Source organism: Bubalus kerabau, chromosome 1 (genome assembly GCF_029407905.1).
Source record: "Bubalus kerabau isolate K-KA32 ecotype Philippines breed swamp buffalo chromosome 1, PCC_UOA_SB_1v2, whole genome shotgun sequence".
Lineage (NCBI taxonomy): Eukaryota > Metazoa > Chordata > Mammalia > Artiodactyla > Bovidae > Bubalus > Bubalus kerabau.
This window is the reverse complement of record NC_073624.1, coordinates 91,103,094-91,175,182: the sequence shown is the minus strand read 5'-3', so window position 1 is coordinate 91,175,182 and position 72,089 is coordinate 91,103,094. Positions and strand designations below refer to the sequence as shown.

The following is a 72,089-nucleotide window of genomic DNA, read 5'->3' as shown; positions in this document are numbered from 1 at the left end:
AGTCGCTCAGTCATGTCCGACTCTTAGCGACCCCTGGACTGCAGCCCACTAGGCTTCTCCGTCCATGGGATTTTCCAGGCAAGAGTACTGGAGTGGGGTGCCATTGCCTTCTCCATACTCACAACTAGCTCCCCTGAATTTTCTTCTCTCTTGCCCAGTTTAGTCAGGGTCTATATGCTTGCATTTTTTCAAATAGTTTCATATCTTTTCAACTTCAAATCCAAGGATTTTTGTTGTCTTTGGTTTCTGATTCTTCGATGCATAGGCAGATGAAAATGAACTTGGGTTACAAGCAAATAAAGCATAGCTTGGGAGAAAATACCCCAGTTCCACAGTACTTTCAATTTAACACACTATAATTTCACAGATGCTTTTGAGTCTTTTGCCACTTGACCCTCTCAGTAGTTCCATGATGGTGAAAGGTCATATATTATAATCTCAAGTTGGTATTCAGAGTTATTTATATAGAAGCTCATTTTCCTGACTAAACATCACGCTCTGACTTTTCTGTTGCTCATGTATTAAAAATTGATATAGATATCTTTTGCTTCTTCTAATCCACTTATAAAATTGTTTGAGGTAGCCCGGTCATCTTCTGTTTTTTGTTACACTATCTGTTCTTCACAACCTTGCCCTTTCTGAAAGAGAAGAGTTTTAAAACTGTTTTGGAATGGATACATCTATATATATATATATGGCTGAGTCCCTTTGCTATTAACCTGAAACTATCACAACATTGTTAATTGGCTATACCCCATTCAAAAACTAAGATCATGGCATCAGTTCAGTTCACTTCAGTTCAGTTGCTCAGTCGTGTCTGACTCTTTGCGACTCCACGAACCCCAGCACGCCAGGGCTCCGTGTCCATCACCAGCTGCTGGAGTCCACCCAAACTCATGTCCATTTAGTTGGTGATGCCATCCAACCATCTCATCCTCTGTCATCCCCTTCTCCTCCTGCCCTCAATCTTCCCCAGCATCAGGGTCTTTTCAAATGAATCAGCTCTTCACATCAGGTGGCCAAAGTATTGGAGTTTCAGCTTCAATATCCGTCCTTCCAATGAACACCCAGGACTGATCTCCTTTAGGATTGACTGGTTGGATCTTCTTGCAGTCTAAGGTACTCTCAAGAGTCTTCTCCAACACCACAGTTCAAAAGCATCAATTCTTCAGTGCTCAGCTTTCTTTACAGTCCAACTCTTACATCCATACATGACTACTGGAAAAACCATAGCCTTGAATAGATGGACCTTTGTTGACAGATCATGGCATCTGGTCCCATCAAATCATGGTAAATAGATGGGGAAAAAATGGAAACAGTGACAGACTTTATTTTCTTGGGCTCCAAAATCACTGCAGACAGTGACTGCAGCTATGAAATCAAAAGACTCTTGCTCCTTGGAAGAAAAGCTATGACAAATCAGACAGGGTATTAAAAAGCAGAGATATCACTTTGCTGGCAAAGGTTTGTATAGTCAAAGCTGTGTTTTTTTCCCCAGTAGTCATGTATGGATGTGAGAGTTGGACCAGAAAGAAGGCAGAGCTTTGAAGATTTGATGCTTTCAAACTGTGGTGCTGGAGAAGGCTCTTGAGAGTCTCTTTGACAGCAAGGAGATCAAACCAGTAAGTCTTAAAGGAAATCAACCCTGAATATTCATTGGAAGGATTGATGCCGAAGTTCCAGTACTTTGGCCACTTGATGCGAGGAGCTGACTCATCAGAAATGACCCTGATCCTGAGAAAGATTGAGGGCAGGATAAGACACGACTTATTGCCAGAAAAGGAACAAACACTTGAGTCTTTCATTTCTGCATTTTGGAGAATTAGATGTAGATATCTGGGAGCAGTGACGCTGAGGGTGGCCTAAAATCCCTATATCTTCAGCACCTTTTTTCTTTGATAGAAAAAAAAATTCCCAAGCTTTTGTGAGATACTGCACAATTTCACCACTTCCCCCCTAGTTTGCCTGCCCCAGATCCCCTCTATATAGGATTTGTAGTTTCTCACTGTCAGCCAAGATTTAGGGGAGGTCAATGAGGGGAAGGATTCTGAGAGCATGAGGTCCCATGACCATGCTGGTAAGAGGCTGGACTGGCCTTTTATTTTTGCATTGATGGATTAGGAAGTCAGGTTTCAACTTGTTTTTAAAAGTCTTTCAGTATTTGTTAAAGTGTATATTCTTCAAAACTGAAGAAGGAGAAGCTCTATACAGTCAGCAAAAATAAGACTGGGAGCTGACTGTGGCTCGGATCATGAACTCCTTATTGCAAAATTCAGACTTAAATTGAAGAAAGTAGGGCAAATCACTGGACCATTCAGGTATGACCTAAATCAAATCCCTTATGACCATACAGTGGAAGTGACAAATAGATTCAAGGGATTAGAATTGATAGAGTGCCTGAAGGTCTGTGAAGGAGGTTTGTAACATTGTACAGGAGGCAGTGATCAAAACCATCTCCAAGAAAAAGGAATGCAAAAAGGCAAAAACGCTTGTCTGAGGAGTCCTTACAAATAGCTGAGAAAGGAAGAGAAGCAAAAGCAAAGGAGAAAAGGAAAGATATATCCATCTGAATGCAGAGTTCCAAAGAATAACACGGTGAGATAAGAAAGCCTTTCTAACTAAACAATGCAAAAAATTTGAGGAAAACAATAGAATGGGAAAGAATAGAGATCTCGTCAAGAAAATTAGAGATACCAAGGGAACATTTCATCAAAGATGGGCACAATAAAGGACAAACAGTGCGGACTTAACAGAAGCAGAAGATATTAAGAAGAGGTGGCAAGTATACACAGAACTATACAAAAAAGATCTTAATGACCCAGTTATGCCTTAGAAAGCATCACTACAAACAAAGCTAGTGGAGGTGATAGAATTCCAGTTGAGCTATTCCAAATCCTGAAAGATGATGCTGTGAAAGTGCTGCACTCAACATGCCAGCAAATTTGGAAAACTCAGCAGTGGCCACAGGACTGGAAAAGGTCAGTTTTCATTCCAATCCCAAAAAAAGGCAATGCCAAAGAATGCTCAAACTACCACACAATTGCACTCATCTCACACGCTAGTAGAGTAATGCTTAAAATTCTCCAAGCCAGGCTTCAGCAATATGTGAACCGTGAACTTCCTGATGTTCAAGCTGGTTTTAGAAAAGGCAGAGGAACCAGAGATCAAATTGCCAACATCTGCTGGATCATGGAAAAAGCAAGAGAGTTCCAGAAAAACATCTATTTCTGCTTTATTGACTATGCCAAAGCCTTTGACTGTGTGGATCACAATAAACTGTGGAAAATTTTGAAAGATAGGAATACCAGACCACCTGACCTGCCTCTTGAGAAACCTGTATGCAGGTCAGGAAGCAGCAGTTAGAACTAGACATGGAACAACAGACTGATTCCAAATAGGAAAAGGAGTATGTCAAGGCTGTATATTGTCACCCTGCTTATTTAACTTATATGCAGAGAACATCATGAGAAACGCTGGGCTGGAAGAAGCACAAACTGGAATCAAGATTGCCAGGAGAAATATCAATAAGCTCAGATATGCAGATGACACCACCCTTATGAAAGTGAAGAGAAAAGTGAAAGGCAGAAAGTGAAGAGGAACTAAAGAGCCTCTTGATCAAAGTGAAAGAGGAGAGTGAAAAGGCTGGCTTAAAACTCAACATTCAGAAAACTAAGATCATGGCATCTGGTCCCATCACTTCATGGGAAATAGATGGGGAAACAGTGGAAACAGTGTCAGATTTTATTTTTGGGGGTTCCAAAATCACTGTAGATGGTGATTGCAGCCATGAAATTAAAAGACTCTTACTCCTTGGAAGGAAAGTTATGACCAACCTAGGTGGTGGTTTAGTCACTCAATCATGTCCGACTCTTGTGACCCCATGGACTATAGCCTGCCAAGCTCCTCTGTCCATGGGATTCTCCAGGCAAGAATACTGGAGTGGATTGCCATTTCCTTCTCTAGGGGATCTTCCCAACCTAGGAATCGAACCCAGGTTCCTGAACTGTAGGCAGATTCTTTACCAACTGAGCTATGAGGGAAAGCACAGACATTACTTTGTCACCAAAAGTCTGTCTAGTCAAGGCTATGGTTTTTCCAGTGGTCATGTATGGATGTGAGAGCTGGACTATAAAGAAAGCTGAGCACTGAAGAATTGATGCTTTTGAACTGTGGTGTCAGAGAAGACTCTTGAGAGTCCCTTGGACTGCAAGGAGATCCAACCTGTCCATGCTAAAGGAAATCAGTCCTGGATTTTCATTGGAAGGACTGATTTTGAAGCTGAAACTCCAATATTTTGGCCACCTGATGTGAAGAGCTGACTCATTTGAAAATACCCTGATGCTGGGAAAAATTGAAGGCAGGAGAAGGGGACGACAGAGGATGAGATGGTTAGATGGCATCAATGGACATGGGTTTAGGTGAACTCCGGGAGTTGGTGATGGACAGGGAGGCCTGGCGTGCTGTGGTTCATGGGGTCACAGGGAGCCAGACACGACTGAGCGACTGAACTGAACTGAACTGAAAATATACAGAAGACGTGTCTCCAATAATTTAATCAAGGCCACATATGGTCCACACAAATTTGTTTAACAAATTCTTCTTCATTTTGGTGTGTGTGCTAGATATTAACAGATGATCTGGTCTCAAGGTAAATATTGCATGTTTCTTGTCATTTAATTATGACCTCCTAGGTGGAAATTGGCATTATTTTTGTAATTTCATCATTTTGAGGGATAAATCCAAGTGGAACTCATTCCTTAACTTTTGATTGCACATTATCAAATAGATGCCTCAGTACTAGGAAGAAAGCATATCTCCTAGTAATAGAGGCCAATTTGGCTTAATTTTTAAAAATTGAACTACAGTTGGTTTACAGTGTTGTGTTAGTTTCAGGTATAGAGCACAATGATTCCGTTTATATATATATATATATATATATATATCACTTAGTATGATAATCTCTAGGTTCATCCATGTTGCTGAAAATCACATTATTTCATTCTTTTTATGGCTTAGTAACATTCCATCACACACACACACACACACACACACACACACACACACACATACATATAACACATCTTTAACCATTCATCTGTTCATGGACATTTAGGTATCTTCCATGCCTTGGCTATTGTACCTAGTGCTGCTATGAACATTAGGGTACATGTATCTTTTCATATTAGAGTTTCTTTGGGTATGTGCAACCTCAGAGTGGGATTGCAGGATCATGTGGTAACTCTAGTTTTAGTTTTTTAAAGAACCTCCCTACTGTTCTCCACAGTGGCTGCACCAATTTACATCCTCACCAAAAATATAGGGGTGTTCCTGTTTCTCCATACCCTCTCCAGAATTCATTATTTTTGCATTATTTTGATGATGGCCATTCTGACTGGAGTGAGGTACATTTTGATGTTGTAGTTTTGATTTGCATTTCTCTGATAATTGGGCTTCCTAGGTGGGGCAGTTGGAGAAGGCAATGGCACGCCACTCCAGTACTCTTGCCTGACGGAGGAGCCTGGAAGGCTGCAGTACATGGGGTCACTGATGGTCAGACACGACTGAGCGACTTCACTTTCACTTTTCACTTTCATGCATTGGAGAAGGAAATGGCAACCCACTCCAGTGTTCTTGCCTGGAGAATCCCAGTGACGGGGGAGCCTGGTGGGCTGTCATTTATGGGGTGGCACAGAGTTGGACACGACTGAAGCAACGCAGCGGCAGCAGCAGCAGCAGGTGGGGCAGTGGTAAAGAATTCACCTGCCATTGCAGAAGATGCAGGTTTGATCCCTGAGTTGGAAAGATCTTCTGGAGGAGGGAGTGGCAACCCACCCCAGTATTCTTGTATGAAAAATCCCATGGATAGAGGAGCCTGGTGGGCTCTAGTCCATGGGGTCGCAAAGAGTCAGACACCACTGAGTGACTGAGCACACACACAATACTTAGTGATGTTGAACATCTTTTCATGTGCCTGTATGTCTTCTCTGGAGAAATATCTATTTAGGTCTTCAGCCTATTTTATGACTTTTTTTTTTTAATGTAGAGCTGCATGAGCTATTTGCATATTTTAGAGATGGTGACTGCAGCCATGAAATTAAAAGATGCTTACTCCTTGGAAGGAAAGTTATGACCAACCTAGATAGCATATTCAAAAGCAGAGACATTACTTTGCCAACAAAGATTCGTGTGGCTCAGGAAAATGGTAAGCCCTTTGAAATTGTCCCACAAACAATGACACAACCACCATGGCCCAGAAAAGGTAGTATGAATTACATAGACATAAGTAGGTAGGAGACAATCTTCTCAGTTTCTTTTGGAGTTAAAAAGGCCTGGGAGGACAGATGAAGACTTCAGTGTTTCTGCTAGAGATACAAGAACATTATCTTACAGTGAGAGAACTAGTGACCAGCAAAGTATCCTATGAGTAGAATAAGAAATAGTTGAACTACAGGATTCAGCATGGTCAGCATTGCCAGCAACTGGCTGACAGTGATTCAAGCCACATGGATTGCCAAGGAGAGATATATACCTGAGGACAAGAAGGGGTGAGTCACTTGTGGAGGATTAAGGAAGCCACTGTTGTGATCTAGATGCCCACCACAAACACCACAACCGGTGCCTGCCCCGAAGTATAACATTTCCCATGGTAACACACGAAGGTGGAAATCATGAATGTGAATGAGTTTTAGATGAGTCATCTGTCGATGACTGAGAATTTACTGACTTTGACTGAGTTCATAATTAAATGGCTGGATTCTGCATCAGACTTAAACCTCCACTAGCTTTGCGTTTTCTGTACCTGCATAACTATTTCCTCATCAGATTTGTGAAGTTTTCAGCCATAATTCCCCACAATGCTTTTTTGCTCCCTTTCTCTCTTTCTTCTCCTTCTGGGACCCCTATATTGCACATTTGATATGCTTGACATTGTTGTAGAGGTCCCTTCAGTTATTTTCTTTCTGTAAATTTGTATTTCTTTTTGCTCTTTTATTGAATGATTTTCATTATTTTATCTTATAGTTGACTAGCGTGTTCTTTTGTATTATGTGTCTTCTCTTAATATCTATTAGGATATTTTCATTTCAGTTATTGTACTCTTCAGTTTTGACTGGTTCTCTTTTGTAGTTTCTAATTCCTTATTAAAACTCTCACTGTGTTCACTTATTCTTTTCGCTAATTCAGTTAACATTCTTTTTGGTAATGCTCTGAACTCTTTTTCTGGGAAATTGTTTTTCATTTTATTTCAGAGTTTTTCCTTTTTTTTTCTTTCAGTTGAAGCCAATTCCTCTGTGTTACCTTTTTGCATAAATTTCTGTCTCCATGAAATTATGTGAAACTGTTATTACCTGTTCTGGTCTTGAAATTTTGTCTTTTGTGGGAGCACCCATATATAGTCTGGACATGCTTGTTGATTTGATAGGATAGTTGGATCTGAAGTGAGTATGGTTCATGTCTTCCCTGAGGGTGGTGTCTACCACTTGGGGGGCGTGGAGTGAGGCAAACCAGGTGGGAGCTGGTGCGATTGTGCAGTATCTCATGAAAGGTTGGGAAAACAAAAATAGGAATCTACATTCCTAAGAAGGGACACAGAGATGGAGGAGCTAAAGCTAGAGACAAGTGTGAGCCAGGTTCAGAGGCCAACACCACTTGGTTAGGGCTGGAGTTAAGTCCTGGGTTGCTTGAGCAGAACCCCTGAGAGTTGGGTCTGAGCTTGCTATGTTCTCCTTAAGTTTGGGCTCTCCCCTTCTTAACCTTCACCCTAGAGGGGAGAACTACTGGCAGAAGAGGGCACCCCACTCCAGTACTCTTGCCTGGAAAATCCCATGGATGGAGGAGCCTGGTAGGCTGCAGTCCATAGGGTCGCTGAGAGTCGGGCACAACTGAGCAACTTCACTTTCACTTTTCACTTTCATGCATTGGAGAAGGAAATGGCAACCCACTCCAGCGTTCTTGCCTGGAGAATCCCAGGGGTGGCGGAGCCTGGTGGGCTGCCATCTATGGGGTCACACAGAGTCGGACACGACTGAAGCAACTTAGCAGCAGCAGCAGCAGTGCACTAGGCGATCTTGGCAGACAAGTCCGAGTTTCGGACATTTCTCAATCTGTTACTCTTGTGAATGCCAATAATGGCTTCCCTTGCTTCATTTTGCTTCATCCTGAATCCAGGGAAATTTGTCCCTCACAACTGTGTACTCTTTTTGGCTGTGGCAGCCTTTGCCCTAGTGGGTGGTTACACAACAAAGTAGGAAGGGCTGAAATGGCTGCTAGGCTTTCAGAGTTGAGCCTGGGGTTGTTGTAATAAACCAACCAGAGTTCTGGGCAGTTTCAATTTGGTTCCTTGCTTTATGTGTAAACAAGCATATGTGTGCCTTTCATGAGCAGAGTGTAGGATTTTTTTTTTTTACATATCTACTAAATGTTTATTTTTTTAAAATTTTATTTTATTTAACTTTACAATATTGTATTGGTTTTGCCATATATCAAAATGAATCTGCCACAGGTATACATGTGTTCCCCATCCTGAAACCTCCTCCCTCCTCCCTCCCCATACCATCCCTCTGGGTCATCCCAGTGCACCAGCCCCAAGCATCCAGTATCGTGCATCGAACCTGGACTGGCAACTCGTTTCATATATGATACTATACGTGTTTCAATGCCATTTTCCCAAATAATCCCACCCTCTCCCTCTCCCACAGAGTCCAAAAGACTGTTCTATACATCAGTGTCTCTTTTGCTGTCTCGTATATAGGGTTATTGTTACCATCTTTCTAAATTCCATATATATGTGTTAGTATACCATATTGGTGTTTTTCTTTCTGGCTTACTTTGCTCTGTATAATCGGCTCCAGTTTCATCCACCTCATTAAAACTGATTCAAATGTATTCTTTTTAATGGCTGAGTAATACTCCATTGTGTATATGTACCACTGCTTTCTTATCCATTCATCTGCTGATGGGCATCTAGGTTGCTTCCATGTCCTGGCTATTATAAACAGTGCTGCGATGAACATTGGGGTACACGTGTCTCTTTCAATTCTGGTTTCCTCGGTGTGTATGTGCCCAGCAGTGGAATTGCTGGTTCATAAAACAGTTCTATTTCCAGTTTTTTAAGGAATCTCCACACTGTTCTCCATAGTGGCTGTACTAGTTTGCATTCCCACCAACAGTGTAAGAGGGTTCCCTTTTCTCCACACCCTCTCCAGCATTTATTGCTTGTAGACATTTGGATCGCAGCCATTCTGACTGGTGTGAAATGGTACCTCATTGTGGTTTTGATTTGCATTTCTCTGATAATGAGTGATGTTGAGCATCTTTTCACGTGTTTGTTAGCCATCTGTATGTCTTCTTTGGAGAAATGTCTATTTAGTTCTTTGGCCCATTTTTTGATTGGGTCATTTATTTTTCTGGAGTTGAGCTGCAGGAGTTGCTTGTACATTTTTGAGATTAGTTGTTTGTCAGTTGCTTCATTTGCTGTTATTTTCTCCCATTCTGAAGGCTGTCTTTTCACCTTGCTTATAGTTTCCTTTGTTGTGTAGAAGCTTTTAAGTTTAATTAGGTCCCATTTGTTTATTTTTGCTTTTATTTCCAATATTCTGGGAGGTGGGTCATAGAGGATCCTGCTGTGATGTATGTCGGAGAGTGTTTTGCCTATGTTCTCCTCTAGGAGTTTTATAGTTTCTGGTCTTAATTTTAGATCTTTAATCCATTTTGAGTTTATTTTTGTGTATGGTGTTAGAAAGTGTTCTAGTTTCATTCTTTTACAAGTGGTTGACCAGTTTTCCCAGCACCACTTGTTAAAGAGATTGTCTTTAATCCATTGTATATTCTTGCCTCCTTTGTCAAAGATAAGGTGTCCATATGTGTGTGGATTTATCTCTGGGCTTTCTATTTTGTTCCATTGATCTATATTTCTGTCTTTGTGCCAGTACCATACTGTCTTGATGACTGTGGCTTTGTAGTATAGCCTGAAGTCAGGCAGGTTGATTCCTCCTGTTGCATTCTTCTTTCTCAAGATAGCTTTGGCTATTCGAGGTTTTTTGTATTTCCATACAAATTGTGAAATTATTTGTTCTAGCTCTGTGAAGAATACCGTTGGTAACTTGATAGGGATTGCATTGAATCTATAAATTGCTTTGGGTAGTAGGATTTTTACAGCCTTGCTGTCAGTTCCACTGGTTTTTAACACTAGTTAAGGGGACATGGCAGAAAGTGAAGAGGAACTAAAAAGCCTCTTGATGAAAGTGAAAGTGGAGAGTGAAAGGGTTGGCTTAAAGCTCAACATTGAGAAAACAAAGATAATGGCATCTGGTCCCATCACTTCATGGGAAATAAATGGGGAAACAGTGGAAACAGTGTCAGACTTTATTTTTTGGGGCTCCAAAATCACTGCAGATGGTGATTGCAGCCATGAAATTAAAAGACGCTTACTCCTTGGAAGAAAAGTTATAACCAACCTAGACAGCATATTGAAAAGCAGAAACATTACTTTGCCAACAAAGGTCCATCTAGTCAAGGCCATGGTTTTTCCAGTGGTCATGTATGGATGTGAGAGTTGGACTGTGAAGAAAGCTGAGTGCCGAAGAATTGATGCTTTTGAACTGTGGTGTTGGAGAAGACTCTTGAGAGTCCCTTGGACTGCAAGGAGATCCAACCAGTCCATTCCGAAGGAGATCAGCCCTGGGATTTCTTTGGAAGGAATGATGCTAAAGCTGAAACTCCAGTACTTTGGCCACCTCATGTGAAGAGTTGACTCATTGGAAAAGCCTCTGATGCTGGGAGGGATTGGGGGCAGGAGGAGCAGGGACGACAGAGGATGAGATGGCTGGATGGCATCACCGACTCGATGGATATGAGTTTGAGTGAACTCCGGGAGTTGGTGATGGACAGGGAGGCCTGGCGTGCTGCAATTCATGGGGTCGCAAAGAATCGGACACGACTGAGTGACTGAACTGAACTGAACTGAAGGGGTCATAGATTCTAGTCTTGGGCCCCAGGGTTGAAGTGCCCAGTATGTAGTTTGAATCACTCACTCACTACTAAGGATCTCTGAGTCCATGTAGTCCCCCTCCTTTCTGTGTCCCCTCTTAGAAGTGTGGGTTTCCATCTGACTGCTTCTCTTTCTTTCCTACCTAACTCTTACAGGCTTGGTTGTGTAAGAGCCTTTCTGCCAGTCTTGAGTTTGTTTTCAGTGAGAATTGCTCCATATGTAGGTCTATTTTTGATGTGCTCCAAGGGTGCAGTGAGCTTGTGTTGTCTGCTACCTTGGTCTCTTCTCTCTCAGTACCTTTATATTTTGATAGAAACCGTTTTTGTGTTCCCAATCTTTCATGAGATACTGCACAATCTCACCAGCTCCCCACTAGTATGCTTGACCCAAACTCCTCTATAGAATTTTTAGGATCTCACTGTCAGCCAAGATTTTTGGAAGGCCAGTGACGGGAAGAGCTCTAAGAGCAAGAGGTCCCATGACTATACTGGCTGGAGGCTGATCTGGCATTTTATTTTTTCATTCATGGACCATAATTAAAAGACATAAAGTTTCAGTTGTTTTAAGTGTCTTTCCATGAATATTAACATGTAATTGAAAGTGATTATTGAGTTGGGAGGCATTATTCTCCATTCAGTAAGCAAATTTTAAGAATTGTGAAGTGTAATTGGAAGAAATGTCATCATTATTAAAATCTTGTTTATTTTTAACACCTGCAATGATTTACCAGCCCACCTGACCTGCCTCTTGAGAAATCTGTATGCAGGTCAGGAAGCAACAGTTAGAACTGGAAATGGAAAAACAGACTAGTTCCAAATCGGAAAAGGAGTATGTCAAGGATGTATATTGTCACCCTGCTTATTTAACTTATATGCAGAGAACATTAGGAGAAAAGCTGGGCTGGATGAAGCACAATTTGGGATCAAGACTTCTGGGAGAAATATCAATAACCTCAGATATGCAGATGACACCACCCTTATGGCAGAAAGTGAAGAACTAAAGAGCCTCTTAATGAAAGTGAAAGAGGAGAGTTAAAAAGTTGGCTTATAAACAGTGCTGTGATGAACATTGGGGTACACGTGTCTCTTTCAATTCTGGTTTCCTCAGTGTGTATGCCCAGCAGTGGGATTGCTAGGTCGTATGGCAGTTCTATTTCCAGTTTTTTAAGGAATCGCCACACTGTTCTCCATAGTGGCTGTACTAGTTTGCATTCCCACCAACAGTGTAAGAGGGTTCCCTTTTCTCCACACCCTCTCCAGCATTTATTGCTTGTAGACTTTTGGATTGCAGCCATTCTGACTGGTGTGAAATGGTACTTCATAGTGGTTTTGATTTGCATTTCTCTGATAATGAGTGATGTTGAGCGTCTTTTCATGTGTTTGTTAGCCATCTGTATGTCTTCTTTGGAGAAATGTCTATTTAGTTCTTTGGTACATTTTTTGATTGGGTCGTTTATTTTTCTGGAGTTGAGCTGCAGGAGTTGCTTGTACATTTTTGAGATTAGTTGTTTGTCAGTTGCTTCATTTGCTATTATTTTCTCCCAGTCTGAAGGCTGTCTTTTCACCTTGCTTATAGTTGTTGTGCAGAAGCTTTTAATTTTAATTAGATCCCATTTGTTTATTTTTGCTTTTATTTCCAATATTCTGCGAGGTAACACTGTTTATAATAGCCAGGACTTGGAAGCAACCTAGATGTCCATCAGCAGATGAATGGATAAGAAAGCTGTGGTACATATACACAATGGAGTATTACTCAGCCATTAAAAAGAATACATTTGAATCAGTTTTAATGAGGTGGATGAAACTGGAGCCGATTATACAGAGTGAAGTAATCCAGAAAGAAAAACACCAATACAGTATACTAACGCATATATATGGAATTTAGAAAGATGGTAATGATAACCCTGTATGTGAGACAGCAAAAGAGACACTGATGTATAGAACAGTCTTTTGGACTCTGTGGGAGAGGGAGAGGATGGGATGATTTGGGAGAATGGCATTGAAACATGTATAATATCATATAAGAAATGAATCACCAGTCCAGGTTCGATGCAGGATACAGGATGCTTGGGGCTGGTGCACTGGGATGACCCAGAAGGATGGTATGGGAAGGGAGGTGGGAAGGGGGTTCAGGATGGGGAACACGTGTACACCCGTGGCAGATTCATGTTGATGTATGGCAAAACCAATACAACATTGTAAAGTAATTAGCCTCTAATTAAAATAAATAAATTTAAAAAAAGTTGGCTTAAAGCTCAACGTTCAGAAAACGAAGATCAAGGCATCTGGTCCCATCACTTCATGGCAAATAGATGGGGAAACAATGGAAACAGTGCCTGACTTTATTTTTTTGGGCTCCAAAATCACTGCAGATGGTGACTGCAGCCATGAAATTAAAAGACGCTTACTCCTTGGAAGGAAATTATGACCAACCTAGACAGGATATTAAAAAGCAGAGACATTACTTTGCCAACAAAGGTCCGTCTAGTCAAGGCTATGGTTTTTCCAGTAGTCATGTATGGATGTGAGAGTTGGACTATAAAGAAAGCTGAGCACAGAAGAACTGATGCTTTTGAACTGTGGTGTTGGAGAAGACTCTTGAGAGTCCCTTGGACTGCGAGGAGATCCAACCAGTCCATCTTAAAGGAAATCAGTCCTGAGTGTTCATTGAAAGGACTGATTTTGAAGCTGAAACTCCAATACTTTGGCCACCTGATGTGAAGAGCTGACTCATTTGAAAAGACCCTGATGCTGGGAAAGATTGAGGGCAGGAGGAGAAGGGGATGATAGAGGATGAGATGGTTGGATGGCATCACTGACTCAATGGACATGAGTTTGGGTAAACTCTGGGAGCTGGTGATGGACAGGGAGCCTGGTGTGCTGTGGTCCATGTGGTTGCACAGAGTTGGACCAGACTGAGTGACTGAACTGAATTGAACTGAACTGCACTGATTTGTTGTTGTTGTTCAGTCGCTCACTCATGTCTTACTCTTTGCAACCCATGGACTGCAGCACACCAGGCTTCCCTGTCCTTCACCACATCTCTGAGTTTGCTCAACTCCATTTGAGTCAATGATGCTATCCAACCATCTTGTCCTTTGTCGTCCCCTTCTTCTCCTGCCTTCAATCTTTCCCAGGATCAGGGTCTTTTCTAATCAATCATTTCTTTGCATCAGGTGGCCAAAGTATTGGAGCTCCAGCTTTAGCATCATTCCTTCCAAAGAAATCCCAGGGCTGATCTCCTTCGGAATGGACTGGTTTGATCTCCTTGCATCCAAGGGACTCTCAAGAGTCTTCTCCAACACCACAGTTCAAAAGCATCAATTCTTTAGTGCTCAGCCTTCTTTATGGTCCAGCTTTCACATGTGTACATGACTATTGGAAAAAATATAGCTTTGACTAGACAGACCTTTGTTGGCAAAGTAATATCTCTGCTTTTGAATATGCTGTCTAGGTTGGTCATAGCTTTTCTTCCAAGGAGAAAGTGTCTTTAGATTTCATGGCTTCAGTCACCATCTGTAGTGATTTTGGAGCTTAAGAAAATAAAGTCTATCTATGCATTCACTTTTTCCCCATCTATTTGCTATGAAGTTATGGGACTGGATGCCCCGATCTTTGTTTTTTCAATGTTGAGTTTTAAGCCAGCTTTTTCACTCTCCCCTTTCACTTTCATCAAGAGTCTCTTTAGTTCCTCTTCACTTTCTGCCATAACGGTGGTGTCATTTGCATATCTGAGATTATAGGTAGTTCTCCCGGCAATCTTGATTCCAGCTTGTGCTTCATCTAGCCTGGTATTTTGCAAGATGTACTTCACATATAAATTAAGTAAGCAGGGTGACAATATACAGCTTTGATGTACTCCTTTCCCAATTTGGAACCAGTCTGTTGTTCCATGGCTGGTTCTGTTGCTTCTTAACCTGTATACAGGTTTTTTAGGAGGAAGGTAAGGTGATCTGGTATTCCCATCTCTTTAAGAATTTTCCACAGTTTGTTGTGATCCACACAGGCAAAGGCTTTCATATAGTCAGTGAAGGACAAGTAGATGTTTTTCTGGAATTCCCTAACTTTTTCTGTGATACAGTGGATGTTGGCAATTTGATCACTAGTTCCTCTGCCTTTTCTAAACCCAACTTGTACACCTGGAAGTTCTTGGTACACTTACTGTTGAAGCCCAGCTTGAAGGATTCTGAGCATTACCTTGCTAGCATATGAATGAGTGCAATTGTGTAGTAGCTTGAACATTCTTTGGCATTGCCCTTCTTTGGGACTGGAATGAAAACTGACCTTTTCCTGTCCTGTGGCCCCTGCTGAGTTTTCCAAATTTGCTGGCATATTGAGTGCAACACGTTCACAGCATCATCTTTTAGGATTTGAAATAACTCAGCTGGAATTGCATCATCTCCACTAACTTTGTTCGTAGTAATGTTCCTTAAGGCCTGCTTGACCTCACACTCTAGAATGGCTGTAAGTGAGTGATCACACCATCGTGGTTATCCAGGTCAATAAGATCATTTTCGTATAGTTCTGTGTATTATTGGCACTTCTTAACATCTTCTGCTTTTGTTAGGTCCATACCATTTGTATCCTTTATTGTGCCCATCTTTGCATGATATGTTCCCTTTGTATCTCTGATTTTCTTGTAGAAATCTTAGTCTTTCTCATTCTATTATTTTCCTCTTTTTCTTTGCACTGTTCACTTAGGAAGTCTTCTTATTCTCTCCTTGCTATTCTTTGGAACTCTGCATTCGGATGGGTATATCTTTCCTTTTCTTCTTTGCCTCTTGCTTCTGTCCTTTTCTCTGCTATTTGTAAGGCCACCTCAGACAACCATTTTGTCTTGTTACATTTCTTTTTCTTGGGGATAGTTTGGTAACTGCCTCCTGTATAGTGTTATGAACCTCTGTCCATAGTTCTTTAGGAACTCTATCAGATATAATCCCTTGAATCTATTTTTGACTTCCACTGTATAATCATAAGGGATTTGATTTTAGTTCATACCTGAATGGCATAGTGGTTTCCCCTACTTTCTTCAATTTAGGTCTGAATTTTGCAGTAAGGCGTTCATGATGTGAGTCACAGTCAGCCTCCAGTCTTGTTTTTGCTGACTCTATAAAGTTTCCCCATCTTTGGTTGTAAAGAATATAATCAATCTGATTTTTGTATTGACCTTCTGTTAATGTTGTGTGTAGAGTTATCTCTTGTGTTGTTGGAAGAGGGTATAAGCCATGATCAATGTGTTCTCTAGGGAAGACTGTCTTAGCCTTTGCCCTCCTTCATTTTGTACTGCAAGGCCAAAGTTGCCTATTACCCAGGTATATCCTGACTTCCTACTTTTGCTTTCCAGTGCCCTATGATGTAAAGGACATATTTTTTGTTTTATTTCTAGAATGTCTTATAGGTCTTCATAGAACCATTCAACTTTATTTTCTTTGGTGTTAGTGTCTGGGGCATAAACTTGGATTGCTGTGATATTGAATGGTTTGCCTCCAAAAAGAGCCAAAATCATTCTGCCATTTTTGAGATTGTACTCAAGTGCTGCATTTTGGACTGCTTTGTTTACTGTGAGGTCTACTCCATTTCTTCTAAGGGATTCTTGCCCACAGTAGTAGATATAAAGGTCATTTGAATTAAATTCTCCCATTCCTGTCCATTTTGTGTGATGTGCTTAGTTGTTTGGTTGTGACCCACCAGGCTTTTCTGTCCTTGGGAATTCTCCAAGCAAGAATACTGGAGTGGGTCTCCATGCCCTCCTCCAGGGGATCTTCCCAACCCAGGGATCAAATCCAGGTCTCCCAGATTGCAGGTAGATTCTTTACTGACTGAGCCACAGGGGCATCCCCAAACTACTAGAGTGGGCAGCCTATCTTTTTTCCAGGGGGTCTTCCCAACTCAGGAATAGAACTGGGGTCTCCTGCATTGCAGGCGGAGTCTTTTGCCATCTGAGCTACCAGGGAAGCCCTTGTCCATTTTAGTTCACTGATTCCTAAAATGTCAATGTTCACTCTTGTCATCTCCTATTTGACCACTTCCAATTTGCCTTGATTCATGGACCTAACATTCCAGATTCCTGTGCAATATTGTTCTTTACATCATTGGACTTAACTTTACCTGCAGACATACCTACAACTGGGGGTCATTTCCACTTTGGTTCAGCCTCTTCATTCCTCTGGTGCTATTTCTCTACTCTTCTCCAGTAGCATATTGGACACCTACTGACCTGGAGGGTTCAGCTTTCAGTGTCATATCTTTCTGCCTTTTCATACTGTTCATGGGATTCTCAAGGCAAGAATGCTGAAGTGGTTTGCCATTCCCTTCTCCAGTGGACCCCATTTTATTAGAACTCTCCACCATGACCTGTCTGTCTTGGGTGGCCCTACATGGTATGGCTCATAGTTTCATTCAGTTACACAAAGCTGTGATCCATGTGACCAAACATATCTAACCTGTGGTGAATGGGAAGAGAAACTTGTATAAGAGAATGCATTGGCATATGCAAATTGAAGTATAAGGGCACAATGTCAAGCACAGGAAGTGTGCAGGTACTTTGCTGTTGTGATGTCGTTGGTATATTAAAGAAAGAAAATGAGACTTGTGTTAGGCACATACCATCCCAAGGCCAGAATCTTTATGGCATTATTATTATTTATTAATGGCTTTATTAAAGGACATATCTCCTTCACCAAGTAGGTAAATTGTACCAAAAACCAGGCCCAGGTTATGAGTATGACAGAAACTGAATTACGAAGAAGGCTAAATTCATGTAACTCCTATGTTAAGTTCAGGGTCCCACTAGGAAAAGACTAGGACCACAACACTTGGGATGAGGATACCTGGGCAGATATGCTTGAGACACTGAATCCCTGAAGGGGACCACAGAATTAATCTACTAATGCTTGCTAGAAAAAACCAGTTTCTCTTTGCTCAGAGGTTGTAGTGGTTAGTTTTGTGTCAATTTAACTCGTATATGGATTCCAGCTGTTTAATCAAACATCAGTCTAGATGCTCCTGTGAAAGTATTTTTTGGATATGACATTTAAACTGTTGACTTTGACTAAGGCAGATTACCCTCCATAGTGCGGACAGGCTTCGAAAAACAGAAGGCTGTAAGAGCAAAGACTGAGGTTTCCCAAAGAGGAAGGAATTCTCCTCAGGACTGGAACATAGAAACCCTGTCTGAAATTCCAGCCTGCTGGCCTGCCCTGTGGATTTTGGCCTCAAAATTACAACATGAAGCCTTACCTGAATCGAATATGCCAGCTTGCTCTACAAATTTCAGATCTGTCAGACCACACAAGTGTGTGAGTCAGTGCCTTAGAATTCACCATGTCTATGTCTGTCTCTCCTATTGGTTCTGTTTCTTTGGAGACCCATTAGTAAGGCAGAGACCAAGCAAAGCTTTGCTTTGGAAGATGTTACTTGTCTTCTGCCACCTCCCCCATGGCTTTGAGACTTATAAATGGCTGGTTGCTCAGTCGTGTCCAACTCTTTGCAGCCCCCTGGACTGTGGCCTGCCAGGCTCCTCTGTCCACAGGATTCTCCAGACAAGAACACTGGAGTGAACTGCCATTACCTTCTCCAGTGGATCTTCCCGACCTAGGGATCGAACTCAGATCTCTTGCATTGCAGGCAAATTCTTTACCATCTGAGCTACGAGGAAGATCCTTGAGACTTATAGCTGGCATTAATTCCCATCATGACTGGAGTGGGGGAAATACTGCCTTGATATGAAAGGAAGGGAATTATTCACTAAAGTATTTGCAGGACATGGGCAATATGTACCTGTAAGAAGTATGAGAACATTCATGAAACAAATGTTTTTGGTCGTTTAGTTTTCCTACTGATTTCAGTTTAAAATACATATGTAAAGTGATTAAGTGCAACCATTTTAAAGGGATAGCTTGGTGAATTTTGATAAGTGTACACTTTGTAAACACTACAGAGACCAAGTCCAAAACCTTCCATCTGCCTGAAAAGATTCCTCTTGATACTTCCCGGTCAATCCATTCTTTATAGGAAACTGCTGTTCTGATTTCATCGTGAATGAATTTATGAAATTATTACTTTTCCTGACTATTTTAAAATGTAAGTTTTATTATTAGTCAGGATGGTAAAGCCAACAGAAAGGAGACAATTTTTTATTGAAAAGATCATTTATTACTTATAGGACCACACGGGGAGGCCTTGGACTGGTCAGGAGGCAGAGAGAATGAGAGGAAAATGTGGGCAGCAGGCTTTATTGTGTTTTTTGTAGGAAGAGATGAATGAGGCAGTGTAAGCAAGTTTAGAATGGAATAATTTGAATGATTTCAGTGGAATCTGGGTTTAAGGGGCTGTCTCTTGCTGTCTGGTACCTGACCCTGAGGTGATTAGAGCGTGTGGATAGTAGCCTGCAGTGTGATTGCTAAATAAAGGAGGCAATTGAGAGTATGGGTTCTTGATTAATTAGATTACATCTGAAAAATGTGTTGTCAAATGAGTTGTTTGTTGTCCCCAGGACCTAGCTAGCCCTGGGTGGACAGTCTCTCCAGGGTCAACAAGATTTGAAGATGTCAAAGTATCAGGAAAAATAAAATGTAATGTCCAGTTATAAGATGAGTAAGTTTTGGGAATCTAAAAGACAGCATGGTGATTATAGTTAATAATACTATATTTTATACTTGGTTGCTGAGAAAATGTATCTCAAATACTCTGACCTCAAAAAATGAATGGTAAGGATGTGAATTGATGGAGATGGTAAACATTTTGCAACATGTAAGTGTATCAAATCAGCACATTGTACACATTTAACTTATACAAAATTATATGTCAATTATATCTCAGTAAAGCTGAGGAAAAGAAATTTAGAAAATAGAAACACGATCAATTCATTGTCTTTAACCTCATATAAATAAACTCATAAATAAGTACCCATTGTATCTGGCTTCTGTTACATAGTGTCTGTGAGATTTATTCACTTACTGTTTGCAGTTTAAAAATTTTGCTGTATTATGTTTCATTGTATAAATATACTACATGTATGAATTTATCTGTTCTCCAGGTGATGGACATTTAGGTTTATTATACATTTTGGCTGCAATAATAAACTGTTATGACTATTCTATTAATGTATTTTATGGATATGTTTACTCATTCTCTTCATATTTACCTAAAAATATAATTAATGAATCTTAGAGTAGACATATAGTATGCAATTAGTAGATACTGCCCAATATTCTTCTGAAGTGATTGAACCTATTTACAATTCCACTACCAATATATGTGAGTCTGATTGCTCCACTGCCTCATCAAGTCTTGAATACATCCAGTATTTTAATTTTAGGATTAGAATCATTCCAGTTATATAAAGTTCAAGAACAGAATATACAAATAGCTCTACAAAAAACAGAAAGCTATGTTATATGTTGTAAAAAACATAATGCCTAGAGTAAAACCCAATATATGAAGACAACATATTCAATAGAAGGAAAAAGACTGAATCACTAATAGTTCTATGGAATCAAGTCTAGAACTATGGATTTCCAGATTGCTTGTAAATTCAATGTTTTTCTTTTGTTGATCGCATAAAACTGGAAGGGGAGAGTATATCTAAAAATACATCCTATATTAATTTAAGCATCTTTTATATCATGTAGTTAATTTTTTTACTTTATTCTTATTTGCTCTAAGTACTTATCAAGTTTCATCCTGAGGATTTTCTATTGATCTTCTAATTGTAAATGTATATTTTTCTGCCTGAAGCATATTTTTTGTTTACTTAACAGTGGCTAGTATATAGAAATAGTACTGATTGTATTAATATTAATTTTTTGCCTATTAAATTCTTTGGAGTGCCAATAAGTTTATTTTCCTGTGAGGAGTTTTTAGGCTTTCCATAGAATTATGTCATCTTCAAATATTCATAGGTTTTACTTCTTCCTATGGAAATTTAAATATCGGATCTAATCTTCATAGAAATACATTGTATAGAAATTGCATAATTCTGATAAGTAATATGAGCTATAATAACTTTTTTTCTGGTTATTTCAAATGTCATTCTCCCAATCTGACATTTTATTATGAAGCATTTATCAAATACAGGAAGAATGATTTGAATCTTTTTTTATGAATCATTTTAAGTAGAAATTCTTGTGACTTTTATGCCTTTTGACAAATCAAATAATCTCTGTTTTTTTCTCCCTAATAATCATGTTGTATTATTGATGGACTTTGTGTAAGTGTTTATTCACATTGTGTCCCACTTCAGTATAGCATAGAATTTCCAAATAGGAATTTGGAATACTGAATTCCAAATAGGGATTCAGTACAGCATAGAATTTCCAAATCTCAAAAGTGAGGGTTCCTTTGTAATCATTACCTGGGATGTTCAGGGAAGCTGTGAGTTCTTTCCTGAATCCTACTTGACTCTGTAGGGGGAGAGGTTGGAAACAAAACAGGAGGAACATAAGAAGAAATTTAGTCTTTCCAGGTATGCTGGGTAAATGTGACTTAGTTCAACCTGTGCAATAGTGCAGATTTTTCCCCAAAGTCCTTTTCACAGCTCCCTTAACCTCCTTGTTTTTGAAGCTGTAGATAAGGGGATTCAGCATGGGTGTGATTACACTGTATTGTAAGGAAGTGAGCAAATCCAGGGAGGAACCAGAGGAAGGCATGAGATAGCGAAGCATACCTGAGCCAAAGAACAGGATCACTGCGATAAGGTGGGAGGAGCAGGTGGAGAAGGCCTTGCTTCTGCCTGTGACGGAGCTGATGCTCAGGACAGTGGAGACAATGCGAGCATAGGAGAAGATTATTGGGAGGAAGGTTCCAAATCCATGGAGTAAGATTGAGTAGATCAAGATACTGATATTGATGGAGATATCAGAGCAAGACAGAGGGAAGAGGGAGGGCAGCTCACAGGTGTAGTGGTGGATGGTTTGTGCCTCATAGAAGTCCAGGTTAACAGCCAAAAGCACAATGATGACTGCATCAAGAGAGGCCAGACCCCACGAGATCAACACGAGCCTCACACAGAGCTGGTTGCTCATCACCTGGCTATAGAGCAGCGGGTGGCATATTGCGGCATAGCGGTCATAGGCCATGGCAGAGAGCAGACAGACTTCGGTTCCTGGAGTGATAAACACAAAGAAGACCTGAGCCAGACAGCCCTCTATGGAGATGGTCTTCTTCTCAGACAGGAGGTCCTTCAGGAGCTTGGGCAGAGTAACACAAGAGAAGCAGAGATCTAGGAATGATAGATTACTCAAGAAGAAGTACATGGGCGTGTGGAGATGGGAGTCAGCCCTGATCACCAGCAGCATCGTCAGGTTCCCCATCACGGTCAGGAGATAAATCACCAGGAAGAGCACAAAGAGCAGAGCCTGGATGTGGGGGTCGTCTGACAGCCCAGTGAGGATAAACTCGGTGATGGTGCTGTGGTTCCTCAAGGCCATTTGTGGAGGCTGTTTCCTTGAAGGACAATAGAAAGAGAAATGAGGTCACTTGTAATTGTCCCTTTCCTTTATGTCATCATCACTTTTCCTCACCATCCCTCCCTGCTCTCCCCGAATACTGTGTTATAACATCTCAAACTTGTCCTCACTGTGTGTCACTGTGTGTATCTTGATTTTTTATTTTTGTTTTTGTGTCAAAGTCTTCACATACTTCAGAGAATCCTATTCTTTTTCCATAGGGTTTTAACTGAAAAAATGATTGTATCTGGTTCATCTACTCATATATAGTATTTCATTTCAGTTGAATTTTCTTATAGTTTAGAAATCCTTAAAATCATTTAGTTTTGAGAACCATTATCTGCAGCAGTTGTTCTAAATCTTCTCTCCTTGTTCCCCAATTATTATTTCTTTGCTCATGGTCATCTCCAGTTCAGTTCAGTTCAGTTGCTCAGTCGTGTCCTACTCTTTGCGACCCCATGAATTACAGCACGCCAGGCCTCCCTGTCCATCACCAACTCACGGAGTTCACTCAGACTCATGTCCATCAAGTCAGTGATGCCATCCAGCCATCTCATGCTCTGTCGTCCCCTTCTCCTCCTGCCCCCAATCCCTCCCAGCATCAGAGGCTTTTCCAATGAGTCAACTCTTCACATGAGGTGGCCAAAGTACTGGAGTTTCAGCTTTAGCATCATTCCTTCCAAAGAACACCCAGGACTGATCTCCTTTAGAACGGACTGGTTGGATCTCCTTGCAGTCCATGGGAGTCTCAAGAGTCTTCTCCCACACCACAGTTCAAAAGCATCAATTCTTTGGTGCTCAGCTTTCTTCACAGTCCAACTTTCACATCCATACATGACCACAGGAAAAATCATAGCCTTGACTAGACAGACCTTTGTTGGCAAAGTAATGTCTCTGTTTTTAATATGCTATCTAGGTTGGTCATAACTTTCCTTCCAAGGAGTAAGCGTCTTTTATTTTCATGGCTGCAATCACCATCTGCAGTGATTTAGTAGCTTTTAAATTTAATAGGATATTAATTTTTAATGAGATTTTTATGTATAGGGTCTCTACTTAATCGCTTTCAATTTATTCTCACTGTGATTTTGTCATTTATTTTGGCAGTCACTCATGTCCATTTTATTCATGATGAAACTGATATTCATGAAGATTTTATAATGCCACGTTGAGAAACAGTATAAGAACCAGGAAATAAATTCAATTATTTTGGTTAAGTCAGATCTAATTTTAGTGCATAGCATTACAGACTGTTTTCCTACTCTTATAGTTGGAGTTCATCTATGTTTTTCCTTAACTTTTCAAAGTTTTAAGTTACTTTTGATATCAGATTGGTTTGTATTTTCCTCTGTCTATGCTTATACTACTTTTCTCCACTTCAAATGTCCTCCTTTTAAATTTAGTTGATTTACATTCTCATGGCCCTTCCAGCCTTAGCTTTTCTCTTGTAGCCGGTCTTGATTGCTGCCTACTGCTCTCTGTTCGAATACTAGGTTCCCTGTGTTATGTCAGAGTCTGAAATCTTTTCTCATTTGATGTTTAACATGCATCTCAGTTTTTCCCTCCAGACTGTGAACCCCTTGTGAACATGGATCCCATCATAATAGCAGCAATCATAAGCCACCAGTTCTTATACTTCATTTCCATTCTGTGTTAGCTTCAGTTATGCCTTTTGTATGAGTCTAGAAACTTCTATATGGTATTTCATGGGTGCCTCAGACAAGACTCCCACACCTCCAAGCATAATTTCCTTCCCCTTTTCCAAATGTCCAAATAGCACTAATGCCTGGCAGAAGTTCTGCTACTGAATTTCAAGGATGCTGTTATCAACATGGATCATGTTACCTCATGTCACTGCAAAATTCCTGATGATATATCACTCTTTAGAGGGCTCAGACCTTTTGCAATAATGGAAGAAGCTCCTTCCAGTTTTGATATGGGTGCATTATTTCTTTATTGCTCTTTTAGAGTTGGGTGAAATGTTCCTACAGTTTTTTCTTAACCATAACTTTCATCCTCTTGCCCTTAGTCTCACTTAGTTGTTCATGAGGATCAGGATGGTGAGCAGTACATTTGGGAAGGGATGCTATACTCTGGATAATTTTGAATCCTAATTCATAGTTCTATGTACTAGGGCATGTCTCGAATATGAAGATTCCTGCCTGTCTTGGTCATTTTAGGCTGACTGACCAGTTTTCTTCTTTTGTTTAGCACTCTACCCTCTAACTCAAGGTAACTTTCTGAATTCATAAAAATGTTAAAATTGCTTTTTTTTCCACGGAGCACCTGTTTTTGGTCACTCTGTCCTTGCCAGCAATCTATGATCATAAACTGAATAATCAGGAGAAGCTTAAATTCTGATCACATTAACAAAGCTATCAGCTTAAGCCCATCTTAAATTAGTGAAAGTTATCTGGGGATCTGAACAAACAGTGCAGTGCTTACCTTTGTGTATCTGTGAAACCTGGATCCAGTATTAATGAAGCATTGGCAACTAAAGAATTTACTTTTGAGGATGCTGCATGGATAAATATGTAAATATTTTTGAAAGCAGAACTTTCTCATGAAACCTATTAAAGCAAATTAAAATAATGAATTGGACTTAGTTTTTTTTTTTTTTGCAAAGCTTAACTAATTTAAAGTACCTCAATTATTTGGATATTTTCAACCTATCCTGAAAATTGTGTTCACCATTCCACCTTTATTTAGGGAGGTCAGGGAGATCTGACCACAGTGTCCATGGCAGACTCAGGGCCTCACAATAGGTAAGAATATGTCTGGAATCTCTTGTATTTAGTCAGTGTGGTATTTCTGGAGAACTCTTTTCTGTCTTCTCTTGCATCCATACTTACTGTGCATGAAGACATCAACTACTGCATGATGTGATTTAGAGGGTATCACAGAGAAAGGAGGCATCCTAAATTCCCCATCCTAGACAACACCTTACACAGATGTAGTCAGTTTCTTTAAACCCTGATAAAGACTTTCCATTCAATTCTGGATCAAAGCATTCAGTTACAAGTTTTTATTTACTTACCAAGTGGACAATACTGGCTTCACTTCATGCTGAACTGTGAGAGGCGGAGTCTGATTGTTTACAAGAGTGAAAATATGAGAAAATTATGGAAAGTGAAGGGTGGGGCAGTTGATCATGGTGAAGCATAAACTTTGTGAAAAGAGAATTTCAGAGATGTTCTAGACAAGCCTTGCCCACAGTAGTTGTTTATAGACATTTTTGGAATGAATTCATGCATTATTGGTGTGTGTGTGTGTAGGGTCAGTCTGAACAGGTTGGCTCAAGGGACCTCAAAGCTTAGGGGCAAATTCAGACTTTATGTGCATGAGGGAGGTATTTGATCAGCAGAGAAAGATAGAAATGTTAGAATTAGTCAGAGACTGAAGACAACTTCATCCACTGGAGATTGTTCTCAGAGCTGTCTGCTCCTATGCTCCCTCTCACTATTCACACTGCCTCCATGGGAATCAGATCTGTTTAAGTAGCATAAAATATTTCCTGCCATCACCCTAATGGAATTCTTGCCAATTAGGGGGAATTAGTGGCCCTAGAAATCCAGTATCTATCTGTGACACCTCATTCCAGGTGTCAGCTTTCTGCAATGAGAGGATTTATGCCCAGGTTGTAAGATATACTGGCCCTCAGTGTTATGCATGGAGGGAAGAGAGAAATCTGATAAGCTGTGCAAGGCAGCGAAACAATTGGAACAATTGCATCTTTGGGAAAGTAGTGATACCTGGGTACCCTCCAAGGAAGGTACCATTCCAAGGAGTGGGAAGTTACCATCTCTAGCTCAGCAGCCAGGGATGGGCATAGTAGGAACCTCAGACTTTTGATGAATGGAATGTGTCATCAAGTGACTGTGGTTAGGAGTGGAGGAGAGGATCATCAGCAGATTAAAAACTCATAGAGAACTTTCCAAGAATGAAAATATGGGACCATCACAAAATGAAGGAGGATATTACTGGGTTTTTGATATTTTGGGTGGGCATAGCTCCAGAGTTTTCTGTCTTTCCTTTCACAGGCTGACACATCTGTGGTAAAGTCTCTCCATAGGAGTACCCCTGTCACAGGAGTTTGATACTTGATATACCAGATGGCCTTTTCTTTTTGTTGCCAATGAATAATGGGCATTTGAGTAGTTTGACTTCTCAATATTGGAAATATCACAGATTCTGGATTATTCTTCTGTATATCTTAAAGAAGCATCATTCTGCAATACTGGCCACTATATGAAAGGAGAAAAACAATCTCACTAAAGAAGCTCAAATTCTGTACAACTCACATACATTTCTTGAAAATCTTCTCTTATAACATCAAGTACAGTAATGTGCCTTCTTTTCATTTATTTCCTTTGTGATTCTAAATGCTATTAAAGAACTTTTTGTGGAACCAATCAGAAGGCCATCTGTGCTCATGCGGTCACAGAGGGGTTGGGTCAGGCACCCAGGGGAAGCTAGGCCACTGCCCTGTATTCTCTGAAGTCTCGGTCTGATGCCAAACTTTGGACTCACTAAGCTCACAGTTTTCAGTTAACCAGAAAGTCAACTTTATTAGGAGGCACACAGGATCCTCTTCAGGGCCATGGTTGAAATTTCTCACTTAAGGCAATCATTGAAAGCCTGGAAGAAGCTATTATTAGGTTGTTAGTCATTAATTGTGTCTGACTCTTTTGTGACCCCATGGACTGTAGCTCACCAGGCTCCTCTGTCCATGGGATTTTCCAGAGAAGAATACTGGAGAGGGTTGCCATTTCCTTCTCCAGGGCATCTTCCTGACCCAGGGATCAAACCTGGGTCTCCCACATTGTAGGCAGATTCTTTACCACCTGAGCCACCAAGGTTAGTTGGTACTGAAAAGGGGAGAATAAGAAATGGATTAAAAAAACTAATCTGCTGGAAAAGAGAGATTTTCCTAATGACCACATAAGACTGTGAAGGCCCTTTAGGAATTCTCAGTAGCTATGAGGTATGACATATCACTGAACTCCAGGTCATTTTCTAGTGTAGATGAGAGTTTTTCTTTATACATCAAGATTGTCCTTTACATTGATTAAATGAGAGGCGATAACCCCACATTGGAAAATTATTGGGCCTTGGTTTTGTAGAGTTTCTATAGTCCAAGCATACAATGAATTTTTAAATACTATGTTAAAAAGTTAATAGCTTAAGAATATAATGAATTAGTATTAATAATTTCTGTCATATGCTATTAGAATGTCTAAAGTCAATTTAGACATTTCTTTTTGATTTCTTATCTGAGATATGTTACATCACATTATCAACATTTGAATGGATTTGCATACAACTAAGGCAATGCCAAAGAATGCTCAAACTACCACACAATTGCACTTATCTCACACGCTAGTAAAGTAATGCTCAAAATTCTCCAAGCCAGGCTTCAGCAATATGTGAGCCGTGAAATTCCTGATGTTCAAGCTGGTTTTAGAAAAGGCAGAGGAACCAGAGATCAAATTGCCAACATCCTCTGGATCATGGAAAAAGCAAGAGAGTTCCAGAAAAACATCTATTTCTGCTTTATTGACTATGCCAAAGCCTTTGACTGTGTGGATCACAAGAAACTGTGGAAAATTCTGAAAGAGATGGGAATACCAGACCACCTGACCTGCCTCTTGAGAAACCTGTATGCAGGTCAAGAAGCAACAGCTAAAACTGGACATGGAACAGCAGACTGGTTCCAAATAGGAAAAGGAGTTCATCAAGGCTGTATATTGTCACCCTGCTTATTTAACTTATATGCAGAGTGCCGGGGTCCAGCCCCGGCTGATCCAGGGTATTCGAAGCAGGGACGGCGTCGGTGAGGATCAGGATACAAGAGCTTCAATTAGATATTAATTAGAGATGTAAAGAGTAATAGAATGAGGATAGCTCAGTAGGAAAATTCAGTGGAGAAAAGAGGCTGAGTAGCTTGGTTTATGCGGGAGACCAATAAAACTTCAAGACAAGAAGCTTGCACCACTTACGTAGGCCGCAGGCGTCCTTCCGTTCTCCCGAAGGAGAGGAGACACTGAGGCCTCCCCGGTCGGATCTTAGAAGCCCAGGCATAATTAGTAAGCATGGCGGGTTCCGCACTCCAGATGGAGACTCAGCCAGAGTTTGAGAGAGAGAGAGACATGGGGAGACCAGTCTTTCGAGGAACTGATCCCAATTCTTTATTTTCCATGGTCTACTTTTATACACTGAGATGTTATGCAAAAGTCATGCGGGGTCAGCAGTCCTGACTTTTATCAAAGTCAGGTGCTTCATACAAATGTATACAGAGGTCTTAGGGGTGTTACATCATCTTCTGGCCAGGGGGCCTGCTGACCATTTATGACCCTCTCCTTGTGACAGTGGTCAGTCAACCAGGACACTTATTTCTCCAAGGGTGATTATTCTTAAAACAGACGCCACCCAAATAAGTTACATTCCTATAGGGTGAGGGTGTAGTGGGTTTTAGTTAAGGAAAGAATTTACTTAGCCTAAGGTCTAACGTGATTAATATCAAAGGTTAATACTTATTTCTTCTATATATTCATTAGTGTGTGTAAGGGCCGGGGATATGGAGACTTAGCAACAAACATTGGCTCAACAAATGAAAAACCCTTCACCAATACAATTTCTAATCAGCCCATTATACTTATACTAATAGTTTTCTAACTTTTCTAAGGAACCTGTTTTTAGAAGGTTTAAAGCATCTCATGCCTCTCACTGTTGGGAGGCTGTGAGCAATCACATGTGGCCGGACAAGCCTGTCAGCAGGCTAGAGAACCTTCAGAGGAGTTTGTAGGTTAAAACACTCTTGTCACGTCCAGGAATTATTATTAACTGGAGCTCTAAGTTAACTTCTCCGAAAGAGGTGGTGGGGGACAGCCCCCCGTAAAGTCAGAGGTGTAGGTGGGAGCACAAAGTAGTAAAGCAGGCAGGCTCTGGTTATGGGGGTAGAAGCTCGAGGATTTCCAGGGGGACTCCTGAGGCTCGATCCCGCCTTTGCGTATGTCGAGCCTCCTTCCTCATGACCTTTGCCACGGGCGGAGTGCCTCACTCTGGCCCCCAACAGCAGAGTACATCATGAGAAACGCTAGACTGGAAGAAACACAAGCTGGAATCAAGATTGCCGGGAGAAATATCAATAACCTCAGATATGCAGATGACACCACCCTTATGGCAGAAAGTGAAGAGGAACTCAAAAGCCTCTTGATGAAAGTGAAAGAGGAGAGTGAAAAAGTTGGCTAAAACTCAACATTCAGAAAACGAAGATCATGGCATCCGGTCCCATCACTTCATGGGAACTAGATGGGGAAACAGTGGAAACAGTGTCAGACTTTATTTTTCTGGGCTCCAAAATCACTGCAGATGGTGACTGCAGCCATGAAATTAAAAGATGCTTACTCCTTGGAAGGAAAGTTATGACCAACCTAGATAGCATATTCAAAAGCAGAGACATTACTTTGCCAACAAAAGTCCATCTAGTCAAGGCTATGGTTTTTCCTGTGGTCATGTATGGATGTGTGAGTTGGACTGTGAAGAAGGCTGAGCACTAAAGAATTGATGCTTTTGAACTGTGGTGTTGGAGAAGACTCTTGAGAGTCCCTTGGACTGCAAGGAGATCCAACCAGTCCATTCTGAAGGAGATCAGCCCTGGGATTTCTTTGGAAGGAATGATACTAAAGCTGAAACTCCAATACTTTGGCCACCTCATGTGAAGGTGTACCTCATTGGAAAAGACTGTGATGCTGGGAGGGGTTGGGGGCAGGAGGAGAAGGGGACGACAGAGGATGAGATGGCTGGATGGCATCACTGACTCGATGGACGTGAGTCTCAGTGAACTCCGTGAGTTGGTGATGGACAGGGAGGCCTGGCATGCTGTGATTCATGGGGTCGCAAAGAGTAGGACATGATTGAGCGACTGAACTGAAATGAACTGAAAAAACACAGAGGACATACATATCTCTTAATTTAATTAACACCATGTATGGTCAACAGATATTTATTCATCGAGTACTCCCTCATTTTGTTGTTGTGTACTTGGTACTGACAGATGATGGGCTTCACGATAAATAATACATGTTTCTTGTCATTCATTTAAGCCCTCCTAGATGGAAAGTAGGGGCTTTCCTGATAGCTCAACTGATAAAGAATCCACCTGCAGTGTACCTGGGTTCAACCCCTGGGTTGGGAAGATTCCCTGGAAAAGAGAAAGGCTACCCACTCCAGTATTCTGGCCTGAAGAATTCCATGAACTGTATAGTCCATGGGGTCACAAAAAGTCAGATATGACTGAGCTACTTTCACTAACTCACTGGATGGAAATAGGCATTATTTTTTCAATTTTGTCCTTTGAGAGACATTAAATCCAGTCCTAACTCATTCTTTAATATTTGACTTCATGTTAGCAAATTGATACCTCATTTCTAAGAAGCAAACATTTTCCCTTGTAATCGAAGTCAGTTGGGCTTGATTTTTGTGTTGTTTGGAAAATGTTGCTCATGACTGTATTGCATCTGTAAATAAGAGGTATACATGAGATGAGAGCCTTTAACATTTCTGACATTTTTGAACTTGATGCTATTTGGGAGAGAAGAACTCTTTCTATGTAGTTGCCAAGGAAACAGGTGGTTGAGTGATGGCAGTTTTATGTAGCCTTATTGGGAGTAGCTTCCCTGATAGCTCAGTTGGAAAAGAATCCGCCTGCAATGTGGGAGACCTGGGTTTGATCCCTGGGTTGGGAAGATCCCCTGGAAAAGGGAAAGTCTTCCCACTCCAGTATTCTTGGGTTTCCCTTGTGACTCAGCTGGTAAAGAATCCGCCTGCAATGTGGGAGACCTGGGTTCGATCCCTGGGTTGGGAAGATCCCCTGAAGAAGGGAAAGGCTACCCACTCCAGTATTCTGGCCTGGAGAATTCCATGGACTATACAGTTGCAAAGAGTTGCAAAGAGTCAGACAGGACTGAGCGACTTTCGCTTTCACTTTCACTGTTGAGAGTAGGAGAAAGGAAGGGTTAGGTGAATGAGATTACTTTTCAATCCTCCAGTTAATCCAGGGTGGTTCTACTTTACTCACTTCTGTTTTTGTCTTTATATAAGTTTTTAAAATATAATGCTGTAAGTTCATTATCATTGGATATTGTACATTTGTACATTGAATAGTGTGAAGTGAAACAGAATGTGGGACATATAAGTGATCATATATAAGTAATGAAGTCATAGAATATCAATGCTGATTAGGCTGATTATGCTGATTAGCATAGAATATCAATGCTGATAATACATAAATTAAGAATATGTGTATTATCCCTTAAGAAACAATTGAAACAACAATAAAAATTTATATGGCTAATTATCCATTAGAAAAAATAATAAATAGTTGTAAAACTATGAATGGTGCCATGAAGTAAGTGGCAATCCCTAACCATATATTTCTTGAACAGACCTGAGGCCTCTTTTATTTTTGTGAAGAGAAGTGCTAATATCTTGCTTTTCTACAACACAGATTTATTCAGAGTTAAAACATGCTTGCAGAAGTTCGATCTGGATTAACATTTTTTTTTTTCTTAAATGAGGAAATGAAACTGGCTTATAGAAGATGAGACCATTGCAGAGCATGGTATTCATGCTTTACATTTTCTGATGTTCACCATTTAATTTATGCCACCAGCCAGGCATCAAACAGAAGAACTGTAAAGAGTTTCACGTTATTATTGTGTATAATGTATGGGGATGCCATAATAGGTATTTAAATAAATATTTATTGCTTGAGGGTATAATTGAATGTACTCTGGTAGTAGAAATCATGGTGGTGAATAATACACAGTTGACCCTTGAAAAAAGTGGAGTTAAGGGTGAGGAGAACAAACCCTCCCCACAGTCGAAAATCAGTATGTATTTAGTTGCTCAGTCATGTCCTCCTCTTTGCAACCCCACGGACTGTAGGCTCCTCTGTCAATGGGGATTCTCCAGGCCAGAATAGTAAAGTGGGTTGCCATGCCCTCCTCTAGGGGATCTTCCGAACCCAGGGATCGAACCAGGTCTCCAGCACTGCAGGAGGATTCTTTACCATATGAGCCACCAGGGAAGTCCAAAAACTAGTATATTTGGCCTTTTATAGCCTTGGTTCCACATCAGCAGATTCAACCAAATGGGGATTGTATACTACTGTAGTAGTACCTAGTGACAAAAATCTGCATGTAGTTCATGCAGAGCCCATGTAGTTCACACCCATATTGTTCAAGGGTCAACTGTAATACCAGGAAAGAATGAAGGGTATTAAAATAAGATTCCCAAGGACAGATACAAGGGGAATAGCATCACCTAAAGAGGTAGTTTAAAAAGTGGAAACTGCAAATAGACTGGTGGAGTTGTCTTTAGAATCAGGAGACAGAGCCAGGAGATTCAAAGAGCAAAGTCTCTGAACTTTCCTGGTGGTCCAGGTGTTAAGACTTCACCTTCCGCTGTAAGGCGTGTGGGTTCAATCTCTGGTCAGGGAGCTAAGATCTGGCATGCTTTGTGGCTAAAATAGCAAAACAGAACAGAAGCAATTTTGTAGCAAATTCAATAAAGACTTTTAAAAAACAGTCCATATAAAAAATGTGTTTTTTTTGAAAAAGCAAAGTTTCAAGAGAAAGACATCATCTGTAGTGCCAAACTGTATCAACACAATTAGGATGGAAGAATCTAGAGGCATTAGTTGAAGAATTATCCCTTGAGACTAAGTCCATTGCTTTAAATAAGTTTTTTCTGATGTTCCCCACCCAAATTATTTTATTATCTATCATCAACTGGCTTAAAGCTCAACATTCAGAAGACTAAGATCATGGCATCTTGTCCTATCACTTCATGGCAAATAGATGGGGAAACAGTGGAAACAGTGTCAGACTTTATTTTGGGGAGCTCCAAAATCACTGCAGTTGGTGATTGCAGCCATGAAATTAAAAGACGCTTACTCCTTAGAAGGAAAGTTATGACCAACCTAGATAGCATATTGAAAAGCAGAGACATTACTTTGCCAACAAAGGTCCATCTAGTCAAGGCTATGGTTTTTCCAATCGTCATGTATGGATGTGAGAGTTGGACTGTGAAGAAAGCTGAGTGCCAAAGAATTGATGCTTTTGAACTGTGGTGTTGGAGAAGACTCTTGAGAGTCCCTTTGACTGCAAGGAGATCCAACCAGTCCATTCTAAAGGAGATCAGTCCTGGGTGTTCATTGGAAGGACTGATGCTGAAGCTGAAACTCCAATACTTTGGCTACCTCATGCGAAGAGTTAACTTGTTGGAAAAGACTGTGATGCTGGGAGGGGTTGGGGGCAGGAGGAGCAGGGGACGACAGAGGATGAGATGGCTGGATGGCATCACCGACTCAATGGACATGAGTTTGAGTAGACTCTGGGAGTTGGTGATGGACAAGGAGGCCTGGCGTGCTGTGATTCATGGGGTCACAAAGAGTCGGACACAACTGAGGGACTGAACTGAACTGAACGGAGTTCTACTAGTACTCTGTGCACTGAGTCTGAAATTGAACTTACACTATTGGATATAATAGTTACCTGTTTATGTATCTGTTGTTCTCTTTTAAAGGCAATGTCTCTTTTTGCTGTGTCTTTATTTCATGTTTGTTTCTTGACAGTACCTGGATGGTGAATCACCTTTACCCTCTATGAGAATCCCTTTAACAGATAGGAGAGAGATAGGGATGAAGGCAACAGAGTTGAGAGGGGATTGCTATTTATTTTATTTTTAAATGTGAGTAACATGGGCACATGGATACTTGTAGAAATGAAAATGTAACCAAATGCAGGTTTGTGTACCCAACACATAGTGAGGCCAAACAATCTAGAAACATTGGAGTTTGGAGCAGAGAAAAGTTCATTGCAGGACTGTGCAAGGAGATTGGTGGTTCATGCTTCCCAAACCCTGAACCCTTTAAAGGCTCTCAGCAAAGCATTTTTAAAGGCAAGGTGAAAGAGAGGCATGGTGGTAGTTGCAAACTTCTTGGTGCAGGAATCGTTTGTTCTTTCATCTGTCCATGTAGGTCAAGTCCTGTAAACAGTAACAAAACGAATCTTATTCTCTATTCTGCAGCTTTTTATCTCTATATGAATGTGATCTCGGAGAGGCAGAAGTGAGCAGTGAGCAGTGGCTTGAAATGAGATCATAATTCCCTCCCAGGAATTGGACCTAGGTAGCTGGATGAAAACCAGAAATCCTAGCTGCCAGCCTACCAGGGGCTAGAGGCTAGAAGCAAAGTTGCCCCCATTGAAAAATGCATCTCTCAAGGAGGAAAACTGTAAAAGCTAGTATAAAGTTTGTTATTAGAGACATAGCACAACAAGTGGGAGAGCACATAGAGAAACATTTTGTTTAGTTAAGACAGAAGCAAGGCAGAGATACACACTCTGGAGAGTAAGGATGTGGGCTTCCCCACTAATGAGGAGGAGCACAGTAAAGAGGCAGTTAAGTCACTTACATAGGGCAGTTCTTCCGGGTCTTTGTTTATCTTTGGCCAATTATTTAGTTTCTTTTTCCACCCCTAACTGTCTCTAGGGCCCTGTCCAACATGTGTGCACAACTTTTTTCCAAGATGGATTCCAGTCCAGGGGCCTTTGGTCATGGCTTGCCATCACTGACTCTGGGTGATGCCCTCCTCTTTAATACACAGAACTGTACAAAAAAGATCTTCACGACCAAGATAATCATGATGGTGTGATCACTCACCTAAAGCCAGACATCCTGGAATGTGAAGTCAAGTGGGCCTTAGAAAGCATCACTATGAACAAAGCTAGTGGAGGTGTGGAATCCCAGTTGAGCTATTCCAAATCCTGAAAGATGATGCTGTGAAAGTGCTGTCAATATGTCAGCAAATTTGGAAAACTCAGCAGTGGCCACAGGACTGGAAAAGGTCACTTTTTATTCCAATTCCAAAGAAAGGCAATGCCAAAGAATGCTCAAACTACCACATAATTGCACTCATCTCACACGCTAGTAAAGTAATGCTCAAAATTCTCCAAGCCAGGCTTCAGCAATACGTGAACTGTGAACTTCCAGATGTTCAAGGTGGTTTTTGAAAAGGCAGAGGAAACAGAGATCAAATTGCCAACATCCACTGGATCATGGAAAAAGCAAGAGAGTTCCAGAAAAACATCTATTTCTGCTTTACTGACTATGCCAAAGTCTTTGACTGTGTGGATCACAATAAACTGTGGAAAATTCTGAAAGAGATGAGAATACCAGACCACCTGACCTGCATCTTGAGAAACCTATATGCAGGTCAGGAAACAACAGTTAGAACTGGACATGGAACAACAAACTGGTTCCAAATAGGAAAAGGAGTATGTCAAGGCTGTATATTGTCACCCTGCTTATTTAACTTCTATGCAGAGTACATCATGAGAAACGCTGGGCTGGAAGAAGCACAAGCTGGAATCAAGATTGCCGGGAGAAATATCAATAACCTCAGATATGCAGATGACACCACCCTTATGGCAGAAAGTGAAGAGGAACTAAAAAGCCTCTTGATGAAAGTGAAAGAGGAGAGTGAAAAAGTTGGCTTAAAGCTCAACATTCAGAAAACGAAGATCATGACATCTGGTCCCATCACTTCATGGCAGATAGATGGGGAAACAGTGGAAACAGTGTCAGACTTTATCTTTTTGGGCTCCAAAATCACTGCAGATGGTGACTGCAGCCATGAAATTAAAAGATGCTTACTCCTTGGAAGGAAAGTTATGACCAACCTAGATAGCATATTCAAAAGCAGAGACATTACTTTGCCAACAAAGGTCTGTCTAGTCAAGGCTATGGTTTTTCCAGTGGTCATGTATGGATGTGAGAGTTGGACTGTGAAGAAGGCTGAGCGCCGAAGAATTGATGCTTTTGAACTGTGGTGTTGGAGAAGACTCTTGAGAGTCCCTTGGACTGCAAGGAGATCCAATCAGTCCATTCTGAAGGAGATCAGCCCTGGGTGTTCTTTGGAAGGAATGACACTAAAGCTGAAACTCCAGTACTTTGGCCACCTCATGCAAAGTGTTGACTCATTGGAAAAGACTCTGATGCTGGGAGGGTTTGGGGGCAGGAGGAGAAGGGGACGACAGAGGATGAGATGGCTGGATGGCATCACTGACTCGATGGACTTGAGTCTGAGTGAACTCTGGGAGTTGGTGATGGACAGGGAGGCCTGGCATGCTGCAATTCATGAGGTCTCAAAGAGTTGGACACGACTGAGCGACTGAACTGAACTGAGCCTTTTTTTGCATGTGCAGAGTCTCCTTTGCCTCAGGGAAGGGAAATATGTGACCTTTTGATCTTTTACTCAAACTGGGGTTAGCCCCTCTCTTGTCCTTGCCATAAGGTAATCTTAAAGTATCCACAAGAAACAAAGCCTGGCTCTTTTACCCTGTTTCTGTTGTTACTTCTATAATAAGAAGATATAAGAAGTTGTTACTTCTTTCTGTTGTTACTTAAAATGCCTAACATGGAGCCCACCTATTTCCTGTCTCAGAAAATGCAAACAGGAGACTAGTTGTAAGAGTCCCGGCCTGAAGCTCATCTGTCACCTCCCTCAAATGAAAGAATGTTATACCTTTAAAGGTCAGAGCTTTGAGAATGGGCTCTCCTGTATGTTTCAGGCTATAGGCAGCATTCTTTTACAAAAGGTGCAAAGTCAGTATGACTAAGCACAGGCATCAGAACACAAAAGTTAAAGAAACAGGTCAAACATGGAGTTAGATTTGTTCTTTACTATTACAGCTGGACTCCTAGTTAAGTTTATGAGAAAGAATAATTCATAGAATCAGGCTATGTTTGAAGCAGAATCCAATTCCATACAGGTTAATGTTCTGAATACAGAAATGGGGACGGTGGATGGGACTTGTGAATGAAATGAAAGAATAGGGTTCAGGATGGGGAACACATGTATACCTGTGGCGGATTCATTTTGATATTTGGCAAAACTAATACAATTATGTAAAGTTTAAAAATAAAATAAAATTAAAAAAAAGAATAAATTGGCAAAGCTATTGAAGGCACAATCCTAAGAGTTGCTAAAATGATTTGCCATAGGTTCAGGATACAAAGAAATTAAATGAAGCTCTGATGAGTGATAGGGTGATGAAAGGAATGGGCTAAAGAACTGAAATATTTAGAGATCTGTACTGTTAGTAAAAATATGAGAGGCTGGAAGATAGAAGATTATAATCAGAGATTGAAGATTACAGAGGTGAGACCACTCAGATAAGACGGATGGTCATATTTTGAGGTCAGCATATAAGCACAGAGCTGAAATCAAGTTGAAGGACAGTAAAGAGTTGTATGTTATAGAATTTGAGATCAAGTTATTATATGATTTATTAATAAATGCTAATGTTTCCTATTATGTCAGGGACTGAGATTTGAGAGGAAGACTTTGAGCTCAGTACCAAAGAGAGAGAAGGATGAACAATGGCAAATATTGGTGAAGAGACCACTTTTTCTTGATTAGAGTAAGGATAATGAGGATTGAAGAGTTTCAAGAACTATTTAGTTGATAAAGTTGGAAGGACTTGGTGGTAGTTGGTATGGGGAGTGAGGGAGAAAGAAGAGGAGGGTGATTACTAGGTCTCCCAACTTGGGAGCTGAATGGATAGTGTCACTAATGACTGAGATACCAAATTCAAGAAATTAACTTAAGGGGGAAATAATATAATTTAAACTTGTTTTTTTTTTTTAATTTTATTTTATTTTTAAACTTTACATAATTGTAAACTTGTTGATACAGGAACATCAATGGGATGTAAAGAGTGAGATATCAAGAATCCAAATGCATAAAGGCATAAACTCTAGGAAGGATTCTAGTCTGGGATGCATGCTTTGGCATTAGGCTGGAAATTAAACCACAAGATTGGCTCTGAACTCCTACCGAGAGTGAGTAGAATGAGGTAAACCATGAACAATGAACAGAATCTTAGAGTATGCCAACATTAAGGGATGGGCAGAAGAGCATTTCTAGTGGCCATAGTCAAATATAGCTGAGAGCTTTGGAATAATAAATGTTGCAAAAGACTATAGGATTTTGCATTTAAGCTATTTTGAAGCTAAAACTACTTTAGGACTTGGGGTTAGGTGGTGAATATATATTAGGTTTATCACATTTCACCCTGGTAGCAAATAACCTCAAACCCTCAATGAATTAAAACAAGTATTTATTTCTTGCTCATGAATATGGCATCCATCTTGGATTGGTTCTGGTTTGCCTGAGCTCATTTGGGATTAGATTCAGTTCAGCTTTGTGTGTCTCTCATTCTGGTACCCAGGATGAGCATCAGTAGCTACCCAGTGGCTATTTTTGTGGCAGAGGGTAAGCATTTAGGAAGCAAACTGAAAGGCACAGTCCCTTAAATTTTCTACTAAGAGTTGTACACTGTCAGTTCTACTCACATTTCACTTGTCAAAGCAACCCCAAATGGCCAAGTCCCATTCAGTAGGAGTTGGGAAATCATGCCAATCCTAAAAGTAGAGGGAGGCGAGTATCAGGACTTGATGAACAGTAAACCTGTCTAAATACAGTTAGTAAACATGGGTAAAGGGGAAGGTCAAATACTCTTTAAGAAGTTGAAAGATAGCCAATAATCATAACAATTAATATGGGCTTCCCTGGTGGCTCAGACAGTAAAGAATCTGCCTGCAATTTGGAAGACCTGGGTTGGATCCCTGGGTGGGGAAGATCCCCTGGAGGAGGGAATTGCAACCCACTGCAGTTTTCTTGCCTGGAGAATCTCAACGGACAGAGGGTCCTGGTGGGCTACAGTCCATGGGGTTGCAGAGTCAGACATGACTGAGTGACTAAGCACAGCACAGGAATACGGGTCAAGTACTATTTTAAGCTTTTAACGTATAAGAGTATACTTTAATCAATATAACCTCCCTATAAATAGGTAATATCATCAACCTATTTTATAGATTAGGAAACCAAGGCAGGAAAGGTTCAGCATCATGCTCAAAGTCATTTAAGTAAAAATATCAGAGCATAGGACCATGAGTGAGTGACAGTCACTCAGTCGTGTCTGACTCTTTGGGGATCCATGGATTATAGCCTGCCAGGCTCCTTTGTCCGTGGAATTCTCCAGGCAAGAATACTGGAGTGGGTTACCACTGAGTTTCGGTTAAAGCAAAAGACTGCTGCTTAATCCCCAGAGACAAAGACAGCATACTCACCTTTCTCCTACTCTAAATCAGGGAGTCTTATTATCTTTTAAGTGCTTCTTGAGGTTCATCAGCAGAAAAAGTCTTGGCCTTTATTTCTGTGACTGAAATAATTTTCAGTTATCTGTATGCACACCACAAAGTTCATCATCTTTGTTTCTTGGCTATAAATGCAAGATGTTTTCCATAATATCAGTACCATCATACCTTTGCCTGATGGGCTGTGTATGTTATTTTTTTTAATCTGTAGCCTCAGGAGTGGAACTATATAACTTTATTTTTTATGTATGACAATAATTTATCTTTCAAGCTGTCATTTAGGTGTGATACAGAAGCTTAGTTGAGTCATTTGATTATGAATGCAATGACATTTAGTAATTTCTCATTTAAAATTTAAAACTTATTATAATTCATGATTTTCACCTTTTGTCTCTTTCCAGGGGTCAGTGTTATGCTCCTGGTCTGGCACGGACTGTGATGTTATTGAGGAGTAGCATCTGTTTCTCAGTGTTTATCTTTGTCCTGTGCTGTTCTCCTACTCCACAAGTAAGTCATCCCTTCTTGTCCTCAGGCATTTCCCCACCCTTCTCTCTGGGAAATCTATCATGATGTGAATCTTCCTGATTCATTTTCTGGCAAGACTGGGCATTCTGATTCTTCTCATTCAACTACATCTTATTCCCCTCATGGGACACTTTGCAGGCGTTTGCTGTCTCATATTAAGCTTATAGCCTTGAACCTCTAATAGGGAGCCATTCTCCCCGTCCTTTCCCATGCATTCTAAGATCAAGGAAAGTCAGGAGAATGTCTCCTGCTCACTTACATTGTGGAGGGACCTATAAAAATCAAAATGGAGTCTAATAAATGCTTTCTGCTTCTGTAACTCAGTTTGCCTCTTGCATGATCATGTAGATCACGTAGTTTTGGAGAAATGGAAACTTACAACAATGCCAGGAACTTAAACTTATCTCACTCACCCTGCTTCTTGCAATTACCCAGTCCCTGTAATCTTGCTTAGCCATGCTTGTCTGTGTGAAGGTCAGGCAGTTCCCCACCCGCCTCCCCATCCTGCATGCCTAAAGTATCCAATAGAAAATATAGAATGCAAACCTGGAATTGGGATCCTATAAAGGAACTGTACACCAACAGCTGGGGCTCAGAGCTTGGAGTGTTGACTCCTCTGGGCCACCAGTGTAATAAACCTCAGCTCTCCAACGCTCTTGAGTGTTGCTTGGTTTCTCAACAGACAGTTTCTGCAACAACATCTAATAATTCATACAGCCTTTTCTGGTCTTGGTTGGAGTATAACTCCTTTGTCCAAGGGATTCTTCAGGCAAGAATACTGGAGTGGATTGCCATTTCCTTCTCCCGGGGATCTTCCTGACTCAGGTTCAAACCCTGGTCTTTTGGCATCATATGCCGAGTCTTTACCATCTGAGCCACCAGGAAAGCCCCCTTGGTTGTTATACAAGACCAGAAAAATCTCTGTAGTTAATTCTCAAAGGGATTTACATCTTTCTGATCTACACGTAGAAGGAGGACTCCGTTCTCCTTCACATTTACATCTCCAAACTTAAAGAAGGGGGAATATTTAGTACACACAAATGTTTCAAATATTGTCCAAGGATGGAAGACAGAATGACAAGACCCATATTCTAAATACTGCTGCTGCTGCTGCTGCTGCTAAGTCACTTCAGTCGTGTCCGACTCTTTGCGACCCCATGGACGGCAGCCCGCCAGGCTCCCCCGTCCCTGGGATTCTCCAGGCAGGAATATTGGAGTAGGTTGCCATTTCCTTCTCCGGGGCATGAAAGTGAAAAGTGAAAGTGAAGTCGCTCAGTCGTGTCAACTCTTCGCGACCCCATGGACTGCAGCCTACCAGGCTCCTCCGCCCACGGGATTTTCCAGGCAAGAGTACTGGAGTGGGGTGCCATTGCCTTCTCTAATTCTAAATACTAACTCTCTTGAATTTTCTCTTTTCTCTCCTTCCCTGTTTAGTGAGGGAATGCCTAGTTGTGTTCTCTTTAAAACGTTTTTTACCTTTTCAACTTAAGATTCCAAAGATTTTTATGTCTTTGTTCTCTGTTTTCTCTATGCTTGGGCAAGAGGTGTGGATTTAGGGGAATAAGTGAATTAAAGCCTAAGTTGGAAGGAAATATCACAGTTCTATTAGTACTTTTCAACACATCCTCTCAAATGCTTTCCAATTGTTTATTGCCACTTGATCTGCTCACTAGATTCATGATGGTGATAGGTCAGTTATTATAATATCATAACAGCAATCAAGCATGTCACACAAATGCTCATTTCCCTAGCTATTCATGCAATGACTTTCACTTCTTTCATATATTTAATTGCTATAGATATCATTTGCTTTTTATAATCTGTTGACAAAATTGATTGAGAAGTCCTGTTTCTGTTTTGTTTTTATGTTTTATTCTCTTCTATTTTTCTTTACAATTTTGCCATTTCTTATAGACAAGAATGCTAAAGTTTTGGAGGGATGTATTTACCTCTGAAGACTGTTTTTCAGTTCCAAAATTCTCTGAATGGATTAACTTATGCTGGGAAGGCTGGACACTGGAGTTCATTTTGGTTGACAATTTGGTGACACAAATCAAATTAAACTATTCTGAAACCAAACCAAACCAAATGAAATTTAGAGTAGCTCACCTTAGAGTGGTGGGAGAATGGACAGGTCTTAGATGTGCTAAGACATCTATATGTGTTTTCCTGCTCAATCCCACCTCTTCTTTTTTCTGTTTATGTCCTCTAGAGGCATCAATTTGAATGAGACTGATGACTGGGCCAAATACTGGGAAGGGTTGGAGAAAGAGAAATCGCACCATCTCTAGTGATGCTGTCTTGTCTTTTCACTCTTTTCCTTTTCCTTTTGGGGGTTGATGGATACTTTCTGGGTGTATAGAAAAATATATGAAAGTTAATTAATTTTAAGTATTGTTTATTTCATTCACTTAAGTGTGGAATAAATCTAATCGAGTAAATCAGAATTAAGGTAGAAAAGCCTAACCTTTCTGAAAATTCCACTGATTTCTGTCCGTAAACCACTATTATCACATTAAAGATGATTATCCCTGGGCCAAGGTTGGGACTGTGATTTCCTGGCTTATTTCCTCTCCTACATTCATCCTTACCACGAGCAATGCAGTCCTTCTTAAAAGGGCTCTTAAAATTTTTGTTGGATTGCTCTCATGGATATGAGATTTAGTATCGATATCTAGGAGCAGAGTGCCAAAAAGTGACTTGAAGTCCTTTAGATTCCCTATCTCTTCAGCACCTTTATTCTTTTTTTAAAAAATTAATTAATTTATTTTAATTGGCAGCTAATTACAGTGTTATGAGCACCTTCATTCTTTGATCACAGATGTATTTTCACATGTGGGGGAAAGTGACAATTTAGGAGATTAGGATTAACATATATTGTTGTTCTTTATTTGCTAAGTTATGTCTGACCCTTTTGTGACCATGTGGACTGTAGCCTGCCAGCCTCTTATACGCTGCTGCTACTGCTGCTGCTAAGTCGCTTCAGTCATGTCTGACTCTCTGCGACCTCATAGACAGCCTCCTACAAGGCTCCCCTGTCCCTGGGATTCTCCAGTCAAGAACACTGGAGTGGGTTGCCATTTCCTTCTCCAATGCATGAGAGTGAAAAGTGAAAGAGAAGTTGCTCAGTCGTGTCCGACTCAGCGACCTCATGGACTATAGCCCACCAGGCTCCTCCGTCCATGGGATTTTCCAGGCAAGAGTACTGGAGGGGGTGCCATTGCCTTCTCCGTTTTATACGCTACTATGTATAAAATAGATAATTAACAAGGAACATAGAGTAGTATACAGTAGTATAGCACAGGAACTATACTCAGTATTCTGTAATGACCTATATGGGGAAAGAACCTGAAAAAAATGAATACGTATATATGTATAACTGATTCACTTTGCTGTACACCTGAAACTACCACAACCTTGTAAATCAACTCTACTCCAATAAAAAGAAAATTCTTTTCACAGTCTGTCATGAAATACCTTGCAAACTCACCTAGCGCTTTGCTACACCTTTTATGTAGAATTTTCAGATTCTTCACTGTCAGGCAAGATTTTTGGAAGGCCAGAGATAGGAAGCATTCTAAGAGTGGGAGGTCATATGACTATTCTGCTGCTGCTGCCGCTAAGTCACTTCAGTCGTGTCTGACTTCGTGCGACCCCATGGTTGGGGACTTTACCTGGCCTTTTATTTTTCCACCGGTGAACCAGGAAATGAAGTGTTAACCTGTTTTAAAGATCTTTAAGTATAAATTAAATTTACTTTCATTTATTTACTTTTTGACCACTCTGCACGGAATGCTGGATCTTAGTTTCCCGACCATGCACCCTGCAATGGGAGTGCAAATTCTTAACCACTGGACTGCCAGGGAAGTCCAAAGTATAAATTAAAGGGTAACCCAAGATGATGACTGAATTAAGAGGCACTATTCTCTATTTTATGACCAAGATTTAAGAATTTGTTTTCTAAGTGTTAATGGAAGAGGTATCAATGTTATTATGAGTCTGTTAATTTATTAGCACCTGTCCTGATTTGTGAGGAGGAACACTTTCTCATTGACTCCAGCAATGGCTCTTTAGGTCTTTCATGTATTCAGTTCTGGGCTTCTTTCAGATCTCAGAGAAGAAGCTGTTTATGCTTTAGTATCCAGTCAAATAGCTATGAGAAGTTTCCTCTGGGTCTCCTAGCCAAGCACACAAGGATGAGGCATCCACTGAAACAGCAGTATAGGCTCAGTTCAGTTCGGCAACCTTTAGAGGCAAGCCCTCCCAAACAGTGGGAGCAACAGTCAGGAAAAAGGGAAGAATGAGTTCAATAAATGGGCTGTCCCATTGAAATACAATACTTGAAATTGTGATGTAGATGTACACTTGGCCTGGTTGTAATCTGTCAGTCCAAATTAGTTACATAGTTCTTCATTAATTTTGTTAAGAAGTTGTAAAACTTAATATTCCCTTCTTCAAAAACACATCTCCCTACCAATGTGTGAGAGACAATGGTGATATGCCTCCACAGGTAGTAGAGATCATACATGGGAATATTTTTTGGTGTAGTTTTTGGTGTAGTTTAATTTTCTTATTTATTGAAGGTGTAGTTAACAAGGTGTGGTTAACATTACTGTATTCTGCACTACAATTTTTTTTATAAGGTAGAACTCATGTTAGGTGTTCTTGAGACAGTATTAAAAGAAGTAATTAAGTGTACTCATCTTAATGGTACAGCTTGATGGATTTTGATATACGTGTGCACCTCAACACAGATCAAGATACAAAACCTTTCATCAGTTTCGGAAGCTCCCTCATGCTGCTTCCCAGTCAATCCATTCCTCATTGATAGCCATTATCTTGATTCCACTAATAAATGTATTAATGTTACATTTCCAGTCAGTTTTTAACATCATGTGAAAGTGTTAGCTGCTCAATCATGTCCGACTCTTTGTGACCCTGTGGACTGTAGCCTGCCAGGCTCCTCTGTCCATGGGACTTTCCAGGCAAGAATACCGGAGTGGGTAGCCATTCCTTTCTCCAGGGGATCTTCCCGACCCAGAAATTGAATCTTAGGTCTCCTGCATTGCAGGCAAATTCTTTACCATCTGAGTCAACAGGGAAACCCCTTTAATGTCATATAAATGAAATTATAAAGTATACACTCTTCATGTCTGGCTTCTGTTACACAATATCCATGAACTTCATCTATTTGTTGTTTCCAGTTTTTTTTAATTGCTATATAGTACTCCATTGTATAAATATACTATATGTACGAGTTTATTTACTCATTCTGCAGGTGGTAGATATTTGGGTTTATTACATATTTTGGTTACAGTGAATAAAACTGTCACAAACATTCTAATAATGTCTTTGCTGGATAATTAAACTTGTTTCTTTTTATATATATGTAAGAGTATAATTAATAGATCTTAGATATGTGGTTTTGATTTACCGCAGATTTCCCCTAAGTGATTGAACCAGTTCACATTCTCACTTATCAATGTTTGTGAGCTCATTTGTGCCACTTCCTCATCAAGACTTAAAGACTTTGAGTGTTTTAGACTTTTACTATTTAGAATGGTTTCATTTATATACAGCTTGCTGCTGCTTCTGCTAAGTTGCTTCAGTCGTGTCCGACTCGGTGCGACCCCATAGACGGCAGCCAACCAGGCTCCCCTGTCCCTGGGATTCTCCAGGCAAGAACACTGGAGTGGGTTACCATCTATACAGCTTAAGAACTCGCTAAACTCATAGTTCCCTTCCTTTTATCTTTGTTTTGTGTTGTGTTGAAGTGGCACAGACAAGGCTGAGGATGAAACCTTATCTATAAGGATGGCAAAACAAATGGATGGAAGAAACCTGAATCACTGATGATTCTATTTAGATATTCAACCAATTATAGAACCATCTATCTCCATGAAAGTGAAAGTGTTAGTTGCTCAGTCATGTCTGACTCTTTGTAACCCTGTGGACTGTGGCCAACCAGGCCCCTCTGTCCATGGAATTCTCCAGGCAAGAATATTGAAGTGGGTAGACATTCCCTTCCAGAGAATCTTCCCAACCCGAGATCAAACCCGGGTCTCCTGCACTGCAGGCAGATTCTTTACCATCTGCCTAGTGGTGGTTACCTGAGCCACCAGGGAACCCAATAGCTATTGATAATTCAGTGATAAATATTCTTTCATGTTTGTTTGTTTAAAAATTTTATTTTTTGTTCATCATGAATTTTTGCAATAATTTTTTTCATATAAATTTATTTATTTTAATTGGATGCTAATTACTTTACAATATTGTATTGGTTTTTCCATAAATATTCTTATGGTTTATGTTAATGTTCATCACATATTTGTCATTTGAAGATGAAAACACTTTATAAAGAAATCTTACATTAAGTATCTTTAATAGCAGTTCAGTTTTGCTGTTTTGTTCATATAGTTTTAAGGGTTCATTGTTAAGTTTAATCCTGGGATTTTATGTTGATGTTGTAACAGCAATGAATAATTTTCTATGTTAACATATTTTTTGTCTGTTCACTGGATTTTGGTGTATAGAAACTATTTTTGTATCAATATATTAAGATTTTTGCATCATTTAAGTCTTGAATACTAATAAGTTTTCATTTCTAATGGAATTCTTAGATTTTCCAGATAGAAAATTTCATCATTGCCAATATTTGTAGATATTTCTTTCCTCAAGCAAAATTTAAATCTTATATCTATCTTCATCTAGCTGCAGTAGGGGGAAATTACATGGTCTTATTAAGTACTATGGTAATTATTCTTTTATTGCTAATTACTTTAGCTATAATTCCTCCAATCTGATTTGATCACAAACCTTCTGGTGGGCTATTGATTAAAGTTAAATATTTTTAAATGAAATATAAAGTCTCTTTTGAATCTTTCATTATTAAGCATTTCAGATTGATTTTTTGGTAAATTTTATTCTATTTTTTTTTGAGAAATCAAGCCACCTATGTATGTTAACTTTCCACCCTAATTAATTTCTTGTCTTATTAGTGTGCTTGTGGAAGAATGCTTTCATATTCTTTCCCAATCAATAGAGCATAGACTTTTCAAATGGAAGTTTAAAATATATGCCTCTACTTTTCAATAACAAGATATGGTGCTCAGGCAAGCTCTAGGATCTTTTGTGTACCCTATTTGACTCTGTGTTGAGGCAGGAAGGAGGCTTCCCCAATGACTCAGTGGTAAAGAATCTGCTGGCAGTGCAGGAGACACGGGAGACATGAGTTCTAAAAGAGATAGACACGACTGAGCGAGAGCAACGAGCGCGAGAAGGAAGAGACAACAGAAGACAAAGCTCAATCTTTGCAGTTTTGATGAGTAAATGTAACTTACTTCAATGCCTAAAATATTGCGAATATTTTCCCAGTGTCCTTTTCACAGCTGTCTTTACTTCCTGGTTCCTTAGGCTGTAGATAAGGGGATTCAGCATGGGTGTGATCACACTGTATTGTAAGGAAGAGAGCAAATCCAGGGAGGAACCAGAGGAAGGCATGAGATAGCGAAGCATACCTGAGCCAAAGAACAGGATCACTGCGATGAGGTGGGAGGAGCAGGTGGAGAAGGCTTTGCTCCTGCCTGTGGTGGAGCTGATGCTCAGAATGTGGAATATAATACGAACATAGGAGAAGAAGATTGGGAAGAAGTTTCCAAGCCCGAGGAATATAGTGGAGAAGGACAAGATACTGATATTGATGGAGATATCAGAGCAAGACAGAGGGAAGAGGGAGGGAAGCTCACAGGTGTAGTGGTGGATGGTTTGAGCATCACAGAAATCCAGGTTAATAGCCAAGAGCACAATGATGACTGCATTGAGAGAGGCCAGGCCCCAGGAGCCCCACACCAGCCCCTTGCAGAGCTGGTTGCTCATCACCTGGTTATAGAGTAAGGGATGGCAGATGGCGGCATAACGGTCGTAGGCCATGACTGAGAGCAGACAGGCTTCATTTCCCGCAGTAAGAAACACAAAGAAGACCTGGGCTAGACAGCCCTCTACTGAGATGGTCTTCTTCTCAGACAGGAGGTCCTTCAGGAGCTTGGGCACAGTGACAGAAGAGAAGCAGAGGTCTAGGAATGATAGATTACTCAAGAAGTAGTACATGGGCGTGTGGAGGTGGGAGTCAGTCCTGATCACTAATATCATTGTCAGGTTCCCCAGTAGTGTCTGGAGGTAAATTCCCAGGAATAATACAAAGATCAGAGCTTGGATGTGGGGGTCGTCAGACAGCCCAGTGAGAATAAACTGGGTGATGGTGCTGTGGTTCCTCAAGGCCATTTGTTGAGATTATTTTCCTGTAATAAAATAAAGGAGAGGTGAGATCGCCTATGATTGTTCCTGTTTCCTTCACAGCATCACCCCTTCTGCTTACACATTTCCCCCTGTGCTGTTTGGGTGGTGTGTTGAGACACTCACTATATCCTTCACTGTACCTCAGCAAGAACTTTTATTCTATGTTGTCAATCACTATTCTTGGATTGCAGTCTTCACATACTTAACAGAGCATCTCATTCCTTTTTTTTATAGGGATTTAATTGGAAAAATAAATATAACTGGCTTCCTTGTACATTCATGGTAGTGAGTTTCCACCTGGATTTTTCCTGTTGTTTCAGTTCAGTTCAGTCACTCAGTCGTGTCCGACTCTCTGCGACCCCATGAATCGCAGCATGCCAGGCCTCCCTGTCCATCACCAACTCCTGGAGTTCACTCAAACACACGACCATTGAGTCAGTGATGCCATCCAGCCATCTCATCCTCTGTCGTTCCCTTCTCCTCCTGCCCCCAATCCCTCCCAGCATCAGTCTTTTCCAATGAGTCAACTCTTTGCATGAGGTGGCCAAAGTACTGGAGTTTCAGCTTCAGCATCAGTCCTTCCAATGAACACCCAGGACTGGTCTCCTTTAGAATGGACTGGTTGGATCTCCTTGCAGTCCAAGGGACTCTCAAGAGTCTTCTCCAACACCACAGTTCAAAAGCATCAGTTCTTCGGCGCTCAGCCTTCTTCACAGTCCAACTCTCATATCCATACATGACCACAGGAAAAACCATAGCCTTGACTAGACGGACCTTTGTTGGCAAAGTAATGTCTCTGCTTTTGAATATGCTATCTTGGTTGGAGAGCCTTATAATAATTTGGTTTTAAGAACCATTATAGTATGGATTTGGAGCAGTTGTTTTAAACTTGTCTCCTTTCCATATCATTATATTTTAGGTCAAAATCATCCAGTGACTTCTAAATTCCTAAGCAGCTCATTAAATTTCCATTAACTTTGTGTGTATAGAGTATCTCAATCACTATCTCAGTTTTTTTCTCAAAGTGATTTTGTGATTTATTTATGGCAGCTAATGATATCCATTTTACTGTTGAAAAATGTGATATTCAGGAAGATTTTGTTATGCCATGTTGACAACAAGTAAAAACCATTGCTTTTTCTAAAACCATTGCTTTTTCTAAAGCCATTGGTTTTTCTAATCTACCAGGTTAGGCTTGATCCATAGGTACTTAGGCCATTTTTCCTGTTCCGGTATTCAGAGTTCTTTCTTATCCATCTTTAACCTACTTTTAAACCAAATTGACTACTTTTGATATCAGAAAAGTGCATTTGTTTCTGTGCTTCTATTATTCTCCATTCAGATGTTCTCCATTTTAATCTGTGGATCCAAATTCTTAACTGACCTTAAATCCTGTCTTTTTCTTATAGTCTCTTCTGACAGCTCCCTCTTCTAAACTCACAACCTTCTATTTAAATCACTGACTCCTTGTTTTCAGTGGCCTTATGTCATAGTCTGAATTCTGATTTTTTTTTCTCATTAATGTTAAATATGTTTTCTCAGATTTCCCCTCAAGGCTATGAGCTCATTGAGAAAACAGACCACATCTTAATAGTAATCACAAATTAATTATTTCTAGCTTCATCTTCACACGTTTTGTGTTAGTTTCATTATACCTATCACATTATTTGAAAACCTCCATATGACCTCTCATGCATACTTCAGATATGATCTCTTGAATATTCCAAGCACAATCCCATCCTTTCACTCTATGCCCCTAATACCACCTCAGTTGTGTCTGACTTTTTGTGACCCCATGGACTATACAGTCCATGGAATTCTCTAGGCCAGAATACTGGAGTGGGTAGCGCTCCCTTCTCTATGGGATCTTCCCAACCCTGGGATCTAACCCAGATCTCTCACATTGCAGGTGGCTTCCCTGGAGCCACCAGGGAAGCCCAAGAATACTGGGTTGGATAGCCTATCCCTTCTCCAGCAGATCTTCCCCACCAAGGAATCAAACCAGGTTCTCCTGCATTGCAGGCAGATTCTTTACAAGCTGAGCTACCAGGGAAATCCATCCTAATACCACCAATCACTGGTAATACTGATCCCTAGCAGAGGTATTGGGAATATTATCCATCAGAGTTGCCATACTGCCTACCCATGCAGTCTGTGTTTATTTACAGAATATGTCATCTTCTGCAACATCCTCTGATGATATCTTATTTTTATAGAAGCAACAGGTACTTTAACCATCATTGCAACAAGGTACTTGCTGTTGTGGGCAATTTATTTTTTTATTGTCCCATGAGGTCAGAAAAGAAGTATTTGTGTGGTTTTCCTTTAACTGCTTCTTGAATCCACTTGTGCTAGGTGTAAGGGTTTATCCAAGAAGACCAGAATGGTGGTAGATTATGTGAATGATGATGCTCACCTGAATCCAAATAATTTTGAACCTGCATTTGTAGGGCTATGTAGTAAAGCACCGTTCTGTATGAAGTTTTCTTAGGAGCCCGAGGTTTTAAAACATGATTTAGCAGGTTTCTGCTTTTGCTTGTCAGCTCACAATATAACCCTATGTAGCTTTCTGAACTTACAAAAAATTTATATTGCTTTTTCATTGAGCACCTATTTCTGATCCTGCCAATCTATGACCGCATGCTAACTCACCAAGAGATGCTTTAGCTATGATCCAATTAACAAACTCATCAGTCAAAGCTTAGGCCCATCTTAGACCGACGTGTAGGTTACCTTTGTCCTGGAAAACAGGGTAGTGTTTACCGTTGTGGGCCCGTGGGATATTGGCTTAGTTCCAGTGATTGTGAGGCAGAAACAGCTGGAGAAATTATGTTTGAGGATCCTGCATGGATACATTTGTAAATATTGTTGATAGAAAACTTTTTAATTTTATTTTATTTTTAAACTTTACATAACTGTATTAGATTTGCCAAATATCAAAATGAATCCGCCACAGGTATACATGTGTTCCCCATCCTGAACCCTCCTCCCTCCTCCCTCCCCATTCCATCCCTCTGGGTCGTCCCAGTGCACCAGCCCCAAGCATCCAGTATCGTGCATCGAACCTGGACTGGCAACTCATTTCATACATGATATTTACATGTTTCAATGCCATTCTCCCAAATCTTCCCACCCTCTCCCTCTCCCACAGAGTCCATAAGACTGTTCTATACATCAGTGTCTCTTTTGCTGTCTCGTACACAGGGTTATTGTTACCATCTTTCTAAATTCCATATATATGTGTTAGTATACTGTATTGGTGTTTTTCTTTCTGGCTTACTTCACTCTGTATAATAGGCTCCAGTTTCATCCACCTCATTAGAACTGACTCAAATGTATTCTTTTTAATGGCTGAGTAATACTCCATTGTGTATATGTACCACAGCTTTCTTATCCATTCATCTGCTGATGGACATCTAGCCAGGATAGAAAACTTTTTATATAAAATCTACTCAAAGCAAAGTAATATGATAAAAAGGATTTATTCTTCATAAAACTTAGATGTTTTCATGTATATCTCAATGATCTGGATATTTTCAAGCCATCCCCCAAATTGCTTCAGTCTCCACTTTCACTCACACGGAGACCAGACCACAGTGTCTTGCCACCGCAGTGGCAAGCTCAGGGTCTCCTGTTGATTGAGAATATTTCCAGAATCATTTCTATTTCTTTAGCATAGTATTTCTGGACAGATTTTTCTCTCTTATCCGATGTCCACATTTAGTGTGCAGGAAGACATCAACCACTGTATCAAGTGATTTAGAAGGTATCACAGAGAAAGGAGCCCTCCCATCCCCTGCTGAATAACACCTTAAACTGATGGGATAAATTTATTTTGAATGACCAAAAGCAAAGCCTTGCAGCTCATTCTAGGTCAGGATATCAGGAAATAAATCTAATCTTTAATTACTACTTGGAACAAAATACATTATCTTTGTTTCATCCTTTTGTATGAGAGACTGATGTGAGATTTACACATGGATAAGAACAGGAACAATTAAAGTGAATGAAATGGTGGTTGATCTCAGCAAATGGTAAAAGATATGAAAGGAGGATTACAGAATTGTCCTAGACAGGTCTAACCCACACTATTTAAAGATATTTCTGGAATGAACAAATGAGTGAAGTGTGTGTAGTAGGTCAGCCTCCAAAATGGCCTGAGGGATCCCAGGGCAACTTTCAGACCCAGGAATCTGAACTGGGAAAAGGATATCAGTACGGGAAGGAGAGAACCAAAGGTCAACATGACCCAATTGAACTATTCTCAGCTCTGTTTCCTCCTTGGGAATAGTACTCCTCTGCACTATTCATACCTACTCACTGGTAACCAGATCTGAAGGTTTAAGGAACAGAAATATTTACTGCAGTTTATCAAACTAGAGTCAGAAAAAGCAGGGGAATAAGTTCCTTCAACAGCCTAGAATCTGTCTGTAATATTCTGATTTCTCTCTGCAATGTTTTGTGATTATGAAGTATAAGAAGATTTAGGCCAGGCTGTAAGATGTCCCTGTACTCAATGTTATGCAGACAGGATAGAGGTCTTTCTGTTGATTTGTGCAGGTTTGATAGACTAATGCAACATTTGGGGGAATAAAGATGTCTAAGCTGGGAAAGATTGAAGGCAGGAGGAGAAGGGGATGACAGAGGATGAGATGGTTGGATGGCATTACCGACTCAGTGGACATGAGTTTGGGTAAACTCCAGGAGTTGGTGATGGACAGGGAGGCCTGGTGTGCTGCAGTCCATGGGGTCACAAAGAGTCGGACACTACTGAGCAACTGAACTAAATTGAACTGAACTGAAAGCCCTTCCCAGGGTTGGAGATGATGTCAAGAGCCAAGATATTTTCATCTCTAGTCAGGGAAGAGGGATGAAGGAACAGGATCCTTGGCTCTAGAACAAGTGGAATAGGTAATGAAATGTGAGGAGGTAGAGATGTGCAAAGGGATAGACAGCAGATTTAAAACCTACACACAGGAATCTCTCTGGTGATCCATTGGCTAAGACTCCATGCTTCCAATGCAGGGAGCTAAGGTTCAATCCCTAGTCAGGGAACTAGATCTCATATCCTGCAACTGAGAGTTCACATCCTGCAACTAAGATCCAGTGCCGCCAAATAAATACACAAATAAAAATAATAAATATTTAAAAAATAGTTGAAAAACCCTACACACAGATATTCCAGGAAAAAGATAAAGTTATCCTCAGAGAATCAGGAAAGAATTACCATACTTTTTGTTTTTCTGGAGATGACTCTTCTGAATTTTCTGCCTTTCCCATCATTGCTGAGCATCATAGGTAAAGTCTCCTCAAAACTGACCTCCTCTCAAAGGAGTTTGATGTTTGGTATATCAGACAGCTCTCAGAGAGTTCTGGGCATTAGAATAGTTCTCTTGTTAGAAGCAGTATATAAATCATACAATCAGGACTGTTCTCCTGAAAACCTTAATTTAGGGTGGTGTCATTCTGTAATGTAGGCAAAGGTGAGGACAGTTTCTCTAAAGAAGCTGTAATTCTGAACAACAGATAAATATTTCATTAAACCTTCTCACATGATCTCAGGTGGAGCAATGTACCTTCTCTTCATTTCTTCTGTAATTCTGAGTACTCTTCTAAGACCATCACTTAAAGAAAGCATTCTTCAATGGAACCAATCAGAAAGCCATTTTACTTAGATAGCCATGGGTTATGTTGGGTGCTCGGGGAAGTGCGGCCACTGCCCTGTATTCCCTGAAGTCCCAGCCTGAAGCCTAGCTCTGGACTCAGTAACTACACAGTTTCCACGTAACTGGAAAATTAAACTTAGTAAGACGCATAGGAGATTCTCTCCAGGGAAGTATTTGAAGTGTCTGAATTAAGGCAATTATTTAAAGCCAAAAAGAGTGTTTTATTAGAGTTGTGAGGGTTGAAAAAGCAGAGTACAAGAATGGGACTTTTAAACAAATTTCGATCTGATGGAACATTTTCCTAATGGCTACACATAGCTGAAAATGAGCTTTCAAAATTCTTCAGTAAACTGAGCTGTGACATATTACTGAGCTCCAGATTATATTTTAGTGCATACTTAAATTTTTTTCATTTTAATCATAGACTTGTCCATTATAGTGACTGACAGGAGTTAACTCCATGCTAGGAATATTATTCGGGCTTGAATTTACAGTATCTTTTTTTTCAGAGTAATATCCTGTTTTTATTTAAAAAGTGATATTCTGTTTAACATGAATCATGTTAAAGTTTATTCTTTAACAGGTTTATTGAAATACAATTGGCAAAAATTATATAGATTTAAGATGTACATCTTGATTATTTTTAGGACCTTACTTAATCCTGCCCCTGCCAGATCTATTAATGTATAAATGACAAATAAAATTTTTGTATATTTAAGACATACAAAGTGAAAATAATTGAATCTTAAGTTTATAGAATTCTATATTCAAAGTATATAATGAATTATGTAAATATGATGATAGTAATATATAGATAGTAATCCAAGCATATAATGAATTTCTTTTTTGCATGTGAACTGTCCTGCTTCTCCAACATCATGTATTGCTGATGATAGAAGAGACTATCTTTTCTTTATTGTTTGTTCTTTGCTCCTTTGTCATAGAGTAACTGACCTTTATGTGTTTAGGTTTATTTCTGGGCTGTCAGTTCTATGCCAGTTATCTGTGTATCTGTTTTTCTGTCAGTACTGTGCTGTTTTGATTATTGTAGCTTCATAACATAGTTTAAAATTGGGGCATGTGAAACCTCCAGTTTTGTTCTTTTATTCTCAAGATTGCTTTGGCTTTTGTGGTTCCATATAAATTTTAGTATTTTTTGTTCTATTTCTGTGAAAAATCTCCCTGAGATTTTGATAGGGATTGCATTGAATCTGTAGACTGCTTTAGGCAATATAGACATCCATGAGCATGAACTCTGTTTCCATTTCTTTTTGTCTGCTTCAGTGTCTTTCAACTATGTCTCATAGTTTTCAGTGTCAAAGTCTTTGACCTCCTTGATTAAGTTTATTCCTAGATATTTTATTCTTTTTGTTGTTGATAATAAAGTGTTTAAAACATATTCTCATATAGAGTTGCAATTTTTTTAAATGTACATTTATTTATTTTAATTGGAGGTTAATTACTTTACAATATTGTGTTGGTTTTGCCATACATCAACATCAATTTTATAGTTCTATTTATCACCTTACAGTTTTATGTTCTTTTGTCTTCTGTTTCTGGTAGAATAGCTCTTTTCAACTTTTCTTTTTTTTCTTAGGCAGGTCTTGCATTGATGACTATCTCAGTTTTCATTTGGGAATGTCCTTATTTCTCCTTCGTATCTAATTTTGCATTTGCTGAATAGAATATTCTTGGCTGACAGTTTTTATCTTTCAATATTTTGAGAATGTCATTTCACTGCTTCCTGGCCTGTAGCGTTTTTGCTGAGAAATTTGCTATAGCCTATTGGGGGTTCCCTTGTAAGTTATCATCCTTTTTCCCCTGGCTGACTATAAAATTCTTTCTTTGTCATTGACTTAAAAAATTTTTTATTTATGTATTTATTTATTTTGGGCTGTGCTGGGTCATCTTTGCTGTGTGGGCTTTTCTCTAGTTATGCTGAGGAAGGGTTACTCTTTTGTTATGGGGCACAGGTTCTGGGGTACACGGGCTTCCATAGTTGTGGTTTCTGGGCTCTAGAGCACAGATTCAGTAGTTGTGGCACATGGGCTTGGTTGCTCCATGGCATGTGGCATCTTCACGGACCAGGGATCAAACCCATGTCTCCTGCATTGGCAGCAGATTCTTTACTAATGAGCCCCCAGGGAAGCCCTGTCAATGACTTTTTAAATTAAAAGTATAAGGTACAGTTGATTTACAATATTATATTGGTTTCAGGTGTAAACATAGTGTTTTGATACTTTTTTAGATTACATTCCATTTAAAGTGATTATAAAATGCTGGCTATATAACCTGTGCTATACATTACATGGTATCTTATTTATTTTATATCTAGTAGTTTGTACCTCTTAATCTTCTCCTTTCTTGCCCTTCCTCCAGCCCCTTTCACCAGTGGTAACCACTAGTTTATTCTCTGTATCTGTGAGTCTGTTTCTATTTTATTATATTCTCTTGTTTAATTTTTTTAGATTCTACATATAAAGGAAAACATACAGTATTTGTCTTTCTCTGACTTACTTCACTAAGCATAATACCTTTAAGGTGCATTTATGTTGTTGCAAATGGCAAAATTTCATTATTTTTCATGACAGTAATATTCTATTGTATATATGCCATATCTTCTTTATCCATTCATTTGTGGATGGACACTGAAATTGCTTTTATATTTTGGCTCTTATAAAAAAGGCCACTATCAGCATGGGGTGGGCTTGCCTGGTGGCCAATGCAGGAGACATGGGTTCAATCCCTGGGTCGGGAAGATCTCCTGGAGAAGGAAATGGCAACCCACTCCAGTATTCTTGCCTGAGGAATCTTATGGATAGAGGAGCCTGTTGGACAGGACTGAGTATGCATGCACGCACAAAGTTACAATAGTGCTGGGATGAGAGGCATTACTTGGAAACAGTGGTCTGCTTTAGTCCTTTGCTGGCCTCTTGTTCCTCATGTAACTCATCCCCTCTAGTCATCTCTTTCTTGGAAATCTATCATGACATAGTAATAGCTCATCCTTTTTCATTTCTTGGTAATACTGACCATACCACACATTTTTGAATTCAACTCTCATCTGAATCAAAGAACCCATTTGCAGGCCACTAGCTCTTATTGTAAGCTAATATCTTTGTCCCACTAGTAGACACACTGAAGTCTTTGGATGTCCTTCTGTGCCATTCTAAGACCAAGAGAAGCTCAGAAGATTGTGCTTACATGTACTCCATCCACACTAATTTTTCAGATCTCTGGTGATTGCATTATATTTTGTGTGGACTTCTCAGTAGGCTTATCATGTTCCTGATCCCCCAGTAGGAAGGAAGACTGAATTCTTTACTCTTATACCTCCAAACTTAGTAGGGGGTGAATCTTTAGTATCCATATAAATAGAATTGGGTGGTAATATATACAGCTCTCCATGCTTATTATGAATTTTCCTGCATATCTTTCCAATTCTCTCCCCAGTTTGTTTCATCTCTAGTTGTATATTCCTTCAAATATTTTTATACATTTAAACTCAGAATCCAAAGATTTTTGAGTCTTTGTTCTCTAATTCTACTGAATGGGCAGATGGGGAAAACTTTGGGTAATAGGTAAATAAAGCAGAGTGGTAAGAAATATCACAGTTCTCTTAGTACTTTTCATAGCATCCTGACTGGTATGCTTTCCAGTTGTTGTGTATCTAACCTGACTCAGTACTTTCATGATGGTGGCTGACATACAAGATTATCATGATTGTCTATTTGACATACAAGATTATCATATTGAAATCTGTTTCCCACTTAAACCTCCACGCACTTTCATTTCTTTCTTTCGGTGTGTATAAACTGAAAACTGACATAGATATCACTGCAGCCTGGGAGACAGCATTTCAGATAGCTCTGAGAAAGTGCTCCAGGGAGGTGAGGGGTGGAGCTAGGATATATGAGTTTTGCAACAAAGGGCAGGTAATCGGTAACATCAAAAGATTACTATTAAGTAAAGAAATTAGATATATCACGTTAGGGAATTTAGCACTTTTCTATTTATGGGAAGATGCAAGAATCTAGGCTTACTGAAATCATTCTTTGATATGTGCCTCAGCTATTGTGGTTAGCATCTTCTGTTTCTACAAGCTGAATTTCCTTAGAGCTCACCCTGGGGAGTGACTGCAGTCTGATGGCTGCTAAATGGCAGGTATTCTTTCCTTCCTGAGTTCCCTCAGGGTCACCAGCTCACCAACCATGGTGGCTGGGATTGCTGATGACTGTATCATCCTTTGTTTACTGATATGGCAGGAAATAATTCCATTTCTCAACTCCCAACCAGTTTGTCAACACAAAATACCTTCTACATAGAAATTTCAGATTCTCCCCTATCAGGGAAGATTTTGGGGAGGTCAGAAAGAGGAAGAGTTCCAACACCATGGATTTCCTTGACCATGCTGGCTGGAGACTAAACTTAGTCTTTTATTTTTGCAGTAGTGGACCCGAGAATAACGTTTTAACTTGTTTTAAAGGTTTTGCAGTAAATGTTAAAAAGCAACTGAAGATGATTGTTGTGTTTGGAGGCACTATTCTCTACTTTATGCCCAAAATGTAAGAATTTGTTTCCTAAGTGTTATCAGAGCAGGTACGAACATTATTATGAGCCTTTTAATTTATTAGCACTTGTACTAGCTTGTGAGAAAACTTTACTTTCTTGTTGACTTTAGAAATGGTGGTTTATGCCACTTATATATTCAATTCTGGTCTCAGGGAAGAAAACGATTAAGTTTTATACCCTGAAAAATATCTCTTCTAAGAAGCTTCACCTTGGTCTCCTAACCAAGTACACTGAGAAAGCAGCACACACTCAGTTTAGGTTTTGCAAAATGCAGAAGCAAGGCTAGAGCAGGAGAAGAGACAGGAACAAGGATTCAGTCTATAGGACCTGTCTGCAAGGTATACGGTAGATGCAGTCTGCCAAGCCAAACTTTCATCTAAGTCCTCCATTACTTTATTCAGTAGCTGTAAAGCCTAACAATTGCTATCGTTTTTGCCATATTTTTAATCTGTCTATCTGTAGGAAGGAAACCTATGCCTTCTTTACCATTTTGCTGTGCTTATCTACTTTCTTAATTATCTTCTTTGTTTAATGTTATTTACTGAACTGAATGATTTCTGAAATTTTAATATATTTATCATTCTCCCATTTCATTTTATAGTAATAGCAGATGCTAATGGTAACTATCCAGCAAATGCTTTCACCATTACAACTTCTATGCATACTGGCCCAACCTAAAAATGTCAGTCTCTGAACATTTTTCCTTGTCCAGAGGAACAAGGAAATACTACTACATTGCATTCTACTTTGTTCCCAGCATCACAGCTACACAACTCTTACCTGTGGTAAATTGGGAAGAGATACTTAAGGGAATGCTTTGGCATACGCAATATCTTTAGTAATTGAAAGATGCAGGCACAATAACAATAACAATTATAAGAAATGTGCATTTAGTTTGCTGTTGTGGAATGTAATTGGTATGCTAAAGAAATAAAATGACAGCCTTGGATTAACCAATTACAAACTTAGAGGATGATATGAAGTTCAAAAGGCCTTTCTGAGCATTTTAAAGGAAACCCTGTCTCCTGTAATCAAAGAGTAGACTTTGGTGAAAATGGGCCCAGGACCTGACTAATAGAATAGCTGAATTCAAAAGAGCACTTTATTTACAGTTCAGCAAATATCCTATTACATATACAGGGTTTTAATAGAAAAGGAGCAGGACTATGAGACTTGTGGTGGGGGGACATCTGGATGAATATGCTTCAACTTCCTGAATCGTCAGAGCCTGTAGAATTGACTTACTACTCTCTGCAAGATTGTAGAAGTTTTTCCCTTGCTTGAAGACCATGGAGAAATTGAACCTGAGGCAGATGTCTGGTAGGATGTTATTTATTTACCCTCTCTTATCTCCCCCAGTGGCTTCTAGACCAATGGCTGGGATCATGCCTTATTGTGGTTGGATTGAGGAAGTACAGCCCTGCTATGGGAGGAAGGGCATTGTTTACCAAACCAACTGTAGGATATGGAGAGTATGTACCCATGAGAACTGAGAAAACATGTCTGAGAATGGATCTTTTAGTTTAGTTTCCTGTTTATTAAGGTATAAAATATACAAGTAGACAGAGGTGGCAGAATTAGAGGAGGAAAAAAGACATTTAAGAAGTAAAATATACTTCACAAATTTCCATATCCTTTAAAATCTTGAAGAAGATTTTTTGTGAATTAATTTTAAATTTCCTGTGGTAAGTGAAAAATTTTAATATATGTACTTAATACTTATGGGAGCTACTGGTAATGAAATTTTATGCACATCCTTTTTGCTTTATTGATAAATTAATATGCAGGTCATTCTGGGGAGATCTATATACTAGACTTCCCAGGTGGCTCAGTTGTAAAGAATCTGATGTCAATGTAGGATATGCAAGAGACATTGGTTCAATCCCTGGTTTAGGAAGATCCCCCAGAGCAGTAGATGGCAAACCATTCCAGTATTCTTGCCTAGAAAATTCCATGGACAGAGGAGTCTTGTGGGCTACAGTCCATGGGGTTGCAAAGAGTCAGACACAACTGAACACATACTCTTACATATGCTAGCTACAAATTTTCTATGCAGTAAACATAGTTTATATATAAGTTGTAAATATTTTTAAATAAATTGTGAATTTATCCAACTAATTTGTTGAAATAATTCAAACAAATGGAAACTTCTGGGACTAAGTATACCCAAAATTTATAGTTTTGAGACCAAACTATAATAGTTTTTCCCCTACTATATAGATGGGACTTTATCAGTCTTATCCCTCAGTGTTTATGTGGGGGTATATTTCCTAAAACTATACAAATGATACATTTTAATCTTTGGCAAGATGATTTTACAAAGAAATTACTTTTTTCTATTATTGTTTATCTCAATCATCTTCAATATGCTTAATCATCAATATGCTTAATCCTTACTAGTCACTTGTGTTATTTCATTTTTTTTTTTTTCATTTCCTTTGGTATATCAATGGTTTTGTTACTGGCTTCTAAGAATTCAGTTATGGCTAAGGATGTTAACCATTTATCATGAAATGCAAATTAAATACCATATTTTATTACCCAAAAATACATAAGTAAAGAGTGAAGTGCAATCGTTTAAAGATAGTACTTGATGAGTTTTTACATTCATATATACTTATGTAACCACCACACAGATCAGGATGCAGTAACTTTCATTAGCTAGAAAGTTCCATCATGCCTTTTTCTAGTAAACCTATTCTCCACAGGCAAGCACTGTCCTGGCATCACTTATTAGTTATTATTCTCTAGTCTCAGACTTTATGTAAATAAAATCATATGTGTCTGGCTTCTGTTATCCATGTGTTTTCCAAAGCCTTTTTTTGTAAAATATTCCTTTGTATGAATATACAATATTTATCTATCCATTAAATATACAATATTTTATTTATCCATTATATTTATTATTTATTTAGAATTTATTTATTAATTTATTAACTTATTATTTCTTTATTTATCCATTATTGAATATACAATAGTTTATTTATCCATTCTCCAGTTGATAGACATTTTGGTTATTTGCCTTTTTTAGCTGCAGTGAATAAAGTTGTCATAAATAGCCCAGTAATGTCTTTGCTGTATACATACATTCATAATTCTTTGGTACATACTTGGCAATATAATTCTTGGGCCTTAGAGTAGTTGTATGGTTTTGATTTAACACATACTGCCACACAGTTTACTGAAGTGCTGAATAAGTGTATATTGAATCCAATTCCTCCCCCTCCTCATCAAGACTTGAATACTTTCAGTATTTTCAGTTCTAGCGTTTAGAATGATTCTGTTTATATGAAGTTCAGGAACAGGCTAAACCAGTACTTCCCCTTCCTTTAGCTTTGTGTTGTGATGGATAAGAACATGATATCTAGAGTAGCAACAGCAGGGGCTCTTGTAAGGATAAAAATCAATAGAGAATGGCATAGCAAATGAATGGAAAGAGCAAGCTTTATTAATAATTAACTAGAATAATTAATAACTTCTATGCAGAGTACATCATGAGAAACGCTGGGCTGGAAGAAGCACAAGCTGGAATCAAGATTGCCAGGAGAAATATCAATAACCTCAGATATGCAGATGACACCACCCTTATGGCAGAAAGTGAAGAGGAACTAAAAAGCCTCTTGATGAAAGTGAAAGAGGAGAGTGAAAAAGTTGGCTTAAAGCTCAACATTCAGAAAACGAAGATCATGGCATCTGGTCCCCCCACTTCATGGGAAATAGATGGGGAAACAGTGGAAAGTGTCAGACTTTGTTTTTTGGGGCTCCAAAATCACTGCAGATGGTGATTGCAGCCATGAAATTAAAAGACGCTTACTCCTTGGAAGGAAAGTTATGACCAACCTAGATAGCATATTCAAAAGCAGAGACATTACTTTGCCAACAAAGGTCTGCCTAGTCAAGGCTATGGTTTTTCCTGTGGTCATGTATGGATGTGAGAGTTGGACTGTGAAGAAAGCTGAGCGCTGAAGAATTGATGCTTTTGAACTGTGGTGTTGGAGAAGACTCTTGAGAGTCCCTTTGACTGCAAGGAGATCCAACCAGTCCATTCTAAAGGAGATCAGCCCTGGGTGTTCTTTGGAAGGACTGATGCTAAAGCTGAAACTCCAGTACTTTGGCCACCTCATGCGAAGAGTTGACTCATTGGAAAAGACTCTGATGCTGGGAGGGATTGGGGGCAAGAGGAGAAGAGGACGACAGAGGATGAGATGGCTGGATGGCATCACTGACTCGATGGACGTGAGTCTCAGTGAACTCTGGGAGTTGGTGATGGACAGGGAGGCCTGGCATGCTGCAGTTCATGGGGTCACAAAGAGTCAGACACGACTTAGTGACTGAGCTGAACTGAAAGCTTTTTGTTACCTTAATAAACTCTCTTGGAATAGTAATAATTAGAGATTTCTTAGATTTTTGGGTAATCATTATTATCTCCAAATATTTGTAGATCCCCTCTTCCATAATTAAATATAGTATTTTAATCTCGTCTTACTGCACTGGAGGGAATTACATAACCTTGTTAAGTAATATGAGTGATAGTGTTGTCTTCTTTTAAACTGCTGTTGTTGTGTCCAACTCTTTGCGACCCCATGGACCGCAGAGTGCCAGGTTTCCCTGTCCTTCACCATCTCCTGGAGTTTGCTCAAACTCATGTCCATCGAGTTGGTGATGACATCCAACCATCTCATCCTCTGTTGCTTCCTTCTCCTCCTGCCCTCAATCTTTCCTAGCATCAGGGTCTTTTCCAGTGAGTCGGTTCTTTGCATCAGGTGGTCAAAGTATTGAAGCTTCAGCTTTAGCATCAGTCCTTCCAATGAATATTCAGGGTTGATTTCCTTTACTATTGACTGGTTTGATCTCTTTGCAGTCTAAGGGACCCTCAAAAGTCTTCTCCAGCACCACCGTTTGAAAGCATCAATTCTTAGGTTCTCAGCCTCCTTTATAGTCCCATGTCATGTCTGTATATGACTAATGGAAAAACCATAACTGTAATTCCTCCAATTTGATATTATATCATGAAGCATATGTTTGAATATTATTTAATGTTAAATAAATAATAAGTAACATGAAAAGCATGTTTATAGGTTTATAACTGAGTCACTTTGCTGTATAGCAGAGATTGGCACAACATTGTAAATCAACTATACTTCAATAAAAAAGAGTCATTAGAATTTTTATTATTAAATATTTGAGGTCAAAATTGTTGAATTTTACTTTTATGCTTATTAAGAATCTATCAGGGTGAACATGAGATTATTCTCACTTTAACTTATTGATTTGAGGAATCAAAGCAATAAGAAGTTTACTTGGTCATGGGTTATTATTTAGATTATTATTATTTCAGTATACTTTCAGATTCAGTGGATCATTTCATTTTGACTTGTCTAAATATTCATGAGACGGTGGTAATTTTCATATTTTGAATCAGTTACTTTAGTTCTGAAAAGCATTAACAATTTTCCATATTATTTTAAAAGCATTCAAGTTTGCCAAAACTTACCTGAAAAACTATCAGTGCTTATTGTCCTTTTGTGCTTATTCTAATGTTTTTTGTTTTGTTTTACACATCAAATAGCTCAATTTTATTTTTTTGGTTATATTTTCTTAAAATGAAACACAATCCTGCTTTCAGTTTATTTAGACAAATCTTAGCGTTACCTTATACTTTTTATTCTTAACATCAGTGTTGTACTATTAGGTTCTTTTTCTGTTTTCTTCAATATATTTACATAATTATGTCAAAATTGATCTTTTTGAATAACTAGTGCCTCGATTTATTTATTGCTTCTATTTTTCTCTTTTCTAATATATTAATTTGTGCTTTTAGTCCCTTTATCCTCCTTTTCTTATGATAAGTTTAATTATCTTTCTAATGATTGCATTTAAGCATTCAGAAACTTACAGTTTTTTCCTTGTTTATTAATGAATTCATGTAAGGATAGATTTTATTTCTATTGATGGCTGCGTTGGCAATGTTTTTAACTTTAGTATATAGTGTTCTCATGTTCATGATAGTCTATGTAGACTGTTGACTTTTTGTTAACAAAGGATTTTGCTTTTCAAGAGTTTTACTTCAAGAATTTACAAGTAGTTGGGATTTGAAAAGGTTAACTTCTGTTTAACAAATACCTCCTTTGTTTTTAGTTCTCTCTGCGGCTCTTTATAGTCAGATGCTGAAACTCCTGTGTCATTGTATCTTTTTTTCTTAACCTCATTTTTATTTTGTTTGTCTTATTTATCTATTTTGTGGAAGATGGTTTTCACACTCTCTTTCAACCAACAGCATGGACTTTCCAAATACGGAACCATAATCAAGAGCCTCTTCCTTGGACTAACAGGATTAGGTGTTTGGGTGAGCTCTGGAATCTTTCTTCAGAATTACTGACATCGTGTGATTAGAGGAGATGAGGGCAAAAGAGCAAATGCAATGGAATACAATCTTCATGATTTTGCTTACAGTTGTCTTTGTTCACTGCCTGAACATTATAGATATTTCCCCAATGTCCTTTTCACAGCTGCCTTCACCTCCTTGTTCTTTAGGCTGTAGATGAGGGGATTCAGCATGGGTGTGACTGCACTGTATTGTACGGAGAGGAGCAAATCCAAAGAGGAGCCAGACGGAGGCATGAGATAACAAAGAAAACCCGAGCCGAAGAACAAGATCACTGCGATGAGGTGGGAGGAGCAGGTGGAGAAAGCCTTGCTTCTGCCTGTGGTGGAGCTGATGCTCAGGATGGTGGAGATAATACGGGCATAAGAGAAGAAGATTGGGATGAAGGTTCCAAGCCCATGCAATAGGCTGGAGCAGAGTAAGATATTGGTAACAATAGAGATATCAGAACAAGACAGGGGGAAAAGGGCAGGCAGCTCACAGGTGTAGTGGTGGATGGTTTGGGCATCACAGAAATCCAGGCTAATAGCCAGGAGCACAATGACAAATGCATTGAGAGAGGCCAGGCCCCATGAGATCAACACCAGCCTCACACAGAGCTGGTTGCTCATCACCTGGCCATAGTGCAGGGGGTGGCAGATGGCGGCATAGCGGTCATAGGCCATCACTGAGAGGAGACAGGCTTCAGTTCCTGAAGAGAAAAACACAAAGAAGACCTGAGTCAGGCAGCCCTTGACAGAGATGGTTTTCTTCTCAGACAGGAGGTCCTTCAGGAGCTTGGGCAGAGTGACACAAGAGAAGCAGAGATCCACAAATGATAGATTACTCAAGAAGAAGTACATGGGCGTGTGGAGGTGGGAGTCAGCCCTGATCACCAGCAGCATCGTCAGGTTCCCCATCACGGTCAGGAGGTAAATCACCAGGAAGAGCGCAAAGAGCAGAGCCTGGATGTGGGGGTCGTCTGACAGCCCAGTGAGGATAAACTCGGTGATGGTGCTGCAGTTCCTCAAGGCCATTTGTGGAGGCTGTTTCCTTGGAATAAAATAGAAAGTGGATGATATTGCCTATGATTGTCCCCATTCTCTATAGCATCATCTTCTCTTCTTAAACATCCCTCCCTGAGTTGTCTGAACTTGTGCTTACATATCTCAAAACTGCCCTCACTTTTCTTGATAGATCACAAATTTAGGTCACAGTCTTCACATACTTTAGAGAGTTCTATGGAAAAAGGAAGAGAGTTCCAGAAAAACATCTATTTCTGCTATATTGACTATGCCAAAGCCTTTGACTGTGTGGATCACAATAAACTGTGGAAAATTCTGAAAGATATGCGAATACCAGACCACCTGACCTGCCTCTTGAGAAACCTGTATGTAGGTCAGGAAGCAACAGTTAGAACTGGACATGGAACAACAGACTGCTTCCAAATAGGAAAAGGAGTACGTCAAGGCTGTATATTGTCACCCTGCTTATTTAACTTCTATGCAGAGTACATCATGAGAAACGCTGGGCTGGAAGAAGCCCAAGCTAAAATCAAGATTGTCAGGAGAAATATCAATAACCTCAGATATGCAGATGATACCACCCTTATGGCAGAAAGTGAAGAGGAACTAAAAAGCCTCTTGATGAAGGTGAAAGAGGAGACTGAAAAAGTTGGTTTCAAGCTCAACATTCAGAAAACTAAGATCATGGCATCTGGTCCCATCACTTCATGGGAAATAGATGGGAAAACAGTGTCAGACTTTATTTTGGGGGGGCTCCAAAATCACTGCAGATGGTGATTGCAGCCATGAAATTAAAAGACGCTTACTCCTTGGAAGGAAAGTTATGACCAACCTAGATAGCATATTCAAAAGCAGAGACATTACTTTGCCAACGAAGATCTGTCTAGTCAAGGCTATGGTTTTTCCAGGGGTCATGTATGGATGTGAGAGTTAGACTGTGAAGAAAGCTGAGCACCGAAGAATTGATGCTTTTGAACTGTGGTGTTGGAGAAGACTCCTGAGAGTCCCTTTGACTGCAAGGAGATCCAACCAGTCCATTCTAAAGGAGATCAGCCCTGGGTGTTCTTTGGAGGGACTGATGCTAAAGCTGAAACTCCAGTACTTAGGCCACCTCATGCGAAGAGTTGACTCATTGGAAAAGACTCTGATGCTGGGAGGGATTGGGGGCAAGAGGAGAAGAGGACGACAGAGGATGAGATGGCTGGATGGCATCACCGACTCAATGGACATAAGTTTGGGTGAACTCTGGGAGTTGGTGATGGACAGGGAGGCCTGACATGCTGTGATTCATGGGGTCGCAAAGAGTCGGACATGACTGAGCGACTGAACTGAACTGATTCCTATTCCACAGAGACTTACTGGAGAAATGGTATTTCTGGTTCACTCTAACATTAGTGTTATTCAATTTTCCTACATGCTTTAAATTTCAGAAATTCTTAAAATCCATTGTACAACATTTTAAAAAACCATTGTACAATATATGTGAGGTAATTGTTCTAAACATTTTCTCCTCTCTAATATTTTTGTTCAAAATAATCCAGGGCTTCTTACTTGTTAAACATCACATTAAATTTTAATAGATTTTTTAAAATACAAAGCATTTTCTCATGTCCTGTCTCTGTTTATGCTGAAAGAAATTCTATGAAGTATTTCAGACATGGACACTTATCTTTATTTTACCCCTTGGAAATATGATATAGAGGCATTAACAACCAGTAGAAGAATCAGGAAATAACTTCCATAGTATTTCCCCTAATTTTCATCCCAATATCTAGGTCTGGTCCACAAGAATAAAGATCACTTTTCCTATCTTTAAACAAAAATTTTTTTAATGTGGTAAAAGTCTTACTATAAAAACACTATTTTAATGATATTTAGCTGTACTAAATACCATATTTCAGTGGTACTAAATCCATTCACATTGTTGTGCAACTTTCACCATTATCCATCTCCAGAATTGTTCCCTTTCCTAGACTGAAACTGTGTTCCCATTAAAAAATTAACTCCTCATTCTCCACCCTGCTTCCAGCCCCTGGCATCTACCAGTGTACTTTCTGACGATATGAATTTGACTATTCTAGGTACTTTGTGGAATCAAATCCATTTCTCCTGTCTTGACATTCAGAGTTCTTCTTCCTCTGTCCTTAACCTATATTTTAGCCTTTTTGACCCCTTTGATACTAGAAAGGTCTTATATTTCTCTCTTTGACTACATGGTTTTCTTTCAGATGTTCTACTTTTTTATTCCACTGATTCAGACTCTCATTCACCTTCCAGCCTTACCTCAAATCCTGCTATTTCTTCAAAGCAAATATAGTTAAAAACCTGATCCTGTTAACAAAGTTCAAATTCATCTTACACCCATGTTTAGGTTACCTGTGTGCTTGGACAGGCAGGGCACTGTTCACCTTTGTGTGACTTCAGCTAGTGGTGATGATGCAGAAACAGTTGGAGAATTTACTTTTGAGGAACCTGCTTGGATAAAATTGTGAATATTGTTGAAAGCAGATGACTTCTTGGGATTTACTCAAGCAAAGTGAAATGATACATTTGTTCTATTCTTTTCAGGAACTTGGTTATTTTATGTATTTGTGAACAGGGCTATCTGAAAATTGCTCCCACTTTTCTACTTTGACCCACAAGATGGATCTGACCATGTAACTTGGGGAGTTCAGAGTCTCAACCAAGAAGAGTGTAGCATTTCTGAATAATATTTTTCTCTCATATGCTAACTTACACATTTTGTGTGGGTGAAGGCAGTGACTATTTGGATCATATGATATGGGGAATCACAGGAAAGGACCTCACCCTTCCTCATTCTTCTAAATACAATCTCTAATTAAACTAAAAGAGAAGATGGTCAGCAAAATTAAAACACATATAGAAATTTCTAGGAAGGAAAAATAGAGGGGGGATATCAGGATATTTTGGAAGATATTACCATACTCCTGGCTTTTCCTGGAAAGGTGGTTCCTGTGTTCAGGTTTTCCCATTCAGGTAGACACATCATAGGTAAAGTCTTCCTATAAGTGAACCTATGTCACAAGAATTTGACTCTCCACAGCAGATAGCTTTTTCTTCTTGCTATAAGTGAGAATTAGCTATTAGAATGGTTCAAGCTTTAAAAACACTGGGATTGCCACAAAATTAAGATTACCTCTTGACTCCCTTAACCTAGAGCGGTGTTATTCTGCAATACTGGCCACTATGTGGAAGGACAAGACCAATTTCTCAAAAGAAGCTCATATTCTGAACAGGTATATAGTTCATTAGAACTTCCTCACATGGTCTCAGATCCAGTAACCTGCTATATCTTCATTTATTTCGTCTGAGATTCTGAATACTTCTGAAGAATACCATTGAAGGAAAAAATTCTCTAACAGACCCAATCAGAGGGCCATCTGTTCTTATACAGCCAAGAGCTGGGTTGGCACCCAGGGGAAGCTGGGTCAATGCCCTGTGCTCTCTGAAGCTTACCCTGAAGCCAAATTCCAGACTCACTAATTGCATGTTTCCCTGTTAGCTAGAAAGGTAAGCTGTAAGAGACACACGGGAGTATTTGAAATTTCTGAATTAAAGCAATTATTTAAAGTCTAAAAAAAGAACACTTATTAGGCTGATAGAGACTGGAGAGAAATGAATAAGAAAGGCATCTCCCCCGCTCCCAGCTTTATTGAGATATAATTGACATATAATATTGTATAAGTTTAAAGTGTGCAAAGTGATTATTTGATACAAGTATATATTGCAATTTGTTTCACTGTGTGTTTTTTAAAAAAATCATTCCATGTAACTTAAACAGGTAACTTACTGTTTAGAATTTTAAAAACTTTAAAAAAATGTTATATTTTATATTGAAGTATAGTGATTAATAATGTGATAGTTTCAGGTGTATAGCAAAGTGATTCAGTTATATGTATACATGTATCTTTTTTTTTTTAATTTTATTTTATTTTTAAACTTTACATAACTGTATTAGTTTTGCCAAATATCAAAATGAATCCGCCACAGGTATACATGTGTTCCCCATCCTGAACCCTCCTCCCTCCTCCCTCCCCATTCCATCCCTCTGGGTCGTCCCAGTGCACCAGCCCCAAGCATCCAGTATCGTGCATTGAACCTGGACTGGCAACTCGTTTCATACATGATATTTTACATGTTTCAATGCCATTCTCCCAAATCTTCCCACCCTCTCCCTCTCCCACAGAGTCCATAAGACTGTTCTATACATCAGTGTCTCTTTTGCTGTCTCGTACACAGGGTTATTGTTACCATCTTTCTAAATTCCATATATATGCGTTAGTATACTGTATTGGTGTTTTTCTTTCTGGCTTACTTCACTCTGTATAATAGGCTCCAGTTTCATCCACCTCATTAGAACTGATTCAAATGTATTCTTTTTAATGGCTGAATAATACTCCATTGTGTATATGTACCACAGTTTTCTTATCCATTCATCTGCTGATGGACATCTAGGTTGCTTCCATGTCCTGGCTATTATAAACAGTGCTGCGATGAACATTGGGGTACATGTGTCTCTTTCCCTTCTGGTTTTCTCAGTGTGTATGCCCAGCACATGTATCTTTTTTTTTAACCACATCATGTTAGGTGACATATCCTTCACCTGTCATAATTACAATTTTTTGGTTGGTCTTATGGTGAGACTATTTAAGATTTATTCTCTTAGCACTTTTCAATATATGGTAGAGTGTTATTAAGTACAGTCACTATGCTGCATATTAGATTCCCAAAACTTATTCATCTTATAGCTGGAAGTTTAATTTTAGATTATTTCCATATCTTGGCTACTGTGAATAATGCTGCAATAAACATGAGAGTGCATATATTTTTGATATCTTATTTTCATTTCTTTTGGGTATATACCCAGAAGTGGAATTTCTGGATCATATGGTAATTATGTTTTTAATTTTTTGAGGTACCTCCATACTGTTTTCCATAATGTGAACCAATTTACATCCCACCAGTAGTGCACAAGTGTTCCCTTTTCTCCAACATTTATTATTTGTCATCTTTTAAATGATAACCATTCTGATAAGCATGAGGGGATATCTCATTGTGGTTTTGATTTTCATTTCCTTGATGATTAGTGATGTTGAACATTGGTCATTTGGATGTCTTCTTTGGGAAAAATGTCTATTCAAGTCCTTGGCCCACTTTAAAATTGATTTGTTTGATTTCTGTTATTGAGTTGTATGAGCTATTTATATATTTTGAATGTTAACATCTTATCAAATATATGGTTTACAGGTATTTTTTCCTATTACTTTGGTTGCCTCCTTTTTTTTTTTTTTTGGTTTCTTTGGCTGAGCAAATGTTTTAGTTTGATGTAGTTCCACTTATTGATATTTGCTAGTCGTTTGTGCTTTTGGTGTTATGTCAGCAAAATCATTGCCAAGACCAGTGTCAAGGAGCTTTTTTCATATGTTCTCTTCTATGAGTTTTATGGTTTCAGGTTTTATAAATTTTATGATCTTTATAAAGATTTTTTCAAATCTTTAATCCATTTTGAGTTTATTTTTTATGTATGGTGTAAGATCCAGTTTCATTCCTTTTCACGTGGCTGTCCAGTTTTCCCAATTGAAGAGACTATCCTTTTCATACTATATATTCTTGTCTTCTTTGTTGTAAATTGATAGACTTCATATGTGTGGGTTTATTTCTGTGCTCTCTATTCAGTGCCATTAATCTCTGTATTCTTGTTTTTATGCCAATATCATACTGTTTAGATTACTATTGCTTTGTAATATAGTTTATAATCAGGAAAGTGATGCCTTTGGCTTTGTTCTTCTTTCTCAAGATAGCTTTAGCTACGCAGGATCTTTTATGGTTCCATACAAATTTTAGCACTTTTTTCTTCTGTTTCTGTGAAAAATGCCATTGACATTGTAATAGAGGTTAAAATCAATATAAATATAGATTGTGTTGGGTACTGTGAACACTTCAACAATATTAATTTTTCGATTAT

The 72,089-nt window shown here is 39.5% G+C and overlaps 3 protein-coding genes and 1 non-coding gene across 6 annotated transcripts; all 4 read right to left on the bottom strand.

The window, feature by feature from the left end:
- Positions 1–21,476: 21,476 nt before the first annotated feature.
- Positions 21,477–22,415, bottom strand: LOC129641692 (olfactory receptor 8S1-like). Its single transcript, XM_055566324.1, has one exon. The coding sequence runs from the start codon at positions 22,413–22,415 to the stop codon at positions 21,477–21,479; it is 939 nt and encodes a 312-aa protein (XP_055422299.1).
- Positions 22,416–31,814: 9,399 nt separating this feature from the next.
- On the bottom strand, positions 31,815–31,936 carry LOC129642653 (U6atac minor spliceosomal RNA). The gene has a single exon (XR_008709901.1). It is a non-coding gene; the product is annotated as a U6atac minor spliceosomal RNA (small nuclear RNA).
- Positions 31,937–34,108: 2,172 nt separating this feature from the next.
- On the bottom strand, positions 34,109–48,565 carry LOC129641691 (olfactory receptor 8S1-like). 3 transcript variants are annotated; one of them, XM_055566321.1, is made up of 5 exons: positions 47,522–48,565; positions 42,291–42,531; positions 39,630–39,721; positions 38,853–38,921; positions 34,109–34,481 (listed from the first exon to the last, which is right to left on the bottom strand). In XM_055566321.1, exon 1 carries the CDS (start codon positions 48,459–48,461, stop codon positions 47,523–47,525), a length of 939 nt encoding a protein of 312 aa, XP_055422296.1. In that variant the 5' UTR covers positions 48,462–48,565; the 3' UTR covers positions 34,109–34,481; positions 38,853–38,921; positions 39,630–39,721; positions 42,291–42,531; position 47,522. The 3 variants fall into 3 exon arrangements, with proteins under 3 accessions (XP_055422296.1, XP_055422297.1, XP_055422298.1); XM_055566322.1 differs by lacking the exon at positions 39,630–39,721; XM_055566323.1 differs by lacking the exons at positions 39,630–39,721; positions 42,291–42,531.
- A 16,626-nt stretch (positions 48,566–65,191) lies between these two features.
- LOC129641690 (olfactory receptor 8S1-like) lies at positions 65,192–66,115 on the bottom strand. Its single transcript, XM_055566320.1, has one exon. The coding sequence runs from the start codon at positions 66,113–66,115 to the stop codon at positions 65,192–65,194; it is 924 nt and encodes a 307-aa protein (XP_055422295.1).
- Positions 66,116–72,089: the final 5,974 nt, after the last annotated feature.

Excerpts from the sequence above, each read along its gene's own strand:
- LOC129641691 (XM_055566321.1), bottom strand. The coding sequence starts at position 48,461 with ATGGCCTTGAGGAACCACAGCACCATCACCCAGTTTATTCTCACTGGG.
- LOC129641692 (XM_055566324.1), bottom strand. The coding sequence starts at position 22,415 with ATGGCCTTGAGGAACCACAGCACCATCACCGAGTTTATCCTCACTGGG.
- LOC129641690 (XM_055566320.1), bottom strand. The coding sequence starts at position 66,115 with ATGGCCTTGAGGAACTGCAGCACCATCACCGAGTTTATCCTCACTGGG.